This window comes from Chrysemys picta, chromosome 23 (assembly GCF_011386835.1).
Source record: "Chrysemys picta bellii isolate R12L10 chromosome 23, ASM1138683v2, whole genome shotgun sequence".
Lineage (NCBI taxonomy): Eukaryota > Metazoa > Chordata > Testudines > Emydidae > Chrysemys > Chrysemys picta.
Window position 1 is genome coordinate 18,933,289 of NC_088813.1, and position 71,673 is coordinate 19,004,961.

The 71,673-nt window shown below is 49.6% G+C and overlaps 1 long non-coding RNA gene across 1 annotated transcript; it reads right to left on the minus strand.

Moving 5' to 3' along the window:
- Positions 1–28,402: 28,402 nt before the first annotated feature.
- LOC135977251 (uncharacterized) lies at positions 28,403–57,106 on the minus strand. Its single transcript, XR_010594645.1, has 4 exons — positions 56,325–57,106; positions 32,314–34,247; positions 32,084–32,223; positions 28,403–29,405 (listed from the first exon to the last, which is right to left on the minus strand). It is a non-coding gene; the product is annotated as an uncharacterized LOC135977251 (long non-coding RNA).
- Between the last annotated feature and the right edge of the window lie 14,567 nt (positions 57,107–71,673).

Consider the following 71,673-nt stretch of genomic DNA (forward strand, 5'->3'; position numbering starts at 1 on the left):
TATTGACATCGCTAACCTGTGCTTGTAACTGGAGGCTCTGAGGGACAAGAGACGGGTCAATACAGCTCAGAATGACAGAGACAAGGAAGCTGAAATAGACACTGTTCAGAGAGCCGGTCTCATCGGCACAACCCCCGGGAATCAAATCCAGGGCTGGGATAAATCCCCTTTCCCTGAAATAATGTCCGAAGGACCCAGTTTGGGCCTGGCTCTCCCGACTTGTGCAAACTGAGAGACGCTTCCCTGAAGCCAGTGAGGGGAATCGGCCCCTTCTTTCCACACACAGTGCCACGGCTCCTGTTTCTGATGGTATCCAATACAGTAACCTGGCCCCAAGCATGCCATGCCAAGCCTCCCCCACACAGTCTGAGGTGTGACTTCTTCAGATGCAAGAACCTTCTGCTCTCAACCAACTACCAAGATAGATAAAACTAGTCACATCTACATGCAGCATCAGCAGGTCACTGGTTTCCATTTTATAGGAAGCGCATAGCTTTGGTTTTGTCACCACTGATCTTAAGGCCCGTATATTCAGCAGTTTTTTGCAGCTCTTCCAGCATTAGCTACAGTTGATTAGTAGTCTCTCCAAGTAAGGCAATATCATCCGCATACTCACGATCCTCTAAAGACGAATCTTTACATTTTATAGCTCCTACTTTAGTGCCAATCAGCTTTGTCGTCAGATAGTCTATTGGAACCTCAAATAACGTACGTGAGAAAACACATCTCTGGTGTACTCCTAATTCTACCAGAAACCAGTCTGGAATACAACCGTTGACCCTCACACAGCTGTAAACGTACCGTGGTGCAGTTAAGTGCTCGGGCACCCCCGACTGGTATAGCAGGATCCGCAGTGCAGATCGATGCACTGAGTCAAAAGCGTTGCCAAATCTATAAATGCAACATTAACTTCCTTTTGTTCCTCTAGTTATTTTTTAACAACATTCTGGAGAGCATAGGTAGCATGGACTGTAGATCGACCTGTACAGAAACCACACTGGTTGTCGTTCATTTTGGGGCTGAGACAGTATTTCAGCTGGTTCAGTAGTACAATCATAAACACCTTCCCGGGGACTAACAGCAATGTTATTCCCTTATAATTTGAGCACACAGGATCACTCTTCTCTTTTGAAAAGGGGATGATGCAGTCCTTTTCCAGTCTTCTGGAATGTGACCAATCTCCCAAATTTTGAAGCCATCTCCATGAAGTCAGTGAATAAATCCAGTCCTCTGCTCGTTAGCAGTTCCGATGCAATATTTTCAAGACCAGGTGCTTTATCATTTCATAACTGTTTGACCAAAAGCATTACTTCCTCAAAGGTCACCAGCCTGTTTTCTGCTGGCTTTATTATCAGATTAGGTTGAAGTTTATGTCTTGGTGGGGATCTGTTCATTAATTCACAAAAATGCTCAAGCCAACACTTAAGTTGTGCAACAGTCTCCTGACAGCATTCTTCATTTTTGTCCTTAACTGAGAATGGGCGTCCAGTTAGGACTTTCAAAGTCTCAAATACATAGTTCTGATCAGAGGCGTCCTCAATGCATGGCACCTTACTGTTCACCATTGATTATGATCATTCCAACAGGCCCTCTTGACTGTTCATCAAAGACATTTCTTTTCCTCTATTGACCACTTCTTCCTCGCTTTACTGACTCGACTCTGGCCTTCCAGTGCATCCATTCTGCACCACACCTCTTTTCTTCTCTCCCATAATTTGATGGTATCATCTGTAATCTTATTCTCTTTAGTCCCAGCTGTTTGCCAGTAATCTCTGTGCTGGAATCCTGACATACGGCCCACTCTTCTCTGCAGTAGACAGCTGACCTCCAGTAGAGAATATGTGTTGGAAGTTGCTGCCACATAATTATGAGCAATCACTTGATCGTGAAGCTATACACAATGCACGCTCTCCAAGTCCATATTTGCAAATGTCAGTCACCTAGATGAAAGGCAGAATCACTGTCCACCCCGGAGCAGATTTAGAAAATGGAGCCAGTCACAAGTCCAGATAAAATGGGAGGGGTGGGCGGTGACCTGGCAATACATCTCTAGCTTCCACAAGTGGAAGAAAAGGACATAAAACGTTGGCAGTTTCATTGGCTTCATCTGCTCTGGCAGTTTCAAGATTCATCTAAATCTTCTCCTATATGCAGAGGTGTCAAACCATGTGATGAAGTGACCTCCATCCATCAGAGATGGGGGAAGTGCCTGATATAAAGACAGAGGTGGTCAGTCGTTAAGAGCCATCAGAAGAACAACTCTCCTGGCTGGAAAATGGGAAAGGTTGAATGTTTATATATGCGCTGTGCAGAAGACATGGTGGAATATGAACACCCAGAGCACAGCTCCTACTCGTAGCGGTCAGATCTTTGGATTGTTGCCCACCTGTGAGACACCTGACAAGCACACTGGTGTTGCTCTGGTTTGTTCCACATCCCCAAGGGAACAATCTGCATTACTGACTAGGCAGGCTCATTCTCCATGCCTAACAGCCATCACTTTCCGTTTGAAGGTAGGACGTGTGGTAGTTATTAGTGCACATGCTGCATCTGATGCCAGGCCAAATGCTGAAAAAGATCCTTTTTATGCCATGTTAGATGACATTGTATCTAGTATGTCATCCCAACTTCATATTGCAATTTTAGGAGATATGAATGTGAGAACTGGCCATGATAGAACTGAATTTGCACAGGTGCTGGGACCACACAGCTTACTGGAAAAGAGATCAGATAATGGTGTACATCTACTAGAATTTTCATCCACACATGGATTATTTTTAACGGCTACCTGTACAAGAATTTCCATAACTATACATTTTGATATCCATTGGGCAACAAGGCAGCCTTGGGTCACATTCTAGTTTGGAAAGCCTTGACTAAACTCATCTGGGATGTACATGTATTTAGGAATTCTGATCTTGCTCCAGAAACTGATCAACGCCTAATAGCAACACGCAATGAAGTTCTGTTTAACAAAGTTCCAGAGCTAGGTATCTGTTACAGAACCAGGGGCAGGTGGTGAACTAGAAGGGGAGTGCCATCCCTGTAGCAAAGGGCTGGGGGGGAAGGGCATGTCTGGAGTATGTGTCAGCAGCTCCTTAGGCTCCTGCACCAGTTTTATTGATGATACCTAGCGTGACTTGACTTCACATAATTAACCGTGGCATGTTCGCATCTGACACTTCCACGCCCAAGCAGCTCAGGGCCTGGCTTGGAACAGCTGCTCACAGCTGCTGCAGACTCACCCTTGGAGAAGGTCAGAGCTACTCGCTGGAGATGGGGAAAGCAGGTTTGCAGCAAGGTCCGGGGAAAGCAGTTTTAACTTGTGTTTATCCACACACTCCTGCACCGGCTCCATTTTCTAAATCTGCTCCGGGGTGGACAGTGATTCTGCCTTTCATCTAGGTGACCGACATTTGCAAATATGGACTTGGAGAGCGTGCATTGTGTATAGCCTTTAAAAACCAAGGCAGCCCATTGTGAAGCAACAAGTTGCTAGCACACCCTGGTCCCTGCTCCCTTTAGGGTACATCTACACTGCGACGACAGACTTGTGGCACAGCCTGGCTGCGCTGGGTCAGCTGACTTGGGCTCACGGGGCTTGGCTGCAGGGCTATCGAATTGCAGTGAAGACATTCAGGCTCGGGCTGGAGCCTGGGCTCTAGGACCCTGCCGGGTGAGAAGTCTACGCAGCAATGACACAGCCCTAGGAACCCGAGGTGGCTGGCAGGAGCCAGCTGCGGGTTTTTCTTTGCTGTGTAGACATAGTCTGGTGAGACCTCAGTCATCCTGGATGTGCCCCAGGGCTCTGGTGTAGGGAGAAGCTCCCCTTTCAGTCGTAGATGGTAAGAGGGATCTCAGGAGCTAATGTGGGCAGAGTTTGATCCAATACCTAATGGGCAACCCATGGATTCCAGCCATTCCTGCCCTGCCCCAGCCAGCCCTGCACCCTGCAAGCAACTGGCTATTTTCTGGGCTTCCCAGAAATTGCATTTTTTTTAAGACAAGTCAGCTTACTGCCAGGTCGCAGACAGAGCTGGGCAAAAAATGTTTGGCAAAGAGAAAATTCACCCAAAAATGCAGTTTCACGGTGAGGAAAGCTATTCATGAATTGGGGTCGAATTTGGCAAATAGTTTCAGGAGGACTTTTTTTTAAAGTTGAAATGGTTCATTGTGATATTTTCTAAAAGAACTGGTTCAGCATTTCATTTCAAACTGTCCTTTTGTTTGACCTAAGCAAAAGTTTTTCATTTTGACAAGAAAAAATGGGGGAAAAAATCTGTTTCGGTTTGAAACTAACTGAATTTTTCTCCTCCAGAGTTTTTGGTTCCGCACCAAGCTGAAAACCCAGCTATTTGCTCAGCTCTAGCCACGGATGCTCAGTGCCATCCAGCCGCTCCTGGCATCACATTACCCCCATTAAATATCCTCACTGGAAAATCATGCCTTTGAAGCAAACAACTCTTGTTTCCTTTTCCAAAGAACAAATCTCTCCCTCCAAAGCGGGTGGCCAACCGGTGGCTCCGGAGCCGCATGCGGCTCTTCAGAAGTTAATATGCGGCTCCTTGTATAGGCACCGACTCCGGGGCTGGAGCTACAGGCGCCAACTTTCCAATGTGCCGGGGGGTGCTCACTGCTCAGCCCCTGGCTCTGCCACAGGCCCTGCCCCCTCTCCACCCCTTCCTGCCCCCTCCCCTGAGCCTGCTGTGCCCTCGCTCCTCCCCATTACATAAGAACATAAGAAACATAAGAACATAAGAACGGCCGTACCGGGTCAGACCAAAGGTCCATCTAGCCCAGTAGCCTGTCTACCGACAGTGGCCAATGCCAGGTGCCCCAGAGGGAGTGAACCTAACAGGCAATGATCAAGTGATCTCTCTCCTGCCATCCACCTCCACCCTCTGACAAACAGAGGCTAGGGACACCATTCCTTACCCGTCCTAGCTAATAGCCATTAATGGACTTAACCACCATGAATTTATCCAGTTCTCTTTTAAACGCTGTTATAGTCCTAGCCTTCACAACCTCCTCAGGTAAGGAGTTCCACAAGTTGACTGTGTGCTGCGTGAAGAAGAACTTCCTTTTATTTGTTTTAAACCTGCTGCCTATTAATTTCATTTGATGACCCCTAGTTCTTGTATTATGGTAATAAGTAAATAACTTTTCCTTATCCACTTTCTCCACATCACTCATGATTTTATATACCTCTATCATATCCCACTTTAGTCTCCTCTTTTCCAAGCTGAAGAGTTCTAGCCTTTTTAATCTCTCCTCATATGGGACCCGTTCCAAACCCTTAATCATTTTAGTTGGCCTTTTCTGAACCTTTTCTAGTGCCAGTATATCTTTTTTGAGATGAGGAGACCACATCTGTATGCAGTATTCAAGATGAGGGCGTACCATCAATTTATATAAGGGCAATAAGATATTCTCGGTCTTATTCTCTATCCCCTTTTTAATGATTCCTAACATCCTGTTTGCTTTTTTGACCGCCTCTGCACACTGCGTGGACATCTTCAGAGAACTATCCACGATGACTCCAAGATCTTTTTCCTGACTTGTTGTAGCTAAATTAGCCCCCATCATATTGTATGTATAGTTGGGGTTATTTTTTCCAATGTGCATTACTTTACATTTATCCACATTAAATTTCATTTGCCACTTTGTTGCCCAATCACTTAGTTTTGTGAGATCTTTTTGAAGTTCTTCACAGTCTGCTTTGGTCTTAACTATCTTTAGCAGTTTAGTATCATCTGCAAACTTTGCCACCTCACTGTTTACCCCTTTCTCCAGATCATTTATGAATAAGTTGAATAGGATCGGTCCGAGGACTGACCCTTGGGGAACACCACTAGTTACCCCTCTCCATTCTGAGAATTTACCATTAATTCCTACCCTTTGTTCCCTGTCTTTTAACCAGTTTTCAGTCCATGAAAGGACCTTCCCTTTTATCCCATGGCAGCTTAATTTACATAAGAGCCTTTGGTGAGGGACCTTGTCAAAGGCTTTCTGGAAATCTAAGTACACTATGTCCACTGGATCCCCCTTGTCCACATGTTTGTTGACCCCTACAAAGAATTCTAATAGATTAGTAAGACACGATTTCCCTTTACAGAAACCATGTTGACTATTGCTCAACAGTTTATGTTTTTCTATGTGTCGGACAATTTTATTCTTAACTATTGTTTCGACTAATTTGCCTGGTACAGACGTTAGACTTACCGGTCTGTAATTGCCAGGATCACCTCTAGAGCCCTTTTTGAATATTGGCATTACATTAGCTAACTTCCAGTCATTGGGTACAGAAGCTGATTTAAAGGACAGGTTACAAACCTTAGTTAACAGTTCCGCAACTTCACATTTGAGTTCTTTCAGAACTCTTGGGTGAGTGCCATCTGGTCCCGGTGACCTGTTAATGTTGAGTTTATCAATTAATTCCAAAACCTCCTCTCGTGACACTTCAATCCGTGACAGTTCCTCAGATTTGTCACCTACAAAAGCCAGCTCAGGTTTGGGAATCTTCCTAACATCCTCAGCCGTGAAGACTGAAGCAAAGAATCCATTTAGTTTCTCTGCAATGACTTTATCGTCTTTAAGTGCTCCTTTTGTATCTCGATCATCAAGGGTTGTTTAGCAGGCTTCCTGCTTCTGATGTACTTAAAAAGCATTTTGTTCTTACCTTTGGAGTTTTTGGCTAGCCGTTCTTCAAACTCCTCTTTGGCTTCTCTTATTACATTCTTGCACTTAATTTGGCAGTATTTATGCTCCTTTCTATTTGCCTCACTAGGATTTGACTTCCACTTTTTAAAGGAAGTCTTTTTATCTCTCACTGCTTCTTTTACATGGTTGTTAAGCCACGGTGGCTCTTTTTTAGTTCTTTTACTGTGTTTCTTAATTTGGGGTATACATTGAAGTTGGGCCTCTATTACGGTGTCTTTAAAAAGCACCCATGCAGCTTGCAGGGATTTCACTTTAGTCACTGTACTTTTTAACTTCTGTTTAACTAACCCCCTCATTTTTGCATAGTTCACCCTTTTGAATGCCACAGTGTTGGGCTGTTGAGATGTTCTTCCCACCACAGGGATGTTGAATGCTATTGTACTATGGTCACTATTTCCAAGCGGTCCTGTTATAGTTACCTCTTGGACCAGCTCCTGCGCTCCACTCAGGACTAAATCTAGAGTAGCCTCTCCCCTTATGGGTTCCCGTACCAGATGCTCCATGAAGAAGTCATTTAAAGTATCGAGAAATTTTAGCTCTGCATTTCGTCCTGAAGTGAAATGTTCCCAGTCAATATGGGGATAATTGAAATCCCCCACCATTATTGAGTTCTTAATTTTGATAGCTTCTCTAATTTCCCTTAGCATTTTATCATCACTATCACTGTCCTGGTCAGGTGGTTGATAATAGATCCCTAATGTTATATTCTTATTAGAGCATGAAATTTCTATCCATAGAGATTCTATGGAACATGAGGATTTGCTTAAGATTTTTACTTCATTTCATTGTACATTTTCTTTCACATATAGTGCCACTCTCCCCCCTCCCCCCCCCCCCCGCACGACCTGTTCTGTCCTTCCGATATATTTTGTACCCCGGAATGATTGTGTCCCATTGATTGCTCTCAGTCCACCAGGTTTCTGTGATGCCTATTATATCAATATCCTCCTTTATCACAAGGCACTCTAGTTCACCCATCTTACTATTTAGACTTCTAGCATGTGTGTACAAGCATTTTAAAAACTTGTCACTGTTTATTTGTCTGCCCTTTTCTGATGTGTCAGATTCTTTTTTATGTGAATGTTTCTCATCTGATCTGGCCCTACTTTATCCTCTTCCATCCTCTGCTCCTGACTAGAACCTGGAGATTCTCTATCATTAGACTCTCCCCTAAGAGAAGTCTCTGTCCGATCCACATGCTCCTCTGCAGCAGTCGGCTTTCCCCCATCGCCTAGTTTAAAAACTGCTTTACAACCTTTTAATGTTTAGTGCCAGCAGTCTGGTTCCACTTCGGTTTAGGTGGAGCCCATCCTTCCTGTATAGGCTCCCCCCATCCCAGAAGTTTCCCCAGTTCCTAATGAATGTAAACCCCTCCTCCCTACACCATCGTCTCATCCATGCCTTGAGACTCAGAAGCTCTGCCCCCCGAACCTCCTGCACGCCACAAAACAGCTGATTGGGAGATGTGGGGAGGGAGGGGGAAGCGCTGATTGGCAGGGCTGCTGGTGGGCAGGAGGCACTCGGAGCTGGGGGGTGAGCTGATGGGGGGCTGCTGACTTATTACTGTGGCTCTGTAGCAACGTACATTGGTAAATTCTGGCTCCTTCTCAGGCTCAGGTTGGCCGCCCCTGCTCTAAAAGGATCACAAGGTCTCCTGCCAAAGAGAGGTCAGAGGGCATCCTGTATGCTTCCCCAAGCCGTGGGCTGAGGGCATCTCACTGGCACTGCCCTGCCCCTGCTTCCTATAGCTAAGGGTGGGCTGGCCCCTGCTTCCAAGTTAGCTCCCTTCTTTGCCTGTCCAGTGATTAATCTGCCAGTCCAAGAAGCAGAGAGTCAGGACAGCCCTTTCCGTGGTTTTCCCCTCTGCGCTCAGGCCCCTGTGAGAATTCCCCAAGCAGCTGGGGTGCAGAGGCGACAACGTTAATGCTGGAAATCAAAAGTCACTGTGATACCGTTGGAACGAAATGGCATTCCTACGAAAGGTGCTTGGGCAGAGTGCCAGCTTCAGCTTCAGGACTTTGCGCTTTGAATTTTCCCTAAGGCGTGGAGCAGGGAGCAGGGAATGTGAGCTTGGATCTCATGGAGTATGTCCTCTCCACCAGACATATGGACAGTGGCAAAGTACCCATTGATTGCAAAGGGGCTGCGATTTGGCCCTGGCTGAGAGAGGAGACTGACTGAGCATTATATCCAACTGGTACCTCCTCTGCTTCTCTCCCTGTCTCCCTGTGCCTTGGGTCAGCCGTCCTGCGGGAGGAGGTTGGTTCTAGTCAAGGAGGAGGGGTCCGGTGGGCTCACAAGGTGGAGACCTCACGCTGTTCTTCGTAAATCCCACGGCACTGCTGCCGTACTGGCCAATGGCGTTAACATGGGTTCCCAGTCCACTGAGCCATGGCTGTTCTGTTGTGACTAGCCCACCAGCTCGGTAAGGGACGGCCAAAGCGGAGCATGAATCCTCCCAGCTGCAGAGGACATGGGCATGCTCTTTTCACATTTAGGACTATTATATAGCTACAGGATTGTCCAGTTGCTGCTACCAGGGCCGGGTCCTGAATAGATGGAGTTAAATCAAATGGGGTTGCTAGGAAAAACAAGCAGGACAGGAAACAGTGACTAGAGATAAGATGCAGGGGGTGGGGGCGTGTCAATGTCTAGGCTAAGAGCTCACCTGTCCTGGCCCCTGCCAGGGCTGGGGCGGGGCCTAAGATCACTAAACGGATAAAAAGTCGGGTGTGTGTGGGGGGTCAGATGTCAGGGGCTGTCCAGAGGACAGACAGGCGAGAGAGGCGCTCTGTGGAGAGGGCCCACCAGACCAACATCAGGGGGATGGTAAACGCTCGGTCAATAGGCCTGCGTATAGACTGATGGTTTTAAAGGCCTGGTTCTCTCCTGCTCTGTGGTGTTCCTGCTGCTAAGATACCGTGCTGTGAAAACCCCGATCACAGCCCCTGCAGCACAGAGCCTGGGGAGGTGATCCGTACACAGCACTGTGGCACCTTCCCCTTCCACGGATAATACCAGTGATCAGCACGTTCCCAGTGGCTCCCAGGCTGGTACTACAGGGTCTCGGGGGTTGACCACTGCATGAGTCAGTGCCATGTGGGAGCACAGGCCACTTGGCTGCTGAAATGTCTGGACACCAGAAGCAGAAAGGACCTGGTAAGGGTTCCTGTTCGCCGTGCCACCAGCACTAGGCCTTCTGAGCAGCCTGGGAGTAACTCCATACCAGTGGGGCAGCTTGAGTCCTTCCCGTGCGTGTGATCCCCTCATCTTCTGACAGACATTACAAAGAACAGAGTGGCAGTATAATTAACTTCAGGTGCTTTGCAGAGCGCCAGAGCCCAGAGAATGAACCCGTTCCCCACCCAGGCCGTGCCAAGTTCTGCGGCTGTGAAGTGCTGGATTCTGGAGCTCTGGCCTGCTCCCTTCTGCTTCTAAACAAAGAAAAAGCAATTATGGTCTCCCGCTCTCTGGTTTTACCTTCTCCCTCTTGAACTGTAGTTACAATGACTCTGACAGCCACCTTCCCGTTCTCTGCTGTGGAACGTCTCTGCCTGGCTGAGCTGGTCTGTGGGCGAGGGGGACAGTGGCGTTAACACGTCTATTGCCACAATCAAAAGCAACATCAGAGTCCTGGCTAAGGGAGAACAAACAGACCCAGGGCTAATGGAACCGATTCAGCTCAAACACAAACCAGTGCAAACCTTTGTGTAAAACTTGGCTTCTATCTGAGCCGTCTATTGGGTATAAACCATGTAGGTGGGGGGAGATTTTCAAAGGCACAGCTGACAGTTAATCACTTCCCCCTCAATTCTCTGCTCCTCCACTTAGTTGCCTTCGCACTTTCTGGCTTCAACCTGGGGCAGGAGGTGCAGCTGTGAGTTGTCCCCACCTACTAGCGGTTTTAGTTTGGCCTACAGAAGAGCTGGCCTGTTGTTTTTCCAGGGGGAACGGTTGCTGCTCCTGCTACTATCCCCTGATCCATGATCCACTTTAGGAACCAACAAATCTTGTTTTCAGGAAACCCAGCTGCTTTGCTGAAGTTCACTTCAAGCATCGGCGCTTTGAGATGTTCCGTCAAACCCAGCCAGCCCCCAGAGCATGGGACGCTCACCCGTTGCTAAGCTGAAAGCGCCGTGGTTGGAGCGGCTGGGCAGGGACTGTATCTTCCCATTGTTCAAACAGCACGACGGGGCCTTGTCCTGACGGGGGCCTTCGGGCTCGACTGCCAAAGGTGCTGTAGCAACTCTCCTTCATAGCGTTCGGCCTCAGTCTATGTTCCCCACAAGCAGCAAGAAGCTGGGGGGGGGCGGTTGTAAGCGATCAGTGCCTTGGGGAGTGGGAGAAGCACTTCCCAGCCCCATGCCAGTGTGCTGCTGTTACCAACCTGCTGCCCGCTGGTTTGCATTGGAGCCTGCCTCCCCTCGCCAGCACCAGCACCAGCTGAGCCCCTTCTGTATGGAAGGAGAGGGCATCTTTCATGCTCATCGCAGCAAGCGCTCTTCCAAATGCTGCAGCCAGCGTGCCGGCCCGTCCTGTGGGTGATAATCTGCGTGTGCAGAACGTTTCCTCCATAGGTGCAGCAGTGCAGTTACGGGGCCAGCGGGTTTGGGAGGAAGGGCCAGGGAAAGCAGCTGCTGATGCCACTGGGCTGGGAGTTGTGCAAAGATCCCTTTGAGGGCACATCTGAAAGGTGAACGGGGATAAAGAAACATTCCATTCAATGCCTGTTCCCCTGGTGGAAAATTCAGCTGACTTCGGTGCTACTTAAGAGTTGATGTGTCCTTGGGCAGGAAATGAGTGACAAATACCACGCACCCCTTGGGGCACTGCCTTTCTCTCTCTAGGGCAGTGGCTCTCAAACTCTTGTACTGGCGACCCCTTTCACATAGCAAGCCTCTGAATGCGACCCCCCTTATACACTAAACACACTTTTTTATATATTTAACACCATGATAAATGCTGGAGGCAAAGAGGGGTTGAGGGTGGAGGCTGACAGCTCGCGACGCCCCATGTAATAACCTCAAGACCCCCTGCGGGGTCCCGACCCCCAGTTTGAGAATCCCTGCTCTAGGGGGTGAGTGCAGGTGAAGCTTATCTAGAACGGCTGTGTTCCTCCCTTTCTCCTCCCCCAGGCCAATGGAACTGCCCTTGCAAAAACACTTGGGATTGGCCTGGATTGAACGTGTGCTGCCAGTCACGTTAGCAAGGACCTGTCTCGATTTGTCTCTCCTCCTGGCCCAGACATCTACAAGCATGCTCCAAAGACTTGCAGGTCTTGCTGCCCATTCCAGCACACCGGGGAGGGTGTAGGGCACCTGCCTGTCACGAGCTGCTGTTTGAGAACTGGCATTCCCGCAATGGGATAGAACAGCCCTGACTTCCTCTTCCATTTGCCTCTGCTTTTTGGGCCTCTGCGTAGTCTTGCCTGAGCCTGCCCGTGCCTCCAGTTCCTAGGCTCAGCACTCGTGTTGTTGCTGGTTACACCCTGCTGCTTTCCACAGGGGTGAAGTTTTTGGGTCTTTTCCAGGGCCAAAATATGAAAGCATGGTTGGAAATTCAGCCACCAGGTGGGATTAGACCTAAAGGGAGTTGTTTATCAGTAACACACAGCCAAGGCTTTCACTTAGTCTATTTTCTCTGCCAAAAAACAGGAGCCTCTGACCACAAACCTAAATATCCACTGAGTTTATAGCTGTAGTTAAATTCCAGGGACGCTGGTAGCCAGTAGCCTACGGCTAGGGGTCCCCCAAGATTTTCATAGCCTGGCCCACATTTTAATAGAGTGACCACAGAAGCCTCCACCTCTCCTCCCACGTGCAATCCCATAACATCCCTGTGGCTACTCCAGCAATGGGTAGCATGGAAAAGCGATACACGGAAAGCAATTAATATTTTTCCACTGTCCTTTAATGCAGTTTAGCAACTGGAAATGAAGAGGAGCCAGCACTCTGTGACCAGGCTCACAGGCTGGGAACCTGTAGAAACCACAATTATTATTTATGTATTTGCAGAGCCAGCCCTAGGCATAAGCAGACTAAGCAGTTGCTTAGGGCCCTGAGCAGCTCAAGGGGGCCCCCTATTAATTATTACTACGTGTTATGGGGCACTTCGGGCCCCCAGTGGGCTTGCACCGGCACTCATTGTTTGTAGGAGCCCCAGTCACAGACCACTGATTACTTATATTGCGCTAGGCGCTGTACAAAAACAGAACAAAAATGGTTCCTACCCCCAAGTAGCTTCCAAGATAAGCATGTCGAGAGAGAACAGGAGGGTATAGACAGACAGGGGAGCACAAAGAAGCAATGAGTCAATACTAAAACAATACACAAACCATCGTATCTCCTTTATTTGACAGAACAAGCTACCTGTCTTATAAAGACCTGCTTGTTCTGCTACCTGTCTGCATGGTATGCATCCCATTAAACCTCACTGTAGCTGGGCTGCAGATGTTGCTGTCCCAGATGTGCAGAAAATGTGAACAAATAGAAGCTTAAGACTTAGTCTGGCTTCGCAGCCCCACAGCACGACACCAGATCAGTGCAGTTAGCAGCTTCCTTGTTCTGCACTGCCACAAAACGGGCTGATAAGCCAGCCAGGGCCTGCTCTCTCCCCCTTCCCCTGACAACTTGTGCACCTTCCTGCCGCTTTCAGTACACACCTAGAGAGGAGCCAGACTGAGCTTCCAGGGGGCAGGAAGATGCCCGTGATAGAGTGGCAGTAAAAGGGAATCTAACCAGCGTTTGGTTGCTCAGGCTGGCAGCACAGAAGGCCACCTGGATCTGCTGTTAGATACACAGTGCGGTCTGGTGTTGAGGCAGCTCTCGGTTACGGGAACATTCTCTAGGTGAGGCAGCTACTTATGTAGGGAGCAAATTGCTAGTTTAGCTCCCATGGGAGTTTGTTCCCTCCTCCTCACTAGTTCTCTGCACCCTAGAATACGGGCCACACCCAAGACTAACAAGGCAAATACGTCTGTGCTCCAGGGCACTGCCATGTGCATCCTTCAGTTTGGTTCAGTTCTGTGGGAGGCTTTATTGGCAGGACAAGTTGTACAAGTGCTGCTGGAAAACCAACAGAGGCGGGTATGACTTTTCCTTCCCCCTGCCCCCTGAGGGGCTTGCACGCTGCATGTGGGGCTGTATCCCAGGTGTACAGCTGACCTTCCTGCACCCCACACACAGGAGCAGGGAACGGCAGCCCTCCTGCTGGGGAAGGAGTCAGCACATGCAAAGCAAAGCCTGTTCCGGTCCCTGGATCCCAACCTCCTAGGAAGGGAAGGTGTTGGAATATAGAGAGCTGGTCTATCCTGCACACACAGTCGTTCATCCTGCATCATTTCTGCAAGGTCGTCAAGTTAACCCTCTCGCAGGAAGCTGCCAGGAACCATTAATGATGGTGATTATCGTCAGTGGAAGGTTTTGTTTCCTCCTAATGTATATTGCAGAGCTATATGGAGCTGTTCGTTTTCTCCCATCGTATGTTGTCACTGTTATAATCCCTCCCAGCTGCTCCAACCTAAAGTCTCTTTATAACACTTGGCCCAATAACACTCCCCAAACCCCTGTGTCATGAGCTCCTTCTCCCTGCGGTTGCTAAAGCCTTTCTGCTCAGCTGGGCCTGCAGAGGACTAGAGTCAGAAATTTTTGTTGCAGAAACTCACCAGTTTGACTAAATCCTGCTTTGTTTTTTCTTAAGCAATTAGGAGTCTAACCAGAAAAGGAATCCCTGTCCCATCTCTGCTCTTACCACTCTCTGTGCCACAGTCAGCTTTGCTCCTCCCCCCATCACTGGAAGGGCTGAAGTGGCACATGGCTTGCTCTGGGCACAGCAGCCCAGTTGTAGGGCTGAGTGCAAATGAAAGCATTCACAGCCCTCTGGCCCTGAGAGCAGGAGCAGCCTCTGTGGCCGAGCTAGGGAGGGCATGGCTTGGCTGAGCTCTGGAAGGATTCTCATGCAGCCCTCTTGGGCCAAGAAACAATCCTAGATAAAGAGCCCTGGAGATTGGTGTTCTCTGCTTGTCCACAAAACTAGTCCAACGCAGGCAGCGGCGGGACAAGCCTGCAAGCCCACCTTGAGCTCTCCCTAGTGCTGGAGATGGCAAGTCGGGCACCATGGCCCACGCAGCGGCTGGTGTCCCTACCGAGCTGAACGAAAAGGGAAGCAGGTGCAAGGGCAGGTCCTGGGCTGCAGTCACTGGTCCTCTGCAGGGCTGGATCCTTCCTTCTCCGGCTCATTGCACGTGAGCCAGGCCAGAGTCTCAGGAGAGCCGCCCGTTCAGGCACCAGAACAAGTGGTTTGGTTTTCGGAAGCACTCAGCAGGGGCGCATGGTGGGGGCAGGTAGATGCTGAGTTTTGTGGATCATGGGGCCCTAAGGGCCACAAATGGAGCTGCAGGGTGCGGAGCACTCGGTGTCTATTTAGGTGCCCACGGGGAACTGGGCTCTCTTCAATATCTGGGGGCTGAGCCCTTGAAAATCAGGTTCCCTGTGATCAGCCTGGGCTGGTGATTGGGACCATGACCCGGGGGGAGGAGGGAAGTAATTCCAGCCACCGCCCACCTCTCACCTGGACACTGACATTTGCACACTGAGCGTCAGCACAGTGAGATCTGTGCCCCTCCAGTGACTGTTTGCTCCACGTCACTCAGGCGACGGCTCCCGCCCATGCCCCACGTCACAGAGCAGGAGAGTACGTCCCACCTCCCAGAGGTTTGCATGCAGCTGGGCTGACCAATTTCCTGCTGAACTGTTTTGTGGACTCTAACGGGGGGCACGGCCCACCCCTGCATACCCAGCCCCTTGGCCCTGCTCCTCACAGACTCAGGGACACTCCCAGCTGGTGCAACACCTGTGCTCGTTATTTGTCCATTTCCCACCACCACTTTCCTACTAAATACAGGCAATTTACACTGGCTTGGACTAACACAGGCTTGGTCAACAACAGAGTAGCAAACTCCTACCTCTTCCTGCCCCCCCCCCCACCTTATAGCTCCTACCTAATGGGGCTGGCAGGTGCAGCCGGTGATTAGGCAAACCTAGGCTATTTACCCAGCCCCAACCCATTCCCCCTGATTGGGGGGTTGGAGTGGCAGGGGCTGATTGAGGTTTCTGCAGCAGCACCCTGCCCCATGGACATTTTCTCTGGCTCCTCCTTTCGAGGTGTTTGCTCATGGGGATTTTCTGTTTCAAGCTCAGGGAGAGAACAAAACATTTTAGCAAAATATTTCGCTAGGAAACACGCAAGTGCCTATTTTTCAATAGTAGCATCTGAATGAAAACAATCTGAGCTTCAAAGGCCATCCCAGGATGCACTGGCTGGTTCCTGGGCTTGTTGAAAGGAATATTCCTTTGGGGCCCAGGGAAAGCACCAAAAAATGCCAGTTTATTCCTCTCTTGTATCCATGGTGACTCCTCCTCCAGCTGCTCGCTCAGCCCCAGCATATGGAAACCAAACCACCAGAGACTGCCGGCTGGCTGCAAATATTTTGAGCTGTTTAGAAATTTTGTCACTTGTGCAAATTAGCCATTTAGTGGCTTCCTCTCTTCTGTTATTTGCCAGCAATGGATGCAAGAGTCTTGACAAGCGGCACGGCAAACGCTGTTGCTGCTCCGAAAACAGTTTAATGTTCCCAAAATGTAAATGTTGATGTTTTAGACAAAGATAAACAGAAGGGAAGACGCTGATGAAAAGGGAGCTAGCCCTGTTTGTTTGTTAAAGCAGCTATTTTAAACAAGTCCTGCTTGATACAGCTTGGGACTTGGAGGGAAGCCGCTCCAGCCCTACTGTCTCAGCTCAGTGCTGGGAATGCCAGTGGCTCAGTACAGGTCTGTCTCATCTTACGCTGGGGTTCCGTTCCGCGGTCAGCGCGTAAAGCGAAAACCGCGTCTAGTCAAAATTACATTGAGTGTAATGGCGGGCGGAATCGCCCGCACTACAGGAACAGTATTTAAATTGTTATTTTTCTCTTTTTTGTTGTTTTTGTTTTTGCCGACCACATAAAGCTGAATTGGCGCATGTTAAATGCGCGTAAGATGCGACAGACCTGTAGTTGCTTTGGGTTCCTGGGTTGTTTGGGAAATCACTCTTTGGAGCCCATGAAAGGGCTGCTTGGAAATCTCATTGGTTTTAGCTTTCTGAGAAAAGGGAAGCAGGACTAGAAGGGAAATTTCTTTCCCAGCAAAAACAGTGTGGAGGAACCCGGGGGCCTGCCTCTCATTTACAAAAAGCCTGTTTGCACACCTCTGGCAACATACACTTCATTGACACTCACTTTAAGGCCTGTTTACATGGCCAGTGCAATGCAAAGTGGCCTTTGTGTAAATGTGAATCAGACCCTGAGGATCTAGGGAGACCTTTCAGAGTAGCAGCCGTGTTAGTCAGGAGTAGTCTCTAAGGCAGGGGTAGGCAACCTATGGCACATGTGCCGAAGGCGGTACGCGAGCTGATTTTCAGTGGCACTCACACTGCCCAGGTCCTGGCCACCGGTCCGGGGGGCTCTGCATTTTAATTTAATTTTAAATGAAGCTTCTTAAACATTTTTAAAACCTTATTTACTTTACATACAACAATAGTTTAGTTATAGATTATAGACTTATAGAAAGAGACCTTCTAAAAACGTTAAAATGTATTACTGGCACGTGAAACCTTAAATTAGAGTGACTAAATGAAGACTTGGCACACCACTTCTGAAAGGTTGCCGACCCCTGATCTAAGGTGTCACGAGTACTCCCGTGTTTTTAGGGAGACTTTGTGTCTGGAGCTGGTTGAAATTTGCTGAACTTTGAGTTTTCAGTTAAATTTTTTACTGATTATTCAATTTTTGATGGAAAACAAAAAACAAAACAAACCCCACAAATTTACACAGATGACAACATTCATTGAAAATGCTGCGTTTTCTCGACTCTAGCCTCTGGGAGTGAGCGACTCGCCTTTGGACTTGCTCTTCAACCAGAGAACATGCCTCCCCAGCGGGGACAGGGCAAAGAGCTCTCTCTGTAGCTGGGGGCTGAGGGGCCGGTGTAAATCCGGAATAACTCTGCTGAAGTGTACTGGAAAGCCTGGGGAGAATCGGCGCCCAGCCCTCTGCCGCTCTGAAAGCACCTCTCCTGGCTCTCCTCTGGGAAGTCTCCCCTGTGGAGCTGGGGTGGGGGGCGATTCCTGGTGTAGGGAACATCTCTGCACTGAGTCTGCACCCACCCCAGACCTAGGCCTGTAGTCGGTGTGGCTCGCCCTGGTGCTGCCCAGCTAACGGCATTGTTAGCAATGCCAGCTCCATGACTATTAGAGGTAATTATGCCCAATGGCCTGTGATGGGATGTTAGATGGGGTGGGATCTGAGTTACTACAGAGAATTCTTTCCTGGGTGTCTGGCTGGTGAGTCTTGCCCACATGCTCAGGGTTTAGCCAATCGCCATATTTGGGGTCGGGAAGGAATTTTCCTCCAGGGCAGATTGGCAGAGGCCCTGGGGTTTTTCCACCTTCCTCTGCAGCGTGGGGCACGGGTCATTTGTTGGAAGATTCTCTGCACCTTGAAGTCTTTAAACCACGATTTGAGGACTTCAATAGCTCAGACACAGGTTTGATACAGGAGTGGGTGAGTGAGATTCTGTGGCCTGCGTTGTGCAGGAGGTCAGATTAGATGATCATAATGGTCCCTTCTGACCTTAAAGTCTATGATTCTATGAGAGCTAGCGCGAGTATGTCTCCTCAGGCAGAGACTCAATCCCCCCCACCCGCCCCTGCTTCAGGTGTAGACACCCCCGAAGGCAGCCAGAGCGCTACCGCTCTCCCTGGAAGCTCCAGGAGTGGCTTTTCTGTTCCTGCCACTGACAAGCGTCTGTCTGCGCCATCACAGTCTGGTGCAGTGGAGTGTGGTAGGAAATCACAGGCACAGGATGAAATCAGGCAAGGAGAGATTAAGGAGCAGAGGCAGCTGAATTCCTAGGTCACAAAGGTCTCTTACTTCATATAGTGGTGTAAAGAAGAGGCGAATCCGGCCCAGAGATTGCAAACATCATTTGTTATTTTACTGATGAACAAGCAGGGAAGGAATCCTGGAGGATGCCGGCTCCGGCGGAGTGCAATGGTGTGTGCTCAGCCTCAAACGCTGCCCCCCGTTGTACCCAGGCAGCCGCACAGGTGGAGGGGGGCAGACATTGACCCTGAGTCCATAAGGCCTCGGTCAGCCTCAATGGCCTTTGGCTCCCAGGCTCTCTGCCTCCTCATCTTCGCTGTGCCCGTCCCCCAGGCACTGTCTGGCTCTCCCGGCACGGCAGGGCTGTTTGCTGACGTGGGCTTGGGAGCCTGGCCTTACTGCTTATTGTGGGAGAGCGGCAATGCCAATTTCTTTATATCTTCCAGCCTCCCGTACAGAAATGTTTGCTCTTTGAACGTTGAACCTCCACCTTGGACAGCCTTGCAAACACATTCCTATCTCAACACGTTCTGGGGAAGGAGGTGGTGGTTCTTCCTCAGCTAAGAAGAGATTGTAAATTTGTGGGGCATTTTCCATTCAGGTGCATCCAATGCAGATACATTGTTTCTCTTTGAATTCCTAAACAGACAGTATTTTATGCTGTTTCGATTTAATATTCTCCTCATTACTGATATCTAACGCAGACGAGCCTTGAGGTTTACTTAAAACATATGTGATCTTAATTTGTTTTTACTGAGCCACATGTTTTCACTCCCTGCATCATTCAATTAGCGTTTTTTTTTAAACCATGTGATCAACAAACACTTAATGCTATTTTTAAGCATGGTAGAAAAGTGAAAAACACATTTACTGTAACTACAAAGTAAGATTAGTGCATAATCCCTTGCAAAAATAACCCTTATACGTGAGACCCAACATGAAAATGACATTTCTCTGCAATAAGGGTATTTAAAAGGCTGCAGTGTTGATCAAACATCATCCTGGGATTTCAGTGTTTAGAGTCACTTATCTTCATTTATATAAGGCTCGAGATGAGAATGAGGCTCTGCAAACATATCAGAAGAAATGGTTCCCGATTCCCTATCAGATTCCATTGACTTACGTCTGATTGACACCAGGGTAAGTCAGAGCAGTGTCTGACCCAGTCCATTGGAGAATGTGGGCTCTGCGCAGTCACATTCAGAACCAGGGCCCGGTTCCTGGGTCTCTGCTGTCCCAAGGGAATCTGATCTTTGAAACACTTTTATTTTTTTTAAATTTGCTTTTGCCATCAGGAAACTCTTCCCTTAATTACACTCAGAACTCTTCGTCCTTCTGCTCTTGCAGGCCTGTGGAACACGGGAAGGGACTTGCTTGACCATTGATGGAGCAGAGATAGACTAAACCGAGGTTATGCCACCTAAAGGTCTGTGTCTCCTTCATGCCAAACACTGTGTTTGTTGGCCTGGCAAGTTGCAGGTGGCAGCAGGGGCCAGCCGGTCTGTTTGGTTGGAATGACAGGCTTCCAACCACCAGCCAGGGGCAGAGAGACTGTGCCAGGCTCTGGACTGGACGTGTCAAGGAAACCTGACCTCTGGCGGCTGCTCGCTCCAAAGAGAGTTTCAAGCAACACGGAATATGACAGCGCACGAAGGAAATCCTGCTGCTGCCACATGCTGCATTCTTTAATCTCACACGTGGTTTATTTGCAGTGTGAGAAGCCTCTAGCTTGTGTGTAACTGTTAACCACAAGTACCAGCATTAATCTCCTGCTACAGCCTACAAAAACGCTTCAGAATTGGACCATGTTGAAAGAAGCTGACAGTTTGGTTGTTGTTTTGTTTTGGGTGCCTCTGAGAAATCTGAGCGAAGGTAATAAAATCCCAGGGGACGTCCGTCCTGCAGCCCAGAGGTCCCAGCCCTGCGACTCAGGCCAGAGGGTTTAGTCCATGCCACAGACTGCTGATGCTGGGCTTTGGCCGCCCCATACCATGCGGTGCCACTCCATACCTGGCTCCCAGGGACGCCCTGTTACGTATCTCTTTATCCCAGAACAGTTTGGCTCTCAAGAGCCAGGCTGAGGGGAGAGATTACACCCTTCGAGTCCTGCCCCCCACCCCTGAGTATAGAAATTACAAACACAAAACAAGTGAAAAGAACATTTGGGTTGCAAAGTCAAACATTCAAAAGAGAGGAAATGCATCCCCACCCTTTCCCCACCCCTATTTTTTATCCCAGTCTTAGTCTTCCCCTTGTTCCTCATCCCACTCCCATCTCCTTCTCCCAGTGCACCCCCCCCAAAAGACTTTCCATCCCAATCCTTGCCCCCCTGATGCCCAGCTCCTCACCCCTCTGCAGCCCCCCCCCAATCCCAGTAGGGAGCAGTGGTTGCAGGGAAAGTCCTGCTCAGCCCCTGCATCCCTGGAAGGGAGCATGCTCAGTTGCTCTGGGAAAGGCCCATGCGCACTCAGGAGCTGTGAGAAGATGGCTCTTGCTCAGTCTAGTGGGGTCAGCAGGCAGGAGCTGTGGGGGTGGCCATGCTCAGGGAGTGGTGATTCTGGCATCCCTTGACGCTCCTGGGGGCCATCAGGAGCGGCTGGAGTGCACAATGCCCATCAAAGTGCCCGGGGTCTAACAGGGCATTGTTGACAGTCACACAGCTTCTCGCAAAGCCACATGCCCTGAGGGTTCGTGGAGGTGGCCATCTCCTAGACAGGTGCTCTAATCTGCAGGGGGTGGGGTGAGCTATCCCGGCTGGGAGGAGGGAAGCAGAGTGGCTGGAAGGGGTGGTCCAGGCAGGGCGGAATTACCAGGAGGAGCTGGTGGTTGCTCACACGTCTGAGATGCTTCTGTGACACTCCACAGTGCAAATTGCAGCCCTGAGCATGTGCCTGGTGCCCTGCAGGGGCTGGGTGACTATGGCATGACCAGCGGCCCCTGCAGCAAAGTGCTGTGCATCACATGGCAATGAGCGAGAACAACAGTGTGGCCCAGCAGTATCTCTGTGCGGTGCAGGGCCGGCTCCAGGCACCAGCTTGGCAAGCAGGTGCTTGGGGCGGCCACTCCAGAGAGGGGTGGCACATCCAGCTGTTCGGCGGCAATTCGGCGGACGGTCTCTCACTCCCGCTCGGAGTGAAGGACCTTCCGCCGAATTGCCGCCGCAGATCGCGATTGCTTGGGGCGGCCAAAACCCTGGAGCTGGCCCTGGTGCAGTGCCAGCTCCTAGCCCTCTGAGCACCACTCACTTTGCACCAGTGTTTCATGCTTCACTTTGGGGCTGATTGGGGACATTGGGTTTGTGCATTGTGTCTAGCTGTCCAGGGCAGAGGAGCCGACCTATGGACGCAGCTCCATGTACAATATCTAGGGCATTGTTCACCTGCCTGGCGGTGCAGCAGGAGCAGTGCCCGACCCAGCCATAGGGATTCAGGGGAGAAGATTCCCAACATGAAACCTGAGTGATGGGAGGGCAAACCTCCCCCATCCTGAGTTAGAAAATAGCTTTGTTCCCCCCAGCAGAAACTCTCTGCAGGAAATGCCATCAGATCCCGCTGTGGGAGCGCTTGTCTCTGCAGCAGAGCAGAGGTCAGGCTAAGCGTGCCTAGCTGGGAGAAGCTGGATCTGAGTCTAACTGTGGGGCACTGCATGTGCATCTGGGTCAGATACGTCCATTGTGTTGCAGAACCTAACTCAGCCGGTGCAGCTGGGCTCTGCTGCAGCTCCCGGCGGGGACACTTGGCAATCACCTGGTGTCCTGGAGACTAACCTGCACATCCGTTGTTCTGGGCAGGGTTCAGCCTGCCAAGGGTTAAGGCTCATTCGAATCAGTCTTTTTGGTTTAGCTTCATTTCAGGTTTCGTGATTTCAATTATTGCTCTGAGTGAAATGACTTGCAGGCACTGGAGAGCGGGGGGTGAAGTGTGGTTGTCCCAGATGGGAGCTAATTGGAAGCCCAGCTGCAGCAAGTGCCGAATGGCTCTTTAAAGGCTGTCGGATTCTGTCACTCCCGAGTTGTAACCGTTCTGCATGAAGCTGGTGACTGGAGAGTGTTACCAGTAGGTCGGGGAGGAGGCTGATAGCAGGTCTCCCATGTCTCTTGTCTGTCCTGGGTTATCATCAGCTGAGCCCAGGGTACAGGCCCCACTCCTGCTGTCCCCTCCCCAACTGACAATTCAGCTTTGATTGGAAATCATAATGCTCTTACTTCAGTTTGCTGACAAAGCCGATTAACTGCAGGGAAATGTGAGAATTAATTAATGGGGAAAGGAGAAGGATCGGATTGCATTTACCGCCTGGCATGTGGGAAGTCAACTGGACTGGAACCTTCCCTTCCAAAGCAGCAATGGTGAAATTGCCAAATGCTGCTAGATGGAGACATGCGAGTGTGCCAGGCATGTCCTCCGGTGTCACTGGCTCCAGGGTCATTCATCTCCAGGCACTGTGACTTCACTGATATGTGAAGTCACCAAAGGATTTTACAGAGAGAGAGACCAGCATAGGTGGAAAGACTCAGTTTTTCCCTTCCTCTGAGCTGGCTTCAGTCCGTGGGGACATCGCTCTGAAGGGGTGCTGCGACCTGTGTGCTGAATTGCAGAGACATCGGATATACGGCATTTATCAGGCACCTTTCACCACTTCACCTGAGATCTCTGCAAGGTCCTGAGATATTGACTTTAAAACTGGGACATGTGTCTGAGTAGTTTTCTGTGAGGCCCTTTGTCTCGGTTGGTTATGCACAGACACCAGTGCCGAGGGGGCGCTGATTCTATAGCATTGTACACCTGCTTTGCACTGGCAAAGGGACTGGGCAGGCTGACAAAGATCGAGGCCCATAGAGGTTATGGAAGGCCTTGATCCTGCACAAGGCAGGTGCACATTATAGGCGTACATACAAGGGCACCTGAGGCTTCCTTCAGCCTAGTGCTTCACCTTACATACACTCACACGTAGCCTCCATCTGCACTGAAACGTACCATCCTTGGGCCCCCTGCTCTACACATAAGAACATAAGAGCGGTCATACTGGGTCAGACCAAAGGTCCAGCTAGCCCAGTGTCCTGGCTTCTGACAGTGGCCAGTGCCAGGTGCCCCAGAGGGAATGAACAGAACAGGTAATCATCAAGTGATCCATCCCCTGTCACCCATTCCCAGCTTCTGGCAAACAGAGGCTAGGGACACCATCCCTGCCCAGCCTGGCTAATAGCCATTGATGGACCTATCCTCCATGAACTTATCTAGTTCTTTTTTGAACCTTGTTATGGTCTTGGCCTTCACAACATCCTCCACACAACAAAGGACAGGACCGAGGCCTGAAGTGTGGCAGTTAAATTCAGTGATACTTTCCAGAACACTGTAGAGCTTGGGAAGGGATTGAAACCCACCTGCTTCAGGGCACAAACCAACCTCTCATTATTGGGGGTCAGGAAGTAACTTTGCTTAGGGGCAGATTACGCCACATCTGTCTACTGCAGGGCGCTTGCACCTTCCTCTGAAGCAGATGGTCCTGGCCACTGGACAAGATGGATCCCTCTGCTGATCTAGTCCGGCTAGTCCAGTGTTCCTCTATTTGAAAGATGTGCAACATTTAATATGCTCAGTTATGAAATTAGGGTGATTTTTAAGTAGACATTAATTATTCATAAATAATAAATAATTTGAGCTCTCTGAGTCTATCACTGTAAGGCAAGTTTTCTAATCCTTTAATCATTCTTGTGGCTCTTCTCTGAACCCTCTCCAGTTTGTCGACCTTCTTCTTGAACTGGGGGCCCCAGAACTGGACACAGGATTCCACCAGTGCCAAATACAGAGGTAAAATAACTGCTCTGCTCCTACTCGAGAGTCCCGTTTATGCATCCCAGGATCACTGTAGCTCTTTTGGCCACAGCATCACATTGGGAGCTCAGGGTCTGCCATTATCCACCATGACCCCCACATCTTTTTCAGAGGCAATAAATAGCACTTTGAGATCAGTCTAAAGGAACTCAAATCCAGTGAGAATGGCAGCTGTGGTTGTCATGGTACTGCGCAGCCTTGCCCTGCACTCCCATGCAAAGGCGAATGGGAAGGACAATTCTCATCCATGGATTAAGTTTTTAAAACCCATCTACATGAAAGAGTCAGAGCAGCACAGCCTGCAGTTCCCAGCTAACAAGGAGACCTGACAGATGGTAGCTCCCTATTTCTTTATCAATGATTTTATTAAATAAAGGCACAAAAATCTCATCTGAGAGGTCTCCCCTTCCCGTACAATAAGGAAGGATAAATAGGAATTAAGGGAAGTTCAATAAGCAGTTGATCTGGGTGCTTCTCAGGTGAATGGCATGTGAATTACTGAACGCTGGTAAAACACTCCATCCATTACAGGTCATGAGAGCAGAAGCCAGTCTCTGTGCAGCACTGACAGGTTTTAAAAATAAGAAAGCTCTGGGCTGCAATGTTTCCTATTCAGTCCTGCATTCCTCTAGGCAAGGCTATGCCTTTGGTGACCCCAATGGTTCATGGATCTGCCCCTTCCTGCTCTCAGCCCTTTGTCCCCAGGCTGAGCCAAAAGGAGTCTCCCATCCTCGTGCAAAAGACACAAGAAAGGTCTCGTGATGCGTGTACAATATCAGCACTCTGCTGTCTCCAAAGGAGTCAGACCCACCTGGCTGACTTGTCTTTGTGGGTGGATGCCAGGAGGCCGGGGTCCATGGAACCTCATGGTACAAGTAGGTGAGATGCTCCATTGGCAATACAGCCCTAGGCCAAAGGCCTTGGCTGGGGTCAGGAATCGCAGCCCTTCCGAAGAGGCAGCTATTTGCAGCAGGATGAGGAAATAACTCTGCAGAGTGTGAAATTGAATCATCGGCACCCTGAGCAGTGTCAAGACCTTGTGAGTGAGAGTTTCCTCTGCCAGGAACACAGTGCTCACACGCAGCAGGATCCCAGCCTTTCGCGGCCACGGCCTGGCCTGACGCCTGCTTTCAGCTCGCTGGAATGAGCACAAATGGGCTCCCTCAGCACTCAGCTCTGCGCTCCCCTAGTTCCCCACCCTGGGATTGCTAATGAGGTGAAACTCCCCTGTGCAGAGGGCCAGCAGGAGGCCTAGCTACTCCTGGAGTGCCACATGAGTCATTTCTGCCATTGCATCTCATCGAAGCCATCACACCACTTGTGGCCCACTCACACGGTGTGTGCACCACATACGTCTCACAAACCCGTGATTAGCATCCAAGAGGCTGATCAGGACTCAGGGAATCCCCAGGGCTAACACAAGGATCATCATCTGCAAGGAGAGCAGGATTTAATGGGCTCTGTTTGCTGGGAGGGCTGCCGGCCATGGGGGGAGGCTGGGGAGTGGGCATGCTCTGGACAATCACACAGGTGTGACCCCATGCAATACAAGCCAGTCACAGGACGGAGCTGCAGATGCTGGTGAAGTTGGGTGTTGACTATTGTCACCCAGCTCACATCTGTCAAGAGCTGGCCACAGTTCCCCATGGAAACCTTTGCTTTAACTCAAGAATCTCGCTGTTGCCCCAAAGGGCTGGTTCACCACAGCCAGGATTTGGTGTCATTCATCAAGTCGCTAGACAATCTGTCTCTCTCTGGGGATTAGACTCCAGGAAAGTCTGAGCCTGTTTGGTTTCGAAAGGCAGGAGTTTCTCGGTGACTTTGAAGAACATCGATCAATTAACTTTTCCCACTCGCCCTTAGGGCCAGGCTCCGGTTCTGCTGGGCGGATCACACCACAGGCAGGTTGCGGGGTTCTGGATTCGTTAATAAACCATGACATTCCAGCAGCTCAGCTCTCCTAGGCAGCAACCTAGTTTTGAAGCCTCTGCAATTCCCAGAGTGCCCAGCCCTTCCTCAGACAATGCCCAGCCCACTCTGCATCTCTTGGAAGGAGCAGGCAGGAGGCAGGATGCTCCTCTCGCTTCAGATCGTCTTTGACCTGCAGGTTGTAAATTGCCCATTGTGGCATTGCTGAGAAACTGCTTCCTCTACAGGCAGTGCAGGGATCCAGGCCAGCTGTCCCTGCTGCATATAGCGGGATCCACCGGCTTCTACAAAGTCGTGATCTTTATCGATGTCTGCCAGAATGCCGCCAGAGCCCCAAATCTGAAGCCAAAATACAGATGACCCAGGGACTTGCTGTTGGGGATCAGAAATATTCTTCTCTCTCCTTTATTTTGCTCTGACTGAAGTTTTGTCCATTCCCACTCCCCTACACTCTGCTCTAGCTTCCATTCTTCTCTGAGATCTCGGCTTTGCAGTGTTCAGCCCTGGAGAGCCAGACTGGACTTCCCAAGACCTGTCCTGGGCTGGCCATGTGGGGCCTTTCATAAAAACACTGACGCCTAAGGCAAGAGCAAAGCAAAGCAGGGACTTCTCCTGGTGTTATTTGGGATCCAAGCTACAAGCAGTGTGCTCAGCCCAGTTACTGCACTCCCCATGCCACTAGCTTAGGGTGCCTGTATCACAGGGCTATGGAAAGAAGGGCGGGGAGGTAGTTTGGACAAGAGATCCAATAAACGACGCCGGAAGCGTGAAGGAGCTAATGTGAACTTCGCTTTTTTACCATGTACTCCCACAAGCCCGCTTTGTGACTCAGGCTTTGGGGTGTGAAGTAACATCCCCTATAATAATACCCTGCAATGACCCTTCTAATCATTAATGCTGACCAGGAGAGGATAGGGAATAGAGCTGGACGGAGAAACTTGGACAGGATCATGCTCTGTCACAACGTGCGGTTCCATCCAAATCACAATACTTTGCAAAATCAGGTTAATTTCACTGGGATTTGGGTTTGGAAGAAGACTTGGGGCAGGGGGGACCGTGCTGAAATCTGATGGTTTGACATTTTTGGAATGAGAGGTTTTGATTTTTTATTTTGAATTTTTATTATGTCTAATATCATATGATACAAACTTTTTTAAAAAGTTGAACTTGAAACTAAATATTTTGATTTAGATCGACTTGACACTGGTTTTTTCCTGAATTTTCCTTTGCAGGGAATTTTGAAATCATTGGGTTTGGTTCCAATTGGGAATGAAGGCAAATTTAAAAAACTCTAAATCCTTTGGGAAATGGAACGTCCGTCCCCTGCACAGCCCTGGGAGATAAAACCTCCTGCTTCCGGGTAGAACCTACCCCAACTATTAGAGGTTAGAATAAGAACTTCATGGGGCAAATTATCCCACCTCTACCTGCTGTGAGTCTGATCCTGTCTGGCAATTGAAAAAGAAAGATAATACCAGCTCCATGTGAGAGGCTTAAGATGTGGGGCAGCTGGGACATGACCTTCCATTTGCAAGTCTTCAGTTTAGATGAGGGGAAAATTCATGGCTTCCCAATCCTGCCTTCAAGGGACTCCCATCCTAGAGCGTCACACTCATGGCCTGACCATGCCAGCGTCTCTTAGAAATATAGGCTTTAATCCTAGCCTCCATTGCATGTACCTCAGGCCAGGCCTAAGCCCCACGTTCTCCTGCCTTCGAGATCTACTGGTCTTGGGTCTGACTCTCTGGGACCAGCATGTTTTCTCTTCAAATAAAATTAATATTGAACACTTGAGTAGGGCATAGCACAGCTACACCCAGTGTACCTATCCACTGGGGAAACGAGTCACCTATATCTGGCTGCTAGGAGTTGGAGCCGGAAGCCCTGGTTGCAAGTGACTTGGTTGTGAGGAGTTGGCCCTGGCTGCACGTTACCTGGGCATTAGTGATATTTATCAGCTTGTTAGGAGCAGACAGCGCATCATAAAAGTATCCAAAATAAACACTTTTATTATTTTTATTTTTATTTTATTTTAGTTTTTTTGCAAGTTAAGCTTTTCTGCTCCAACCAGGAACAGATGTCTGAACCGGCTGATGAATTGGAAACATCTGAAACAACTTTCCAAGCTGAAGTATAATAAATATACCTTTCATCACAACCTCTGCACGGGGGTTTTAAAGGCACTGTGTTCAGTGGGCCCGGGCTGGAGAAGCATTATGACAAATGAACCCAATTACAGTCCCTGGGTCGAACAGCTCACTGTTCGAGTGACTTTCCCAGCACCCCAGGTATCTCCCTTTAGCGCCTGGACTGGGGCCTTGGCCTCCTGCCAGCCTTCCCCAGATCTCTGCTCTTTGGCCTGATGATGCCAGGCTCCGCTCTGGGGGAAGTGAGGTGGGAAAAGCGAAGCTCCTCCTTCGGGGGGCTGTGTGTTGGGAGACGCACCTGAGCGCCCGGTGCAGCCGGATTCTCCTCTTGCTGCGCTCGCTGCTGCACTGGAGTCTGGGGTGTCAGTCTCATGGGAGAGCAGCATGGAGATCAAGCCCGAGATGCCTTCTAGGTTGTGGGGGCTGAATAGAAAGGAGGAACCACTGGGCTGATAAGGCTGGCTGAGGCACAGTCTCTCCCCACGATGCCTGTGCGAGACTCTGATATCCCCGTACCACCTGCTGTAGAGACTTGTGATGCTGGGGCCAGTCATACGCTAAAGAATGACACTTTGTAATGTATGTGTCGTGTCTGTATCCTCTGGTTTTCACAGCTGTATACGCAGGAGAACTGACAGGGAAGCTCAGAGTTTGAAGAATCTGCTCACCGACCCTTCAGTCCCAAGCACAGGGCCAGGTCCTGATGTCTCAGTGGAAACTGATGATGCTAATTCCCTTCCGGGAGGCACTCAGCCCTTCCCAGGACTGGATCCTTCCCCAGGACACAGCGGGAGCACTGCAGGGCAGCACATCCTTTGCTGGTTGTGGACGTTCTGTTTCTGGTTTCGGCAGCTTTCACTTCTGGACGGGAGAGAAACAATCAACAAAGCATCGTAGTGGGCTAGTGCGAGAAACATCTCAAAGCCAGGGCGGACTTTCTGGCAAAGTTAAAATGGCCACGATTCTTGCTGTTGATCTCACAACCTGTGTAGCTGAGACTCTTTCAGCAGGAATCACCATTTTTCCATGTCCTTGCTCGGTTTATTCCACTTAGCAAAGTCAGATTCTGATAGTTTCTTTTAAATCGCATTTATTTTGCTTTGGGAAAATAAAAACCAACTTTCCCCCTCAAAGTTAATGTGGCTTGTACAGGATTTGAGGGTCAAATTTTCAAGCAGGAATGCAGTTGTGCATCCGTAATGTGTACAAGTACTGGCAGGTAGCAGCCGGGTATTAGGACATGCACCTGTGCTCAGTAGGCAGAACCAGTACAGGTGCTTGCGATGGGAGCCTAGTCGGTGTGCACTCAGGGTGAAATTCACCCCGGGCAGAATTTATGGAGCACTTCAGTGCCACTAAAATCCTCCCAATAGAGTTCTGTTGGACTCGGCATTCACTGGCAACTTGAGTGAAGCTTTGGCCCTTAAAGTGACCATACAGAATCACCCAATCATAGAACTGAATGGACTGGAAGGGACTTCAGTGGGTATCTGTGCCCCTGCCTGAGTTGGGCTGTGAACCCCCCTTGTTCTGTCACTTCCATACACCCTCCCCCCACACCCTTCATTTCCCTTCTTTCCCAGTTTTCTGTAAAGACCTTCCTCTCCCCCCCCCCCCCAGCATGGAAGCCCAGGGGCACGGGTGAGTGCTGGGAGGTGGGTGGGCTACGCTTAGCATTAGTTTGCTGCTCCCCACTTGTCAGCGCCTATGTTGTGCAAAGCTAGTTAGCACCCGGAGTGATCCCTGCCTGCAGCAATCAGTATTTAAAATGCCTCATTTCCCTGGTCTCACTGTGATAATCCAGCCCCTACTGGCCCCTGGGTTGCTGCCAGGTAGGGGCACTGCCCGGGCCGGCCATGCCGCGGATGGCAGAGTGTGTTCTTTGCAGCCAAATGGCAGGAGACTCATTCCTCTGGCTGCTTCCAGGGCTGAGGACAGGGATTCCCCTCCCCTACCCCGTGAACAAAGCCGTTCCTCATCAGGGCAGCCTTCGGAAGCCCAGGACTGCTGTAAGGAGCCTGGGAGTTGCTCGGCTCAGCCCCTTCCCCAGCTCCCTGTGGGTGTAGATAAGATAAATAAGAGCAAGCCCAGCCCCTTACGTAAGGTTCCTTTTCGGTTAATGCTTCCCAGCTCTAGGAGTGTCCAGTGACTTACATTTTCCAAGAGCAACATGCATTGCTGTCACAGATGGTGCAGTTCTGTGCACTGCTGGGGATAAGGTTTGCTAGGGGAACTGCTAAACAGGCACCCGGGGAAAAGAAAAGGAAAGGCTCTGTATTGGAACGGCCTTTATTCTCCTGCCTGGGGCCTTTAGGTAGTGCCCGTAAGCAGGTGGCGGAAGGATGGAGATGCATCGCTTTCGGTGAAGTGGTGAGTATTGTCACTATTCCCAGCTCCCATCCCAAAGAAACCCTCAGCTTATCACTCTCCTAAACACCTTTGGGGAGGGAGAGCCTGCCATTCTGGAGGAGTAGAAGGGATGGGGAAGTAATTTGGAGTTCTGACCATTCCCCATTGGCTCAGAACCGACTTCTGAGCCTAGCCTTGCAAAGACAGAGACATGTGAAACCCTGCTGCTGTGTGGTATCTGTACAGGCCCCCTCCTCCCACCCAAGGCATCCTCTGACAGCCAGCAGGACAATCTGAATCACTGTCCCCAGCGGCTCAGTGGGTAACTCTTGATTAATCTATGTAGCAATTCCATTTGGCTCTAGCCACAAGTGCAGGAATTAAACAAGGGAGCCTACAAAGGACTCTGCCACCATCCAAGACAAGCCACTCTTGCTGCTCTCTCAGAAGAACCTGGGGATAATAAATGGAAGCTATTGTTGTCTGCTCTGTCTGCTGTCTGGTTAGAGCTTTAAAGAAACCAGAAACAGCCACCCAGGTGGGTGCCTGGGATCTGAATTTCTCGCTGAGTGTCAGACCACCATGGGCAGAATGCAAATAACCCTGTGGACTAATTTCTTCTAAACCTGCTCCAGACAAAATCTCCCCACCCTCCAGACAGCACCACAGGGCCTTGTGCCACTAGGAGTGGCAGGCACATGGTGCAAACATGCTGCTGTGTTTGGCCAATGAGTGAAACCTGATAACCAGCAGCCTCCACTCACTCCTGCTGGCTGTTAAACACAATTTGCAGCATTAGAAACAGCAGCACCTTAGTGCACTTACATTGCAAAAGGCTCATAAAATTAACCACCAGCCCGGATATGTTACTAAGTGAAAATACGCTTTCTCGCAGCCCGGGGTGAGTCCCGGGTGGGAAGGAGGTCAGCTCGTCCCTTTGCCAGCTCCTTTCCCTACCCAGCTGGAGTTCCCTTAGGGCTTGTCACACAGAACAAACAGTCTCGAGACACTGATGCTGAACATTCTAGTCCTGCCCATCCACCCCTGGGCAGAGGTGATGGACACACAGTAAGGGCCTGTGAGACAAAGGACGAGAGCCAGGAGGGGGGTTTGTCCCCCATGCTACAGATTGGAAAGGGAGGCACCAAGTGACCTGCCCAAGAAATTGACCTTGTTCTCTAGGGCCTTACCCGCCAGACCATCCTTCCTCTTTACATCCCAGGCTGCCAGGGTTCTGGGTGTCACGGTGCGTGGGAGGCTGTGCTGTGCACTTGGTGCTGGCGCAGGGTCACAGCCACTGCCCCACCGCTCCAGGAACAGTCATTGCCTCCTGCAAACCCAGAAATCAATCAATGCTCCAAGGAGCTCAGATGCCTCATCGCATTCTCTGAGCAGGACAAGCCATTAAAACGTGACTCACAAACAAACCAAACACCTTTGGTGCCTCCACTTTCCAAAGCTCAAGGAGCCGGCCGACGTGGGCAGCGCTCGGCTGGCTCACAGATGTCTGTCCCTGGATAGTGATGCTCTTGCACATCCATAAAACAATGGTGAATTTCTGAAAAGGAAGCAGGAGCAGGGATTAGTTCCCCTCCCCCCAACCCCACCCCAGCTGCTTGGCTGAAGTTCCTTGGGGTCTGTTCTCTAATCTGCATCAGCACTGATGGGAGCCTCTCGTGTGAAGGCTCTAGACTGGAGAATAAGGCCCTTTTGGTGGTCACTGATGTGAAACAGGCCCACAGCGTATCCTGAGGCATCCAGGTGTAGTGGGGAGACATGGTAGCCGAGCTGTCACTTCCCAGAGAACAGGGGACTCTGCACCCCCCACTAGTTAGACCAGAGCATCTGGATCCGGTCTGCCTTGCATTTTAAGGACTGAATTCCACTTCTGCTTCCTTGCTAGGGACAACAGTGCTCTACTGCATTCCAGTGTGGGACGGGGGCCCTGGCAAAGGCCCTCAAATCCAACCCCCTTGAGCAGCAGGTTTGGAGAGTGGCTGCCCTTTCTGAATGAAATCCAGCAGAGTTAGGCAGGAGAGACCAGAAGCTCAAGGGATTCTGTATGACACAGGGGGATATTGCTTTTGGAACTGTCTGCCTGTAGTATCTAATCCTTCCTGTGAGTCACTAATCTGGTGAAAGCCTCCATGGGAGGGGAAGCTGCTCTGATCTTTCATGTGGTTTGTGTGCTTTGAGATTTCCTGGTCTGTATTCCTTCAGAATGGCTTTTGGAGCTGCTGTGGACTGGGCTACAGCACCAGTTAAGAGAGGGGGAAACAGTATGTCCCACCCAACTGCCGAAGGGGAAAATGGGACAAGAAAAGAAAACCCCAAAGCATTAGGCAGTATCTAGGCTGGCTGGTTTGCTGTCTTTGCAGCCACGGGAAATGCCAGCACATAATGGACAAAACCAGTGCAAGTTAAGGGAACAACCAACCAGCTTCCAAGCAAAGGCTAGAACAAGCAACACGAGTTCTGAAACTCACCGCACTTTGGTAAGCCAGGCTCCAGGCACTCATTTGGCCTGATTCTCATTCACACTAACTCCCTCTTGGGGAGTGTAAAGGGATCTGAAAGTGGCATTAATGTAAAAGTGCCTTTACATAAATGAGAATGAGGCCCAGGACCCTGATGGGAAAATCCTACAGAACCAAATGAAAAGAAATGACTTTTCTGTGCTTAAAAAAAAAGGCACCAGGCAGACACAGTGAGATCCTTTCCAAATTCGAGTGAATGCTTGTGGAAAGTTCTCTGTAGGATTCATCCTGGTCTGGGTCACCAGCCGGCACCCCGATGTACCGGTGACGGGTGAAGAACAGAAGGGGTGGAGCGCTGGTTCGGATAATCACCCCCAAAGTGCTGCCTCTTGCACCTTTGAAAGGAGACTGAGATTCTACGGCGTGCCTGAAGTCGTGCTACTTAAAGGCTATGTTCTCGTCCAGTGTCCCATGCTAAGGGAGATGGGGCCTGTAGCAGATTCTGGAGAATTTATACGGCTCACTCAGGGTGCTGGGTGGGGGCGGGTGAGTCAGTAGGCAATGCTCTTTGCGGTGAATCAGCAATGAACTTACGTTCCAGGATGGTGCCAAGAAGCCATGTGCAGATGAGCCAGCACCTTGAGTGCTTAGGTCTTATGCTCATCAACCATATATCAGCTCTGCTAATTCCCTTCTGCCTACCTACATTCCAGTTCCTTCCTTCCACTTTCATTTGGGCAAGTCAAACTTCGCTGCCACCCCAAAGCATGGCACAGTGTTGCTGGTGAAAAATAGCAGTCTTGTTTCTTAAACCATAGCTGCATGTTATTGGTGAGTGAAGTGAAGTGAAGTGCTTTGTGCTCCATCGTGATGGTGGCTGAAAAACAGAATAAAAAAAAATACAAAATTGGTAGAACGTTATTTTAATTTTTCTTCTCTCCTGCCCCCCATGTGTTGAAAAATATCAAAATTCTTCACTGAGCTCTAGTCCTTTAGGAAGGAAGGCCCTGTGTGTGTAAGTTACACAGCACGCACGCACGCACAGACACAGACACACACACAGAAATATTGTTGTCTCCTTGGCTGAGTGGTAGCTGAATTTCAGGGCCTTGCAGGTCAGGTTTCCGTTTGGCGCAGAAAGCCATGGCACAGAGTCAGAGAGTTTCTCAGTGTAATTTGTTTATTTACTCATTGTACCCAAGGCCTGTTTCCTTAACCGGCAGCAAGGACACATTCTATGCAGGCAGCTCCGCTTTGCAGGAATCCCAGGTAAAGAACCACCCCCCATCCCAAAAAGCAGCTGTTCTGGGTCCCTACTTGTCTGCAGGGTTTCACTCGAACTCACAGCTGAGCACAGTCTGCTTTCTTCCAAGGACGCAGCACCCCCAGCTGTCTGGATGCCACAGCGCAAGCTGTTCCAGCCCTCAGCCCCTGAATTTGAAAGGGAGAGGGCCTCACTAACTCCACACCCTGCCACTGTCTGTGTGGTCTCACCCTCTGGCCCCAAGTGCCAGCCCCCTCCCATGTGTGCGGCCATTAATGCCAGGACATTAACTCCTCCTGGAAGAGTGCAATGTCTTAGGGGGAGTCTTTCCGGTGAGGGCAGTGAGTTCTGGATAAACTCTTTTGTGGCAGGGCCTGGCTTTTCTGTTGTGTACGTACAGCATCTAGCACAATAGGGCCCCAATCTTGGGCCCCTCTGCATGCGGATGTTATAATACAAATGTTAAATAATCCAGCTAATTAGCTTTAGTTATCATAGACATCAGATTGATCATAGACTGATGTTGTCCAAAAGGAAGGTCAATGATTCTACCATCGTACATACGCCGCATTCTCCTGTCTGCTTGGTGCCGTCAGCATTGGACAAGGCCGTGCCAGTGCAGCAGAAATATGTTGTTGGAATGCTGCATGGGATAACGAGCCGGCCAGTCCTGGGAGGTGCATGGCGAATTCTCTGCACACAGTGCTGAAAACCTCCCTTGCATGGCTGATTTCCGCCCAACCCACCCCAAACCTCATGAGGCTGAATGCTTTCTCATTCTTGACCCTGCGATTGGCCTGTGAGAGTGGGTAATTCATTCTGAAAAGCCCTTTCTCTGGCGTGACTGCCTGCCGCTGGGCCAAACACGGGGAAAGGAGAGATTCCTTTAAAACAAATCAAAACTCAGTTATCTGATGTGCTCTGTCAAACGTTGCCAGCTCCCCGGCACCACAAGCGGCCTGACATTTTCAAAAATGTAAAATGGTTTCGTCGGGACCCTGGCAGAGGGAAGCAGGCCTCTGCTGCAAGAGTAATTAGATCAATGTGGAGCGCAGCGTTTGTTTTCGTTAGACCATTTCAGTTCCAATGAAGGAGCGAGGCCCCGTCCAAAAGCGGCTGCATGAAAACTGACTTGATCTGAAGTAACTTTCTCATTTAAAAGAAAATATTTTGGAAGTCAGCGGCTTCCTCCCCCCGCCAGCGAGTTTAGGGTTTCATAAAGCCCGAGTGGTAATATATTACAAATGTACCTATAATTTGTACATTTGTTTTCATTCAGGCTTTGTGAATTCTCAACAAATTCTTCACTGTGGCCGAAGGAAGGTCCCAAATATGTGTAGGGCTCTGCCCCTCCCACCTCTTATTCTCTCTTTGTCCATTCTAAGAGCAATGCGGTGAGTGAATTGTTTTCCCATAATCGAAATCAACACTCGTCTAGGGCAAACTGGACTTCAGTGAAACCCTGTGATTTATATGCAAATCCTGCCCCTGGGCTTCTTTGGGGACCCCGATCTTCAGCTGGAGTAACTCAGCACAGCTCTATGGACCTCACTGGAGCTATGCTGCCCTATGCCAGGGGAGGCCTCGACTACGAGCTGGGGACACTGCTAGAAATCACACACTCATATTCCATAATTGTAAAGGTCTCCAGAACAATTGTCACTCCTGCCAAGACTATGCTCCCGATTTGACAGGCAGCCCCGCAATGTGATGATGCTGGGGAGCTGAATTAAACTTTTCCTGGGTGCCCTCCATCGCACAGTAAGAACTATGTGAAATGAACTGGGGATCCCAGGACTGAATGGGCCCAGGAGAGTCAGGACTGGGGCAGGTTGGCAGTGGGCAGCGCAAGCCTGGAGCCACTCTGGCAGGAGAACTGATAAAAAGCAGAGCTGGTCAAAACTCAGCATTTTTGTTCTGTAGGAAAATCCAACATTTAAAAATGTCCTTTCATCCTGAACTGGAATGAAAAGTCCAAATTTCCCACAGAATGAAATTTCCCCCAAAAAATGCGATTAGGAAATATCAGAATAACCTTGTTGAAATGTTTGGGTTAGATACAGTCAAAGAGCTTAATTCTGACTTCATCATTTTGACTAATATGATATAACTAATGAGAAAGTCAACATGAAGCAAACACCAAATACGTTCCTGCAAAGGATTTCAATGTTGTCAAATCAACACTGAACATTTCAATCAGCTCTAATAAAAAGGCAACATGTGGAATGTTCGTGAAAAGGCTGGAATGAGATGGTCCATTGGAACCAGATTTATCCTGGAAGTCACCACCAGCAGTTGGAATCAGAAAAATACAAGACCAGAAAAGAGTTAAATTCTTCAGCCTGAGTTTGGAGGGTCTCAGGAAGTCTAAATATAAAACTCATCAAGCTAAAACCCCAGTTTCAGCGTAGCAGGGACCAGCCAAATAGCATGAAACGTATCTTTTCTCTGAGCATTCCAGAGCCTTTGAAGATGTAATAGAGTGCAGTTCCCGGGCCAGTCCGGTCTTGTTTGGATGATGTGAAACTGAAACTAGGCAAAATCATCCATCTCTGATTTAGTTACATGGTGATTACATGGGTTCTCAGCTGAAAAGGAAACAACGGGGGGTTTTCTCCGACGTTCGAGTAGTTGAGGTGTCTGGGGTCGCAGCTGTCGCACAAGCTGAAGGCAACTTCATGGGGAAAGAGACAGTTGCTTTTAGTTCAGGTACTTTTGAGATGAAGCTGTGGGGTGCAATTTTCCAAAATGCCTCAGTGACTTAGGAGCCAGGACTTAGGCTCCTAACACCAGATTTTCAAGGGTATTTAGGTGTCTAAAGATGCAGAGGGGCATAACGGGATTTTCCCCAACTTAGGCACATTTGAAGATTTCAGGAGGCTCCTATCTGCATCTTTAGGCCCCTCGGTACTTTTAAAAATGGGTCTGTTCCAAGTCTTTCTCCCCATCAGGCAAAGGGGGAAATTGAACCTACATCTCCCACATCCCAGCTGAATGCACAAACCTCTATATACCAGCTGGGCACCTTGTCCTCCTGCTGTTTTGTGTGGAGTAAGGCAGGCACTTAATGCATTTCCCCAAGAAACAGTGTAGGCACCGAAACCACCTGGCTCCAGGTGGCAGGTTCCTGGTTGTGGATCACTAGGTGCCTCTCTGCAGCCTGGATTGAGACACCTATCTTTGAGATGGGGTTGATCTTACCAAACACCCTTCTCATCGGCGTCGCCCATTGGCTGTCTTGGGGGATCTCTGCTTAGCATGCTGGGTTTTGTAGATGGCGTTCCAAGGCGCTTGTCTCCGTTTGTTACACAGGGAACCTCGGTGCCGAACAAAAAACAGCCTTTGCCGATTGCAGTGTTGTTCCTCTGATCTTCTAGGCACCTACAAGCTAGGTTCTGTGATGCTTAGTGTTGCAACACTTAGGGCAGGGGTGGGCAAACTTTTTGGCCCGAGGGCCACATCAGGGTTCCGAAACGGTATGGAGGGCCAGGTAGGGAAGGCTGTGCCTCCCCAAACAGCCTGGCCCCCACCCCCTAACCACCCCCTCCCACTTCCTGCCTCCTGAGTGCCCCCCTCAGAACCCTTGACTCATCCAACCCCCCCTGCTCTTTGTCCCCTGACTACCCCCTCCTGGGACCCCCTGCTCCCGACCGCCCCCCCGGAACCCCACCTCCTATCCAGCCCCCCTTGCTCCCTGTCCCCTGACTGCCCCGACCTCTATCCACACACCCACCCCCTGACACGCCCCCCGGGACTCCCATGCCTATCAACCCCCCCCGTCCGTCCCTAACCACCCACACCGAACCTCTGCCCCATCGAGCCACGCCCTGCTCCCTGTCCCCTGACTGACCCCCAGGACCCTCAGCCCCTTATCCAACCCCCCTGCTCCCCGCCCCCTTACCATGTCACTCAGAGCAGCAGGACTGGCAGCCACACCGCCTGGCCGGACGGCCAGCCATGCCGCCACGCAGTCTAGAGCACTGGGGCAGGCCGGCGGCTCTCGCAGCCACGCTGCCCGGCAGGAGCTCACAGCCCTGCCACCCAGAGCGCTGGCGGCACGGCGAGATGAGGCTGCTGGGGACGGGGGACAGGAGGGGAGGAGCCAGGGGCTAGCCTCCCTGGCCAGGAACTCAAGGGCCGGGCTGGCCCGCAGGCCATAGTTTGCCCACCTCTGCCTTAGGGCCTCTGTGGATTTGGGCCTGTGTGGCAAAGATGTATCTGGGCTGACCTTTTCAAATTGCTCACATGAGACCTGGCACGAACACAGCCCTTGTTAGTTGCAAACTCCATGGGAGCTCTGCGTACTTAGCTCCTTTGGAAAGCAGCACCCTGCCCCCATGCCTACCTCTCAAGCTCTGGTTCAAAAATGTAACCTTCAAACTTCAAGACCACAAACTAATGACTAGGAGATGGCTGGCGACTGTCCAAGAAACAGGCTTCTGAAAGCCCAAGGAGTTACATATCTTTATTTTAAAAAAAAAAATTTCAACATAGCCTCACAATGTCTGAGCAAAAGCTGTGGCAGCTGCTAAAATCTACTGCACATGCAACTATTCAGAGATATCATCAGTTCCTTCATGATCCAGTGGGGCGGGTTCTCAGATGGAAGACTGATGTTTAATTTTGTGGTCTAGTCAGCAATTTAAGTTGAAGAAGTAGAGTATAATCCTATTATTTTCAGACTGAGATGATTGTGTGAAAGGTTTCTTTGATTCAGGAAGCTGCAATATATGCAGAAGACTGTTACAGACACCCTGTACAGTGACAGCACAGGTTTAAAAGGGCAGATAATTTGTCACAACTTGATCAATAGCCAAGTACCAATGCTTCTGTTTATTCAAAGGGATGCCATCAACTTAAAAGACCACACTTCTCTTTGCAGTTTTTGTATGTACTGGTGTTACAGGTATCACCTACAATGATTTAACTGAGATTAGAAAGAATATTTCTCTCTGTTTTTCCCCTCACCCCATTTGTTTACTTTGTGCTGTTCATTGCACTTTGGCCCCGATTCTGCAAACACTCAACACATGTGCTTGCATGGAGTAAGATCAGTGGAATTACTCACAGGTTTAAAGCTACATAGAGTCAATATTTACTGCTCCTGCTGCTCACATTGTTTCTTTGGGACTTTCACACAGCGAGAGGGGAAAGAGAAGTATTTATAACAAAAAGAAAATGTTGCTGTAAAACTCCCTGGATTGGCAGGGGACAGGTGTGATACCAGAAACCAACTCATGTTTTAAAAATGACTAGATTTCTAGCCAATGGTGCCTCTTTAATAGGAACGTTTAGAGTATGATCAACATTTAATAAGATTGTTTCATTGAAGTTGCCGGTCTGAGATGCCAGACGATAGTTGCTGGCCTGGTTCTAAGCTGGTGATCCTGCTGGTTTGGTTTCTAGCAGACCTTGGAAAACTTTTCTTTGTTTCATTAAAGTGAAGCATTTTGTTGAGGGACTCTAGGTGGGAGCTCTCTGCTTCTCCAGCATGGAACAGGGCATGCAGAATAAACCGGGGAAAAGGCAAGTGGCATGGACATTTGGATCGTGCCACCAAGACTAGCCAAGGATCCACAGAACAGTGGAAATAGGTGTGCAGGGCTGGCCCATTCATTACACCAGCTCATGGCTGCTAAAGGGAAATGAATTTCTGCTGGCAGATGTTTGAATGATGACTTGACATTTCTTCTTGCGAAACGCTGTCAGTGCCAGGGCAGCCAGGAATGAGAGCGGCTGACAGAGGGCCTGCTGAAGGTGTCCAAAGAGAAAGCGGATTGGAAAACTCAAGCTGCAGCAAAGCATTAATTTCATTTGCCTCGTCACACCCACAGAGGAGCCTTGTTCCCGGGCTGTAATCCCATCCAAACCTACCCTGGGCCAAATCCTCAACTGGTGTAAATCAGGGTTGCTCCTATGACTATCATGGAGCTTTGTCAATGTACACCAGCTGAGGATCTGGCCTGCTCTGTTTGCAGACTGAGGGATCTAAAGCTTTCATTTATTAGGCACTGACCCAACAACCCACTTAAGCAAATGTGCTTCGCTCTGAGCTCCAGGGGACTTTTCGCACACTTAAAGTTAAGCGTATGCTTAACTGTGTGTGTGTGTGTGTGTGTGTGTGTGTGTGTGTGTGTGTGTGTGTGTCAGGGAATGTGCAGAACTGGAAGGAGTGGGAAACTAGGATGTACACTTTAGCTACTTTGTACTGCTGAGCTGGTGATGCCAAGCAGCTGTAAGCCGAGCTTAACTGTCTCGTCCACGCTGGCGGTTTGGTGCTGCTACAGAGTTACACGAAGCAGTCGCAGTGTACTGGTGAGTCTGGCCCTTCAACTGAAAATTAAAAACCAAAAAAGATTTGCACTCTACCACAATGACCCTGCCCATATCACATGGCAGCATCTGTGCTCCTGCAAATCGTCTCAAGTAGCCGGACGGTTTTAGCTGGGAAAGGAAAGGAAGTGGAGGGAGAGAGAATTTGCTCTTCCACGCCAGACCATTGTTTTCCCAAATCACCTGTGACAGACCCAGACCAGTGGGGTACAGGAGTCTGGTAGAGGCAAATATACTGGTCACTGGATGGGTAGTTTTCTGTTCCCTGAGTGACCAGAGCAGGGGCTGCACTAGAGTAATCAGGAACCTGCTAGAACCAGTTAAGGCAGGCAGGCTAATTAGGACACCTGGAGCCAATTAAGAAGAAGCTGCTAGAATCAATTAAGGCAGGCTAATCAGGGCACCTGGGCTTTAAAAAGGAGTTCACTTCAGTTTGTGGTGTGAGTGGGAGGCGCTAGGAGTAAGAAGCTGAGAGTGAGGGGGTGTGCTGCTGGAGGACTGAGGAGCACAAGCGTTATCAGACACCAGGAGGAAGGTCCTGTGGTGAGACTAAGGAAGGTGTTTGGAGGAGGCCATGGGGAAGTGGCCCAGGGAGTTGTAGCTGTCATGCAGTTGTTCCAGGATGCACTATAGACCGCTGCTGTCCACAGGGCCCTGGGCTGGAACCCGGAGTAGAGGGCGGGCCTGGGTTCCCCCCCAAACCTCCCAATTGACCTGGACTGTGGGTTCTTCCAGAGGGGAAGGTCTCTGGGCTGTTCCCCAACCCACATGGTGAATCTCTGAGGCAAGAAAATCTGCCAATAAGCGCAGGACCCACCAAGATAGAGGAGAAACTTTGTCACACACCACTTCCATGGCCAAATCCTGCTCTCCCTGGCTGTGGTGTAAATCCAGAGAAACTCCATGGAGTTCAGTGGAGATAATCCAGCTTTTCACTGGTGTAACTAAGAGCAAACTGTGGACCCCAGTGATCAGTCAGAGGAAGAGAGCAGTCTTGGGGAAGTGTGGCGTTTGCTGTCCCACATGTACCTGTTTTCAGATGCTGCATGTTGTCTCTGCAGGCAGCAATAGCTCAGGTATGCTAGTCCCAGTTGGATGGCTAGTGTGGGGGTGTGAGAGAGGTGGGACGATCTTTAAAACAGGACCTGCAGGGATTGGTTTGTATAATTTCTTGTGCCCTCCCTGGTAGTGGAATGGTTCTGCTGATGTAATAGCGAGGTATTCCGTGTGCAGGGTCTGTTTCTAACCCCATAATGACAGCAGCATGCCTAGCGCCTTTGCACAGAACTCAGCCCTCCTGTCAGTCCTTCCATCAGTTCCTTTTCCATTCAGACTTTGGGGAGTGGTGCAGCCACTCCTGGAATCTTCACGCAAGGCAGCTCCCTGCCCCCTCTCCGCCAGGGAGAGCGTAACTGAGATGAAAATAATGCTGCCAACCAGTCAGACAATGGGGATGAATACAGAGAAACCTCATAGTATTGGACAGAACTGGCTCACAGGATGTGGTTCTCCACAGATGGAACAGAGCAGGGAAGACTGATGAGAGCCGGAGGAAAGCCAGGCAGAGTGGAATCCTCTCTGGTCACCCTGCCATAAATTTGAATAACTCTTTCCATCAGCTCTTGAAGGGCTTCCGCCTTTGGCACAATGCATGCTTGGGGCTCTGTGTCCTCCTGCTGCTGCTCACATGCTAGCAGGGCGGCCTTGCCTCCCCATGGCAGGCTCATTATCTCATCGGGTGAAGTGTCCAATCCAAGATGGGATCGCCCCCTAGCAGCCATTCTCCTGTGTGCCAGGCACCTCCAAGAACAAAGAACCCCATGGAGGAGAGAAAACCACACCCTAGGAGAGCACGGGTCGATCGAGCCCAGAAACTTGTCTCTGATGGTGGACAACACCAGCTGCATCAGAGGCGGGGGTAAGGAACCCTTCAGTAGGCAGTCCAGGATAACCTGCTCCTCGGGAACTTTCTTCCAAATCCCAAAGGTCAGAAGATTATATACTCTTGTTCCTTTTTGGCCTTACTGATTAGCCAGTATTCGGGGCCTTGCCAGGTTGTTTCCATTAGGAGGGGAAACTGATTATGCGAGTGCCACAGGGTTTGGGGTGCAATCCAGATCAGTGAGGAGTTGTGTCCCCACTTGCCCTGCAATGCTGGGTGCCCTCAGTGCTTTGCTGCTGTAGCTCCCAGCCTGCGATGCTCACAACCAGCCTACCAGCATGCAGGTCACATCCTGAGTGTCTCTGTGGTAGGCAGCTCCGACCCTGACAGCCTGTCTACAGTCTGACTTCCACCAGCCTTGACTACAACCAGCAAGGTGACCCCACCACACCCCAGTCCCAAATCTTCCCAAACCATGTGCTCTGCAATCTCCAACCCTCACCTCGACAGTTTGGAGAAATGAGGTTTGTTTGCCCCTCTAAAAACACAACAGCACATCACAGCTCACTAACTTAACTGGGGTGAATACACCCTTCCCTTGAAACACAGCACTGAGATGGTTAATAATAAAAATAAAACTAGTTTATTGACAATAGGACATAGATTAAGTGATGCCAAATAAAAGGAATAAAGTCAAAAAGGGTTATAAGGAAATAAAAGTAAAACCATCTAAAAGTCTCAAACTTAATCTAGCAAAGTACAGGCTTTGCTCAAGATGGTTTCTCACATATATTCGGTTCCTGAGACTTCAGCCCCCCCTTGGTGGAAGGACTGATCTTTCTCAGCCTGCAAGAGCTCTGGCCTCTTGTCTGTCCAGGGATAGATGCCAAAGATGGCTTCTGTCTTTGCTTATATCTTCCAAAGTTCAATGACTTTGTTTCAAGAAGCAGGATGACATCATGCTCTTTTCCTCTGCCTATGGGCATCCCATCCCCTATATGATTTCTGGGTACATGGGGCTTCCATTGTTTTGACTCTAGCTGCTTAATTTACATTGTTTTGACTCTACCTGCTTTCTCTCCTATCTGGGACAGAACCCTTTTTGTCCCTGTTGGCTAGGAACTTTAAAGCATAATATCATAAAGTATCCATATTCCCTCCTATAGCGTTAATACAGACATCTCACAGTGATATTAATCACCAGCATGTTATTAGCTTCCAGAAAAGAACTCACTCTATACACTTTTATAATACAGTGATATGATATTCAATCAGTTGATTCAACTGCTTATCACGTGACGTTCAGCCCTCTGTCTTTATAGACCATTAAACCTTTGAAATGGATTCTTTGGACGGTTACCCCTCAAAGTAAAGTTTATTCAAGCTGAAGGAAGCTCCATGTTCTTTCTTCCCCCACTTGTTAGCTTAATAGCTTTGATTACTTAATATGTAAAAATGGACCTTCATTGTCTTTGCCTAAAGAATGGGCTGGTCAGAGAATCAAATACCCATTCCATTGTCTAAGGCAGATCTGTGTACCAACTCCCCTGACAGGCCTGGGTTAAACATATGCTAGTCAGAATTCCAGCCTATATTCAAAACTTTTTGTACACACCCTGTATATACAACATGCAAGAATATTACTGACCAGTGAGTTATTAGCTTTCAAATGATGCCTCACAAGGCACATTTTGTACGAAGCTAATTTCAATAGTGTGTCGGATGTGAACGCTTAGACTCACAGTGAATCAGGGTGGGTTTTTTTTGTTTGTTTGTTTGTTTGTTTGGAGCAATCCTGTTTACTTACAAAGAATGGTCACAGAATCCTGTTTTCCTGAATTCTGCGGGAACAGAACAATACCAGGCAGTTTCCTTGCACAGAAATCCAAATCTGCCTTTCCAGCGAGTCTTGTGCCCTCAGGAAACTCTGTCCCTTGCTTTCTCCAGAGATGGCAGATGAGAATGGGTGGAGGCCTGGAGAGACTTCCATTGGAGAAGAGACTGAGAAGACTGAAACTCTTTATTTTGGAGAGGAGCTTGGCAATAATAATAATCACATCTAAGAATTCAACCAGTCCCACGGCGTCTTTCAAAGAAGCTGTTCGGTAACTGATTTTTGACACAGTTTGCCCAGCTCTAGTTATGAGTTTCCTCGACCTCCCAACCCTGGGCCAGATCCTCGGCTGGTGTATGGCTGAAGCTCCATTTAAGTCAAGGTGGGCTATGATGAGTTACACCAGCTGAGAATCTGGCCCAGGTCTGTTAACTGCACTGAAAAGATGCCTTAGGAATCCTGAGTTCCCAGCACCGGGGGGGGCAGCAATGCACTTTGGAAGAGCTGAGACCAGAGACAGAGCACTCTGTAAAATGACAGAGCTGTGTGTCTTGAAATGATTTATTTATGTTGAGAGCAAAAGTGCAGCCCATGAATGTTACAGCCTGTGTGACAGAGAAATCCACATGCCTCGTGGGGAAAAAGTGTCCCACAGACTAAGGACTGTGTGATTTTGGCTGATTGAATAAGACATGATTAATAGCCTCATTACTCCAATCTTCAGTTTGCTGCCTGACATACACTCTTTCGCTTGTATACAACTGTTGAGTCCTTGCTCTCCGCGCCAGTGCTGATTCATATGTCAATAAACATGGTGAAAGAAAAGTGAATTTCCCTGCCAAACAAAACAAACAGTATCTTTTTGGTTAACCCCAGAGAATCCCTGTTAAATAGGCTCCGAAGGGCGTCCCACAGCTTCCTCATCTCTCTGATTAGAGCAGCTATCAGCCTGCGTCCAGCACTCTGGGCTGCTGACAAAAGGTTAAGGAGCACTTGGTAAACATTATGAATCCATAAGTACCTCTGGATTTCAGGCACAAACCCCTGGTGCTGTGGACTGGAATGGCCTGCTCTGCTGGGCTGGAGGAAGGGAGCTTTGTGCTTTCAAAGCTGTGAGCACAGAAAGAGAAATTCCACTCTGTTTGCTCGATGCTATAAGCAAGGTCTCCTCTGGAGTTACCACACATGTTTCGGCCTCCCCAGCGCTCTTCCCGTGGAGAATGAGCCCTGATCTCCCACCAGTGCCCATCGCTGGGCTTCCATGTGCGCCTGGACATTTCTAAGCCAAAGCTGGAGACATGTGGTGGGCACGTTGTGTTTGGGTTAACGTAGCGCAGCGATAATGAAAAACGAGAAAGGGGTGGGGTGGGACGGAGCAGCAGCATTTTAGAATTCTCATTGAATTCTTCTCATTCTCATATATTGTTATTAAATAAAAAAAAAGCGTTTATATTGGCCTGGATTCCTCCTGAAACTTTAATAAAAGGCAAATGACTGGTTTCCCTTCTCCCCTTTTTTCATTTATTTCTAATACAGACTTGCACTGGGGCCAGATCACAGATGCTTTTAACCTTTTAAATGGCCTCTGTGGAGAACCATGCCTGGGAATGTTTTGATCACTTTATAGTACCAAACTCTGCTGCCGTTGGAGAAGAAATCCATGGTGCAAACACCTGAGCCCTTTGATTCAATCCTGGTTACCTAGATAGTAAACATGGCACACAGACCCGGGCAACAATCCTGGCACCAGGGAGCTGCTGTTACATGCACTCCTGACCCAGGAGTAGCCCTTCCCCCCTCATCACACAGAGGAACCATCTCCCCGTTCTGCTATCTCCCGAGATAGCGGTGCAGGGACTGTCCTGAACGAACATGCAGCGGTAGTGGTGCAGAGGCAGCCAGCTCTCGCTCTGGAGGCACTGGCCAGCGTGGCACCAGCAGCAGGATGAGGTGTGGTACCTGCAGATGTCTGGAGCATTGGCAGTGCTGACGGCTGGCTGGGGGGAGCATTCTTCAGCCATGCTCAGAATGGCACAGCATGGTGGCAAGGCCCCACATTCCCCACACGAATCCAAATGGGTTTCTTCCTGCGTCAGCTGCACTGTCACTCCTTTGCTTCTGGGCATGGGCAGAGCCTTCATTCCTGGGTCTGGCACAGAGGCTGAGGCCTCCCACCTGCTCTCAGATTTACACATACTACCAATCTCAGCCTATAGGTGAGCAGGGCAGGGTGCCGGGGTGCCACGCTATGCCCATTCACCGACTTACTGCTGTGTTCCTTGCACAATATCCTTCAGCTGCCGCCCAGAGGCATTGGTGTGAATAGAGCTAGGCTGATTTACCAGCCTCATTAGCCTTTTGGAGCCTCCCGTGAACGCCCAGTAGAACAGAGCTGGTGATACTCCGGGCCGCGCAGAGGTGTGGGGAGGGTTTTTCCCCAGGAAGGAGGGGTAGCTCTCCAAAGGCACAGAGGGGAGTTGAGTGCCCAACCCCCATTGACTGTCACAGCCCTTTGTGCCTCTGAACATCCCCCCTGAAGTGTGTAAACTCCGCCAGAGCCTCAGGCACTGCAGAAGCAAATGCACGATATTAATCAGCCTCCCCACAGGGGCAAGACACCTGCTTTCTACACCTAGCCCTGGCACCTCTGCCTCGCGCTCATGTCAGCGACACAATGCTGGTGTTTTACTAGATTATTTTCAGATGGGAAACCTGATTTTCAAAGGTCCCGGGCTGGGCATCGTTGGCCAGTTATAAATGGGATTCTGGCCATGAGCGAAGGGCCCCCCACATGGTCGGTGTGTTCTCACACTAACTGGCGTCAGGAGCCTCCGGCCACTGCGCCAGGAGCTGCCTCCCTCCAGTAGGAGCTGTGCTCCCTTTGGCTGGGAGCATCGGGTGCTCAGTAACGGCTGCAGAGGGGACCCAGACGGGCGATGAAGCTCCCTGGTGAGTTATCTGCTGCCCTGATGTCTGTGCACCCAGGTGGGGACCCTGGAAGAGCTGCACAGGTGACCTCTGTGGAGGGAGTGATGTGGGGAGATCTTGCTGCAGGTGGCAGCTGAGCTCGGGCTGGGTCACTCTCCTCCTCTGCGTCGAATCTAGACCAGCCGTGTGGCCAGCCTGCTCCTCCTTGGGGCACACGGTGTGGCTCATTCCATCCTTCCTTCTGCTGCTCAAATGTCTCCCAGCATTTGAGGCGGGGGCTGGACTCGATGACCTTTCAAGGTCCCTTCCAGTTCTAGGAGATGGGATATCTCCATAAAAATTCCTGAAATGGCCTGCCGGGAATGAAATTCAGTGGCTCTGAACCAGCAGGGAGAGGGAGGGAGACACATGGTCACGCATACACAAACACATGTGTGCACATGCACACGGACACTAAGAAACGTCTCCTGCATAGTCAAACCAGCGCCCTAAAATTTACAGCTAATTCTTCCCTGCTTCCATCAAACTCTCAGGAGACACCAAAATATTTTCCCAGTCTCATTCAGGAGAGACCAACACTAGGGCAGAAGCATCTCCAGAGAAGGTTCCCCTTCTGTAAAGCTCATTGGATGTGTCTTTATTTATTCATTTTTCTTTCCACTAGACTCTCAAACCCAGCACCCATCCCAGGCCCCAAGTGCCCTTGATGCTCGTTTAAAATATATAGTTATGCAAAATAAGCTAGTGCTAGTTCTTGGATCCCACAGAGCCTTTATAGCCCCAGGGGACTGACCACCGCCAGGAAATGATCTCACTGAAACCACAGATGGGATTAATCTGAATCTGCTCGCACTGACCTTATCTTCTCTTGAAATGCCGGAGCCTTAAACACAAAATAGCTTAGGAAGCTATAGCATGTACCTGGCTAGAATTGCTTCCATCTGCAAGGGCTTATAAGAGAGCCCAGTGAAACCTGGGAGAGTGGCTGGCCCTGGAGCCTTCGGGTCTTATGGACACCACTTAACGTGTCCGGGGAAGAGCTGGCACCGCTCAGCTGGGTTTCTGATGGTGCAGAAGCACCGGAGCAGTCAGGGTATCTTGGGGGAGAAGGAGTGAGGGCAGGCCCCCATGCTGACTCTGCACTGGAAAGGATCTTGGGCCACCTTCTTCCACCTTGAGGTTCCTTAGGGGACAATTGCTGGAGCTCCCAGATCTGGAATGTGTCTCAGCGGGCTCCTTCCCCCCACTCCCACCCACTCACTCCTTGTGTTAGATTTATCTGACATGAAAAATGTAATGTAAGTGAGTCGATCCATTGAAAACCCCCATTCGCTGTAAATATCAGAACGGCTTTATCAGGAGAGATTGATTTGGTCCTCGGAAAAGACACCCCTGTGCAGGGTCTCTGTGTGTCTAGCTCCGTTTTTCTGCGGCTCTGTCAGTGTGGTGTCCTGGCATCTCTGTCGTATTCATGCTTCTGATTCACGCAGCTGACCCAGTAGCTGCCCCGCTGCCTGGAAGCAAATAAAAACCAGTTCCTATGTGCCAGGCCGTTGTGAAAGCCGTGACCTTTATGGGCACCACAGCCTTGCTGGCTTGCTCATGAGAGCAGGGATTAGTGCTCAGCCTCTCACGTGAGCTGGCACCAGGAGAGTCCTTCTGAGAGCAACGTGGGATGCTACTGAGCCAAAACATGGGCCATCTTTATCTGCTGACAATAGAGGGATGTAATCTATTGCTCTGAGAATGCTTAGAGCCTATAAAAACAGGGTCCTTCTGCCAATTTCTCCTGCAAAGTTTCAGCAGCTGCAGGTGCCTCCGCACCTGCTCCCCAGCCCCCATGGAGACAAAGCAGACAGCTCCAACACACTGCCGAAGAGCCTAGTCTATCCGCTTCTTGTCTCAGGTCAGCTCAGGCTCCCACAGACTGAATAGCTGGGAAGAGCATTGAGGATCTCAGAGCGACCGAAGGCCTGCTCCTGGACTAATGAGAGAGTTCATCGGGGGGGAGGGATAGCGCAGTGGTTTGAGCATTAGCCTGCTAAATGCAGGGTTGTACGTTCAATCCTTGAGGGGGCCATCTGGGGCAAAATCAGTACTTGGTCCTACTAGTGAAGGCAGGGGGCTGGACTTGATGACCTTTCAAGGTCCCTTCCAGTTCTAGGAGATAGGATATCTCCATTTATTATTATTATTATTACCCAGGCATAGCCACCCAGCACGTTGAAGGTTATTTGGAGGCCCCAGAAACAAGAGGCTGGAGGAGATTGAGTGCGAGGCCAGGAGTTCTGGTAAAAACCTCCCTGCCGCTGTGTAATGTGAGGACAGAAGGAACTAAGAACTGTGTCCTGTTAATGACTGTAAAACAGGCAAAGGTGCTGTTGCCTCCCTGGAGGACTCGCTAGGACTCCAGAATGCAGTCCTTCGACTTCCATCCGTGGTGCATGCTGATTGCCACACTTCTAAGAAGAGGATGAGAGGGAGAGGAGCAGTGGGGGTGCAATTACTCTGGAGACCTCTGTGCAGATATGGGACCATTCCAGCTGCTTGCATAGAATTAGGCCCCCATTCAGCAAGTGGGCCTGCAACCTGGGCATGTTTAGTCTAGAGAAGAGAAGGCTGGGGAGGAGGGACATGATCAGGGCCGGCTCCAGACACCAGAGAAGGAAGCAGGTGTTTGGGGCGGCCAATACAAAGGGGCGGCAGTCCGTCTGTTAGTGGGGCGGCACGTCCGGGTCTTCGGCGGGAATTCAGCAGCGGGTCCCTCAGTCCCTCTCTTCCTCTTTGAGCTGCTGCCGAAGTGCCGCCGAAGAATGGAGCGGCGCGATTGAGCTGCCGCCGAAGTGCTGCCAATCGGCTTTTTTTTTTTTTTTTTCGCCACTTGGAGTGGCAGAAAACCTGGAGCTGGCCCTGGACATGATAGCAGTCTTCAAATATATAAAAGGTTGTTCTAAAGAGGAGAGTGCTCAGTTGTTCTCCGTGTCCACAGAGGATAGAACAAGAAGTAATCAGTTTAGTTTGCAGCAAGGGAGATTTAGGTTAGACATTAGGAAAAACTTCCTAACTCTCAAGCTTGGTGAGCACTTCAACAGGTTACTGAAGGAGGTTGTGGAATCCCCCTCACTGGAGGCTTTTCAGACCAGATTAGACACACACCTGTCAGGGCTGGTCTAGGTTTACATGGTCCTGCCTCAGTGCAGGGGGAGGGACTAAATGTCCTCCTGAGCCCTCTTCCAGCCCTACGGTTCTACGATTCGAACGTTAATCACAGGAGAAATCCCATTGCTTTGGAAGGAATGATCCCTCCTTACTACGAACCTGAGACAGGCTAAAGCCCAATAACACATGGTTGAACTAGAGCGTAGCTTTTCAAAAGTGAATATTTTAGTGCACACGTCATGAAAATGGGACCAATATGGAATATGCAGGAGAATGCAAAAATGCTCCAAATTTGTGCCTTTCACTTTTTTTTGCTCGTTTTGCAGCCCTCTCTCTATAACACTCTTTTCTGAAATTGCCAGAGCAGAGTGTCATTTTTCAGCCACATGCTGAACGCTTCAGGGCTCCCCTAATAAAAACCTGGTCACCCTGGGCTGATGTACAGCAGTGTCACTCCACTGAGATCGGCAGAGCTCTGCCGTTTTACACCAGCGGAGGGTCTGGCTCGGAGTTCAGACTCTGCAGTTAGAAATGACAAGGCTAAGAAATAAGGGAAGCAACTGGACTCTGAATGGGTGTGAGGACGAGTCTGCTCCCTAAGTGCCCTATTCTTTTTAAGGTCTAATGCCCTTAAGCCCAGGCATGCAGCTGCATGCAGGCTCCTCAAGTGGGAATTCTGTTCTCCATCGCTGGAAAGTTAACAGCTTGATTTGCAAAAGGATAATGAAAAATGTTTTTCATTAACACGTCTGACACCCCCATTAAGGCATTATCGGTTGTACTCAAGTGTTAATGAGATTTCATTCTTTCACCATGGGAGATGAGACTGTAATTGGGGCATGTTTCATATTCATGGTTGGAACAGCTGAATTAATTGACTGAGATTAACCCTTCTGTATGGGGAAAGCAAATATTTTATGCCTGCTCATGTGGTGGTTTGAAGGAGAACTCAGTTCAGTTTTTGATGATTGTCAGATGGCTTGAATGCAGGTGAAAATGAGCAGTTAATTTCATGAACAGCACACAGCTTTAATTAGACCCCACCAATGTCAACACATCCTTGGAACTCTCCGAAGAGGCAGAGAGGGCTGAGTAGAACAGAGCTGTAAAGACACATTACAACATTCCAGCTTGTTCATTAATACTTAAAACTGCCATAGGAAATGTTGCATAGTAATTTTTAGTATGCACAATGCCCACATTAACCAATGAATGCAGAGTGGGGCTGAAAATAGCTTTTATAATACTCTAGATTCTCATGTAGGGTGAAATCCACCCCCAGCAGAAGTCTGTGCACCACTCAAGTCCTACTTAATCTCTGTAGAAAGGCCATGAGTCGTGTGTAGGTTCCCGCACACGTATGAATTTCACTCCTTTGGAACAAGAATTCTCATTTTTCTGTCCTTCCAGCTGGAATCCCGAGATGAGGGATGTGTGAATGCTATGAAGCGATCCCACTTAGAGGGAATGAGATTCATGGCCCTGTGCTTCAACTGCTGCTGAGAAATTACACCTTCCCATATGACAAACCCCATCTCAATGGCATTGTTAACTAATGTCCAGGAATAAACTGGGGAGCTTCCAAGCTGGAATGCAATTATGGAAAGAACTATTTCCTAGTGTAACAAGTGAGGAAGGGAAAATAAGGTAAGCAAATGTGTTATTTTCATAAGCCAATTTAATTGGTGACATCTGTGGTAAAAGCGCAGCTCTTTGCAAAGTGGAGTTTATTTTCTATCTCTGGATGAAGCAGTGATGTGGGTGTAGAGTCTTTGGAGAAGTCGCTTTGAGTCCTTTCCAAAGACACTTGTGAATGAAATGTGGAGCAGATTAAATATGTTAATGAGGTACTGATTTATCTCTTTCTCGCATGAGATCTTCTTCGGATGCCCCGAAATTACTGTATTATTTATAAGCTTCAAATCTTTAAAATTAGATGTGTGGTTTTTCAAACTAAACATCAAAACCTTAATGCAAACCACATTGTTTCAATAAGAAATCATATTAAAAAAAATCAAATGCAAAATGTTTCTGCATTTGGCTCAAACCCACATCTCATGTGGTTCACATCCGCGCTGGATCCATTTTGCAAGATCAGGTCCTCTTTGCAATGACTTGCAACAGTGAACTCACAATAAACAGACCTGGTTTCATTAAAAAAATACTGCCTTGCTCTTGAAAAGTATCGTTTCCACATACACACCCCGGACATCTCTTGGGGAAATAGTGGAGACTCATCCCATCAGAGCCCCCAGGGAATTTCTGATCAGAGGAAGGGAAGTAGTTGGCTTGTTAAAGTCCAAAAATGCAAAATATACTATGCCAGCATCTGCATGTAGAGTGCTGCTGGAGTCTGTGCTTTCCAGGTGCTATTTATCTGTCACAGTGCACAACTGTGTGTGTGCAGGTGCGCGGCGGGGGGAGGGTGGGATAGGGGATAGATTGTACAATAAACAATTTCTTCTTGTAAATTCCAAAGAGTCACTTAAAAATTGCTCTAGCTCCCTCTCCAACATCCTGTGCTCACTTCCGGATAAAGTACCAAACCGCACTGACAGCCAGATCCTAGGCCCTGGGCGTGGCCAGCTCACTCGCTACATTTCACGGCCATGGCTGGTTTCCCAGAGCTGAGACACTCCTGGATGATTGACATTGCTGTGGGAATCTGCTGGGTGGCAGAATAATTCACAGGGTGGCTGGCCCTGGCTGTCTGCGCCATCTGACAAGGGATTGAGAGGAATCCGCAAACTGGGGCTTCATGTCATTTCCATTTCATTCAAAGGAGGAGGAACTGGCCAGAACAACACAGCCAACTCCTTATCTCATCTCTTTAAAGGGACAACGTCAGAGGCCACAGGCTGCTCTCCCCTGCAGGGTGAGGAGAGGAGACAGAAGGGTCTAAGCTAACATGCAGGAAGGCGGAAGCCAATGGATGAGGACACGGATGCTCCTGTCCTCGGTAGGCGTCCCCAAATCTGCGTGGATCTTGGGCCCTCTGTGGGAATAGGGGTCCACCAAATGCCCTACCCGTTGCATGCAGTGGGGGGCAATCCATCCTTATGGGATATCCCTAGGACCGCACATGGGCCGTAGGGACATCAACGACCACTCTGGGGACTGACAAAACAAGCTGTGTAGCAGGGGTGGCAAAGGAGAAGCAGAATCTGCTGAGGCAGGGGGCTGGTATACCCAGTGAGCGCCAGTCCCTGCCCCTAACAGCAGACAGACGAAGGGGTTGCAGGGGAAAGAGAGATTTGGGGGCTGGGGGCGAAGTGACTTGACCAAGGTCACACAGCAGGTGCATGGCAGAGATGAAGTTAGAGCCCTGCTCCCCTGTTGGCCAGGCTGGTACTTTTCCAGCACACCACACTGCCCCTTCCCTGGGTCACTAAGGACCGCTGAGATTGTGAACATTCATTCAGATCTTAGCAACCAGGGGTTGTGTTTATTTTTCATTTCAATTGGTTCTGAGCAGTTGCTACCACTTAGCAAATAACGACTAATAATAATCTTGTTGATCTTTAACACAGTTTGGCTGACGTTGCATCGCTTTCACCTTGGACAATTAATACAGCCTGGTCCATTTCACATTCACTGCCAGTCTCTTTCCCCCTCCAGTTCTCAGGCACATCATGACCTGGCAGTGTCTGGGATACAGGCACTGCCAGGAAAGGAGGAAATCCAAACCAAACCTGTTTTCACAGAATTAAAATCAATTCACTATAACATTTCTATTAATATTAAGTGTTTTAAAATGTTTCCTTTCCCCAAAACCTAAACTCTAAGCCAAACCTTCCAGACAGGACAAGTTCATTATCAACCTCAGACTCACGTTACGTGTCTCTTCTGCGTCTCCTGGAGGGGCTGGTAGAAAAGCAGCTGTCTAACCAGGTTTTTGACACATGCTGAACATCCCTCCATAATGGCCTCCACTGATCATTTTTCCACCTGTTTTCTCTGGTCCCTACGTCATCCCTCTGGATGATGGTTAATCGGCTCCAACCGGGCAGAGATTCTGTGCATTCAGGCTGCCTGTATTTAGATTTAGTGTCCCCAATCTCTCTCCCAGTCTCCCTATAACTTAGAAGAGAACATCAGACAAAACTTTGGAATTCCAATCAAAACTCAGGATGGGGACAAAGGCCAGTCCAAGCAGGCAGGGGGACAGCGCCTGACTGCCAGGTGCTGGCAAGCTCAATGGCTGAGGGTGTTGTTCTCTGGGAAAATCATATCTATTTGCAGGTCTCTTGCCTGCAGGTTGTCTGTAGGATCAGAACCTTGTCTGAGCTGATTCCCCTGGGACTGAGTCAGGGTGCCCCTAGCCACTACTGCAAATCCTTTCAGCTGCCAGCTTCGGAGAATCGCCAAATGTTGCCAAAGCTTTGCACATTGCGTGCGGTGAAAGCCACTCGGGAACAGGAGTGAGCTGTGCCCAGCACCCTGTGTCCCCACATGCCTCAGAGCCTCAGGACTGGACTCATTTCCAGGCCCACTGGGGTCTGTGACGAGGAAGAGGACCCTAACTGTGGAGCTGGGCCCCCTGGATCCGTACACAGAGGGGCTCTTGTCACCCGGAGGCACAGGGCCAAGGGGGTGTCATGCTTCTGTAGCACCCTCCCCTTCTCTCTAAACCCCAGGGAGCTCCCTCTGTGGGCCCAGCACTCAGCAGGTCTGGGACCAGCCAAGTGGGGGAGGGACACGAACCATCCTCCGGCATCTGCTGCCTCAAGCGGATTTCCTTTTTCACAGCCCAGCTTCCATCTTTCTGGAAGGCCCCTGGGCAGCTGCTGACTGGAGAAGCCCTGGAAGGCTACTAGGGACCTTGAGCAAGATGGCGGGGAGCTGAACCTTGTACGGAGCCCAGGCCCTGGCCTGCGGTAGATCGCCATGGTCCAGGTTGGAGGGCCAGGACCCAGCTGAACTGGGGAGGAGCCGTGGGAGGGAAGCCTGCAGGGCCCGCTGGGGATCAGCTTAGTGGAAAACAGAGTAAGACAGCAGGCTTGCCCAGCTGCAGTGCCGAGCTGGGCCCGGGCAGCTCTCGGACATAGCCAGGTCTCCAAAGCCACCCCTGAAGCTGGGTCTCCAGTGCAACAGGGTGTCACTGCCCGTCACGGCCCCACTTCACCAACAGCACTTGGCAGGAGCTCCAAAGTCCCCCTGTCCCTGGGCCATTCTGAGAGAGTGCAGTGGCCCCTATAGAATGGGGCCTTTCAGGCTGAATTCAGCCCATGGGGAAGTAGCCCAATAACTCCAGGGCAGTTCTCATATCAGGGGTGTAGCTGTGTCTACACTGTTACTGAGAGAGCTGGGAAACAGAAGGGGCCAGGTAGGAGCAGCAGCAGCAGCCAACCCTGATTAGCCACGTCTCCCCTCCTGCTCCGCGCCAACCCGCCTGCCTTTCTCTGCGGCCACGCCCAGTGATGCTCACGGGTTGGCTGTGGTGTGCAGACAGCAGCATCACCTCTCTTGGTTTCCTGTTCTTTAACCTGTCGGGTTGAAATTGCGACCATAAAACAAACGAAATCTGCCCGGGAAAGACAAACAACCGACCTACCTGCTGAAACTTTAATGGGAGACACCTCAGGGCTTCTTCCTCCAACCACCAGCTGTGAGAGGGCTAATGGACTCTGAAATCTCTACCCTTAATTCTCCTCTCAGGTCCTGTCAAGTCACCTCCCTCTCCTAAAGCAAAAAGGAAACGTAAAAATGGCTCGAAGGGAACTCTCTTTGGCTGGGGGTAAGGAGAGAACCAGGCTGCCAGTGGCTGTGCGCAGTATATCCTCTGCTCTATTTGCTTAATGTCCAGGAGTTAGCAATTCCTGCCAGCTTTCCCCAAAGCCAGACTGAAGCTGTGCCTCTGGGATGTGGAAACAACTCCATTCTCCTGAGGGCCTTTGTGCCTTGTGTGCTGCATTTTCTGAGTCTGCGAAGCCCCAAACAGCATGTGACAGAGCAACAGGAATCTCTGATCCAGCTGTACCAGGATATTCAGCTTCTGGGCTCTTTGTGCGACTTCCCTCGAGCCAGGAAAGTAGCTGCTTTCTCGTTCACCTGCATGGCCAGTGTCCCAGTGTCCCATGTTGTCAGTGAAATGCAAACCAAATTTCAGAAGGAAAATGCTGCCAGTGGCCCTTGGCAGAGTCACATTAGCTGAAGCTGCTCGGTTACTGTGCTTCCAACAGTGAGAGAATTAAGAAAGAGAAGGGAAACGAGAGAGACGCTTCTAAGGCAGAGAGCAAGAACAAAATATATCTTTCTTCTGGATCTCCAAAGACTTGTGTGTTCTGAGCACAGCTGACATCTGCTCCTAGACCTGGGTCCTCTCTAGCCAGCTGTATGGCCCCCAGCCCTGCATCGCGTGAAACTCCCACAACACGGATGAGTTTATTCCCACACACCTCCTGAGAGGCAGGGCAGTGCTATGATCCCCATTTTACCAAGGGGGAAACTGAGGCACAGCTAGTCAGTGGTTTGTCCAAGGCCCTGCAGGGAGCCAGACTCCCCCTTGCCCTGGCCCTTGTGGAGCCATTTACACAGTGCAAGGTGAGTGCAGAATGCGACCCAGTCAGAATGGTAACGGTTTGCTCTGCCTTTGAGCGGGACAGGCCAGTGGGGAGTCAGGCCCATGGAAGAGCTAGAACTGGGCCCTGATCACCCAAGTCCCGGGCCCCAGCCCCACGGCCTGGCAGTCTGTTACCTCACTGCATGCCGGATGTGGAATGCTGCCATTCAGACAGGGAGTGATGGGTACCCCAGTGTGCTCCCTGGGTTCTCCTGCTGCCCTCCATCACCCCCTCTGGCCCTGACAAGTCCCCTCGGTGTGGATTGGAGTTATTCTCCGTGCTGCTTCTCCCCTCCCCTGCTCAATGCCCACTTAGCCTTTGCAAAGCCAGACATCTTGCGGGGGGGGGGGGGCAGAGCGGACTTTGTAGAGTCCTGACTAGTCTAAAGCAGATGTCCCCGGGGGGCAGCCAGCGGGAGGAGCAGGAATCACTAATTCTATTTCCCGTGGTTTGCTGTGGCCCAGTTTTGAATTTCATGACGCTTGTGGTTTCCCAGCAGCCTTGCAGGGAAGATGCATTTCAGTAGCTTAGTGAGCCAGCCTGAGACTCCAAGAAGAAATAAGAGGACTGCAAATGGCATTCTGAACTATGTGAGAGGGAACCACTAATGTTCCATGGGCAGAGTTAGGTGCCCAGACAAAGAAGCAAAGGAAATAACCCTCATCCTTAACTCCCGCTCCCCCCGATGAGTCAAGCTGAGAACAGCCTTTGAAATCCAAGGCCTTTCCCCCTTCTGGAGCGTACACATCGTGGCCAGGTTCTGCCCCATGAATGTACGAACGTTGCCATCTCTGCTGTTGAACACGGGTGTTTGCAAAGGAAAATGTCACCCTCCCATCCTGGGCAGCAGTCACGACCTTTCAGTAAGAGGGTGTTCTCTGTTTCCCCCAGTGCCCCTTGTAGCCTAGGAGGCTTTGTAGCAAAGCATGTGAGCAGAGTCAGTTTGCAGACAGACAGCTAGAGTAAGATGGGGGTGAGCATTAGGGAGCAGCCTGTTTTGCCTCTGTTTTTGTGTGTTCTGAAATCTAAGCAATAAAGTAGTATTACATGGCAACCTTCTAGCAAGATTATTTAGGTTTCTATCTCATTTCTTTGTGTGTATGCTGTGAAGATAAGCGTGCACCACACACCCCATGCAGGTCTTGGGCCAGCACATGGAATTATACGATTCTCCCACTTTCAGAGTGGGCCTTGGCTGCTGTTCGCTGCAGATAAACCATGATTACACCAGCAGGCCTGACTTACGTTCAACACCTGCCGTTCTCTTCCCTCTGGGAGCAATGACTGTGGTAGCAAGTGACCAGACAGTCTCCCTCAATCAAAGTATTATTTATTTCGGTCAACAGCATTCAAGAGAAAGCAGATCTTAAAGCAATAACTGGACTGTATATGTCTAGTGTACTAGGGGCCTACATGGAGACCTCCACCTAGAGACTTGGGTAGGTCTAACTCCCTATAGACTCCTCCACGGAGCCTCTCCCGGTGTCAGCCTATAAACAGGTTCCCCTTCAGCTTCTGGAAACCCTAGCTGGTAAGCCCTGGGGGTGAATTAGCAGCATATTCAGTCCACCTGGGGGCCTTCCCCAAGTGTCCTTATTGTTGTTTCTCAGTCCCTTTTACGCCAGGTACCCACAAATATAAGAGCAGCTAGGAAGAGCTTGGCTCAACCTTTCATGCTCCGTGTTGCCTCCTTCTTCCTGTCTCGTTAGCACATCAAGTTCTCTACAGGAGCAAACGACCCCTTTCAATCTCCCAAACCCGCTCAGACTGCCTAACCCCCTCCTATTCTACCCACCCGCAGGATCCTGGGTGCGCTATGTGACCAGGGGCTGGTTTCCAAAAGCCTACTAGCACCCTGGCACACAGCACTTGGCAACGGCCAACACTGTCTTCTCTCCTGAGGGGGCTTTTTGATCTCCAGGCTCCCAGCAAAGCCAACCAGGGCTTGCCTCTTTGTTGGATCCTTGAAGCGAATCACCTCTCTCGTTGCCTTTCACGTGTATGCCTGGGGGTTCTTGTCTGGGTCTTTCTGCTTCTTCTTCCACCAGCCCCCTGCTGAATTCCAGCCCCGCCCCAATGCAAGTTCTACCATCTATCGCAACACCCAGTTCCTCCAACGGTTACATCTCAATAGTCCTAGATTATTGCACAATGGCTCAGGATACGTCATGGGAATAAAAAACAAAAAAAGTTGGGGTGAGGGAGAGAAAAACATTTAGCTTTTCACCAGTTTGTCAAACTCCGGGTTACTCCCCCGATTTGCCAGTGCTTTTCAAATGGCTTTTGTATGAGCAGAGGCTGGGTCCTGTGATGGGGCAAAGATTCTGGCAGGAGGGAGGTAAAAATTCCCAGACAGCCTGTCTGCTGTCAGGGTCAGCAGTGGGATAAGCAGGTGCCTCCCCCCGGGTGCTGAGGTCCTGCAGCCCTGTTAGCAGCAGCTGCCTGAGTCCCTGAGTCCCAGGCCATATGTCCAAAAGTTTGCAGGAAGGGAGACAAGACTAGCCTGGGAGAGGAGGGCAGGGCTGGGCTGTGACTGTGGAGAGAGCAGGGCTGAAGCAAGTCTTCCATCTGAGGGCACCAGAGAAAATGATTATGAAGCTTTTGCCACCTGCCCCATAGAACGGACAATAAGTCTGGTGACTGGTGCAACGCACAGGCGACAGAGCTAGAGTGTGTATCTGGAGAGATGAGTGTTCAGTGCAGTGTGAAGGCCTCTCTCTCAGCAACTCCCGGGCTGATGGGTGGCTGAATCCCACATGCTGCAGACTTGATGTCTGTTGCAGAAGTTAGATGGGTGCACCAGGTAGATACTTGTTCTATTGGAGCTTCATTGAAAGCCCATTGATGTCAATGGAAAGATGCCATTTGACTTCAGTAGTCTTCGGAGCAGACTTCTATTGAGTGAGACCCTTAGAAATGCTACTCTCTGGTCTCCTACAGCTGTGAGAGAAAACTTAAGCAGTATTGTAGCATAGGGACTGCATTAAAATATAGTTCTAAGTGTCTCGGTGGAACAAGCTGTCAATTGTAGTTGATTAGATGCAATAATAGCTGCTAACATCTATCTCTGGAAATTGCTTGAGGTCTAGCTGGCATTTGTTAAAAACAAACTGCAGGAAAAAAGAGAAACCTATTGGTGACATGAATGTGCAGTGAAGAAAATACATTTGTGAGTTCAGAATTTATAGCCTGTCACCATAAAGCTGTCTGGGATCCATGGATTGCTGCTTTAGATACGGATGGTAAAACAATTTTCATTCTGTTAGATGACAATTGCTTTCAATTTGGCAGTGCTGTGCTGCTCATGATCTCACCACTTCATAAATAACACTTCATAACAGCTCAGAATAAAACAAACCAAACCCTTCTCCAGACCTTCCTCCTGGGCTGTAAATACCTCTCACCATGATGTCAGAGTCCTTCTCTCAGAACATCCTGCCCAAATCACTAACACGTGTGTAGCCAGGGGATTTGTTTTACCTGGACTTTCCACTTATCCAATAATGCGGCTTGGAGACTTGGCAAAACCCTTCCATGGCTCATAGAGTTGGGCTCTTAGATAGTTTCTTTTTAATTAGTTACTGGTTTGGACAATACCCCCGGTCTAATCAAATCATATCATTATATGCCTGGGACCCTTATGAATCCACTAAATAAACATCACTTCACACTTCTCTGAATCTCTAGAGACCATTTAAGGACAGAGAGTAAAACAGTCTCATAACTCAGGTAACTCTGAAGTGACTGTCAGGAACCGAATTCATTTGCACTGCAGAAGAACCCTTCCACCTACTGTGAATTTACAAGGAAGCTGCTAAACAACCAGTGGTGCCACTGGACGATCGAGATGCTAGAGCAGCACTCATTGATGATAAGGCCATTGCAGAGAAACCAAATGAATTCTTTGCATCAGTCTTTACGGCTGAGGGATCTGAGGGAGATTCCCAAACCTGAGGCATGCTTTTTAGGTGACAAATCTGAGGAACTGGCCCAGATTGAGGTGTCATTAGAGGAGGTTTTGGAACAAATTGATAAATTAAACAGCAAAAAGTCACCAGGACCAGATGGTATTCACCTAAGACTTCTGAAGGAGCTCAAATGGGCAATTGCTGAACTACTAACTGTGGTATGTAACCTATCATTCAAATCAGTTTCTGTACCAGATGACTGGAGGATAGCTAATGTGACGCCAATTTTTTTAAAAGGGCTCCAGAAGTGACCCCAGCAATTACAGGCCAGTAAGCCTGACTTCAGTACCAGGCAAATTGGTTGAAACTATAGTAAAAAACAGAATTATCAGACACATAGAAGAACAGAATTTGTTGGGGAAGAGTCAATATGGTTTTTGTAAAGGAAAATCATGCCTCACCAATCTACTAGAATTCTTTGAGGGGGGTCAACAAGCATGTGGAGCAGGGTGATCCAGTGGATACAGTGTACTTAGATTTTCAGAAAGCCTTTGACAAGGTCCCTCACCAAAGGCTCTTAAGCAAAGTAATCTGACATGGGATAAGCGGGAAAGTCTTCTCATGGATTGGTAACTGGTTAAAAGATAGGAAACAAAGTGTAGGAATAAATGGTCAGTTCTCAGAATGGAGAGAGGTAAATAGTGATGTCCCCCAGGTGTCTGTACTGGGATCAGTCCTATTCAACATATTCATAAATGATCTGGAAAAAGGGGTAAACAGTGAGGTGACAAAATTTGCAGATGATACAAAACTACTCAAGATAGTTAAGTCCAAAGCAGACTGCGAAGAGTTACAAAGGGATCTCACAAAACTGGGTGACTGGGGAACAAAATGGCAGATGAGATTCAATGTTGATAAATGCAAAGTAATGCACATTGGAAAACATAATCCCAACTATACATATAAAATGATGGGGTCTAAATTAGTTGTAACCACTCAAGAAAGAGATCTTGGCATCATTATGGATAGTTCTCTGAAAACATCCACTCAATGTGCAGTGGCAGTCAAAAAAGCCAACAGAATGTTGGGAATTGTTAAGAAAGAGATAGATCAGGGGTTCTCAAACTGGGAGTCGGGACCCCTCAGGGGGTCGCGAGGTCATTACATGGGGGGTCACGAGCTGTCAACCTCCACCCCAAACTCTCCTTGCCTCTAGCATTTATAATGGTGTTAAATATATTAAAAAGTGTGTTTAATTTATTGTGGGGGTCGCACTCGGAGGCTTGCAATGTGAAAGGGATGGCCAGTACAAAAGTTTGAGACCCACTGGGATAGATAAGAAGACAGAAAATATCACATTGCCTCTATATAAATCCATGGGACACCCACATCTTGAATACTGTGTACAGATGTGGTTGCCACATCTCAAAAAAGATCTATTGGAATTGGAAAAGGTTCAGAAAAGGGCAACAAAAATGATTAGGGGTATGGAACGACTTCCGTATGAGGAGAGATTAATAAAACTGGGATTTTTCAGCTTGGAAAAGAGACAACTAGGGGGGATATGACAGAGGTCTATAAAATCATGACTGATGGGGAGAAAGTAAATCAGGAAGTGTTACTTCTTCTTATAACACAAGAACAATGGGTCACCAAATGAAATTAATAGGCAGCAGGTTTTAAACAAACAAAAGGAAGTATTTCTTCATACAAACTCAGTCAATCTGTGAAACTCTTGCCAGAGGATGCTGTGAAGCCAAGACTACAACAGGGTTCAAAAAAGAATTAGATAAATTCATGGAGGCTAGGTCCATCAATGGCTATTAGCCAGGATGGGCAGGAATGGTGTCCCTAGCCTCTGTTTGCCAGAAGCTGGGAAGGGGCGACAGGGAACGGATCACTTGATGATTCCCTGTTCTGTTCATTCCCTCTAGGGCACCTGGCATGGGTCACTGTCAGAAGACGGGATACTGGGCTGGATGGACATCTGGTCTGACCCAGTGTGGCTGTTCTAGAGTGTTAAAAAACTTCCCCAGATTCTAATTGCTCTGCTCAGAATGGTGAGGATCCTTATCAGTTTTTGCTGGGTAAAGAACCTTGTGCAATAGTGTATTTTCTAGATAAACAAACACAACTAGCTCATTACATTCTTTAAGATCTCTCTTTTCCCAGATCGCCCCAAAGCGATCTTCACTACAAGGACTTGCACAATCTGCATGTGTACAGGCATTTTGGAGACACAGTCCAATGAGAAAACATCAGGAACATACAAAAATATCAATAGTCGTCATTTCCCTTTGATTGCAGATATGTATTTTATACCTAGGACCTGATCATCAGTGTAAATTGGCATCACTCCATTGGCACCAACACCCCCTGGAGTCATTGGAGCTATTCACATTGGCCAAGGAGCTGGCCCCGGTGCTGTGTTCCCACATTCCTTGTGAATAAACGTCTCATTCATGAAAAGAGCTAGACTGACAGCCCTGGGCCCTAGAGTCCTGAACCATATAACAGCTGTGTGGGGCGGGGGGGAGACACGCGTCTCCTGCCACCACCCCCACTTTGTCCTCAACCCTCCCAGGGGTAGGGGGGGCTCCGGGATAGATCTGTAGCGCAGTCACTACTTGGGCCCTCTGATGAGGCTGTGCACAAGAAGAGGCAGTTACTGTCGGTCGTGATGGGAGTCCCAGTCCAGTGAAAAGAGGCCTCGGACAACCAAATCATTCCACACAGCTGGAAGAAGACAGCAGCCTGGGTTTGTCAGGGTACCCACCCTCCGTCCTTTCCATCCAGAGACCTCCGAGCACAGACCTGTCATTATCCCCGTGTTAACAGCTAGAACACAGAGAACTTAAATGACATACTCAAGGGCACACAGTGAATCATGCACTGAGGTGTGGACAGAGCCTTGGCCCCCCCCATTCAATCCAAGAGACCCCTGCCCTATCCAAAGCACCACACTGCCTCCTGCCCGCTCACTTGTATCTGCAGTGCTCCAGCAGCCCTTCCTACTGTCTCTTGAGGACTCTGTTTGACAGCCCTAGAGGGCAACAGCAAAGTGAATGAGATCTGCTTAGATTCCAGAGCCATTCAGGATTGAACATGGACGTGCCTATAAAACCATGATGGACCCCATCACACCCCCTGCAGAGAAGCCTGTTTACATACCGAGATACTCCGACTCTTTGAATTTTTAAAGGGAGTTTCTTTCTCACTCCCCGCCCCGCTGTTATTTATAGTCGTGATTGTAATTATCCTGCTCTGTGAAGTGGTTTGGGGATGCAGTGTATATGAAAGATGCTGTAAAAAGTAAAGTTGTCTGGTACTAAATAACAAAGGGACTCGGCCACATGTGACAGATGCTAGTCATGTTTCTTGGTGCCGTGTTTGAAGGCAATCGTGTACCCCAGGGACATGTGTGCAGCATGAAAACCTGAATAGCAGATAATATTGTGCAGGGCTCAGGAACAAAAACAGCTTTAAAATTAAGCAGCTTTTTTAGTTATAAAATCACAGAACAGTCCAGAGTATTCAGAACTACATGTGCACACACATGTATGTATTTGCTCGCCAAGGCCCTGATCCAGCAAAGCACTTAGGCGCGTATTTAACTTGAAGCATGTGCCTACATCCATCCATGTTCATCAAAGCACTGAGCCCTAAACATGAGATGCCTTTACTGGGTCAGGGTCCAAGCCCATAAGCCCTTGGGAAGGTGAAGAGTTCTCATTTTTCAGAGGGGTTTGTCTGTTTTCATCACCTAGCCACAAAGATCCAAGCGGAGTCGGAAAGTGTCTTTGCACTGGTAAGAGACGCTGGCGAGCGAGTTCTCCTGGGACCTGGCATCGCAGTGCAGAAGGTGACACGGGGAGTGCTGCAGTGTGTCTACATGCTTCTGAGCCTGTGTGCTGCTCTCCCTCTCACAGGGGCTTCAGAGGAGACAACAGTTTCTTTTGGATCCTTTAAAGTTGTGTTTTGTTGTTGTCTTTGTGAATGAAAGGTCGGCATGTGGCAGCTTGGCTCCCACAGAAACAAGGGCCCCCCAGTCACCCCTCAGTCTGAGGAGGACCAGGCAGGAGGCACTGTTTTTATCTCCGCTTTCCGGAGGGTTTGCATAGTGTCTGATGCATCCCAGAGTCTGGTCTAAAGTTAGGCAACTGACAGTCACACTGCAGCTCCAGTTTTGGCTTTCTCCACCTTGGGAGCATCCTGCTGCTTCCACAGCAGAACTTAGAGCTGAGAGAGGACTTCAGAAAGTGACCGGCTCTTTCCTGGATAATGGAGTAGAATTCTAGCAGCATAATAATAAGCTCTCTGCCCTCAACCCTGGGGTCTCTGTCTTTCTCCGTGTCCGTATTTCAATCAGCAGTGTTGGGACGTCAGCATACCGTGCCCTCACAGACACTATATGTGCCACTTTTCTGCTAGCCAGGCTGCAATTATTCTGCTCTTTCCTGGAGGATCTCTGAGTCCCCCATAAACAGTAATGCCAAGTGCAAGTGCTCAAACTTAATGAGATTTTAAAGAATAATAAATGTTGGCATCATTTGATCTCTGTCTGGATTTTTTGAGCCTTTAGGGTCATGTTTTCAGGCATTTTTCAACAATGAGGAGGGCTAGAAACAGCCTCTTTTTTTTCTTAATGAAAGCTGAGATTTTCACCTGACTCCAGGAGCTGGTACTTTAAGAAAAGAGTTTGCAACACTGTAATATCGAAGGCTCTCTATCTCCGTCTTAAAAAGACAGCATGAAATCATAATTTTTCCTAATAGCAAAGCACATTCAGACACCCTTACTTACGTTAAGTAGGACCTTACCATGCAAGTCGGCCCATTGAAGTCAATAGAAGTTTTTATGGAGTAAGGCATTCTCAGCAAGAGTAAGGGCACTAGACTCTGACCTAAGCATTTTAACCTGTTTGTAGTAAAGCATGTGACACTAATTCCAGATGTTAATTTTTGTGCGTGTCATTTCCCTGCATTATTTGGCTCAGCAAATGGAGACCAAACTTAGTTCCTAAATTCGGATAGTGCTCTTGGGAGAATTTCAATCTCTTCTTTTATTTTGGTTTGGGTTTTTTGCAGGTCTGCAAATGTGTTTGTTTTAATAATATAGCTGCAGGACAGATTTTGAAAAGCCAAGCATCACTAGAGTTTAATATCTCTACTCCAGCAGTAACACAAGCCTGCCGAGCGTTTGCTTAATGCTTCACATCCTTTTCTTATTAAGCAAAAGGTTTGAAGTGATTATAGTTTATTTACAATTAAATTGGGCTTAAATGCGAGTTAATTCCTACCCCCCTACTCTATCGGGCCATCTGCCAATTACCATGTGTCTGCTAAGCTCACACTTCAAGAGCACCATTAGGAGCCGCAGGGCAGATGTTCTAACAGTTCAGAAATAGCTTCTCTGGGTGGAATGCCGGAGCTGTTGATGCTTGGGTGCCCATGTCTCCCTCTAATGGCAGGAGGTCAGCCAGGACTGTGAGGCCCTAATACTAGCACTGCACATGGAGATTTTCCTCTGGATCGTAAACTCTTTGGGGCACTCTCTCTAATCACATGTTTGTACAGCACCAAGCACCATGGGCCTCCAGCCCTGACTGAGGCCTCTAGGGGCCACTGCAACAGAAACAGAAACAGACTCAGAAGGGCCCGAGTTCATCCCCCTGGTTTGCTGGACTGTCCAGGTGTCCATAGTGGGCGGAGTCTGACCTTGCTGCCCAGTGGTTCCAGGATGCGAATATTTGCAAACTAAAAAGTTATGCCTGGCAGCAGGAATACGCATTTCCCTCCGCTCTGAGAGGCCTTAGGCTCAGAATCCCATACGGGGTTCCTGATAAGTGGCAGTTGTCAGTTTTCTGTCATATTGCTTCAACTAACGCTCTCTCGCTCTGCAGCACAGTCACGTCAACAGGCCAGCGTCTGAGTGTCTCCACGTACTGTTACCCGGAGCCCACTCCTGTGCTCCTTTGTTATCTGGAGACACCACCAAGTCCTGCTGCCTTTGCGGAATGATGCTCTGTGGTCCTGTCCGTTCTCCCGAGTAGGATAGCCCTTCCTGTTCTCCCAGAGCCTGCTGCCCTGCGCAGGGCTGGCTGGGAACACTTCTCACACTCTCCACAGAGTTTCTGAATTAAGCATCTTTATTAAACAGCTGAGCAATGAAAAGCCAGCGTGAGTTCAGGCCCCACAGCAGGCAGAGAGAGCTCCTCTGATCCCAGGGCTTTTATCTTTGCCACAGCCTAGTGTTCAGTCAAGCCCCGAAGGAACAAAGAGCCAGTTCTTTGGAAGGAATCAGGTGCCGAAGGAAATTCTTCCTCCCGCCTGTTGGAAGCTTGTCCGAAGCTGCAGTTACAATTCCCCCGAACTGAGCTCAGCCTTTCTGTGGTTAATGAACACGAGGGAGAGAAACGTTTGGGGTTTTAATACATTTTTATTTTTGTTGTTTGTGAAATGTAATTAAAAAATCAGTGAGGCGGCACGTGTGGGCACTAGCAGCAGATCCCCATCCCCAGGGCTGCCAGCTCCCAGGCCTCTGGAGTGGCCCCCACGGATGTAGGTACCCAAGCAGAAAAGCCACTCAAGGAAGGGTCTGTCATTTGCAGCCAATAACCTAGTAATGCAAGGGGAGAACAAGGAAGTAGGGAAGAGAAAGAGGGGGGAGGGGGACAAAAGGAGAGGGAGCCAGTCCCATGGAGAACATGTTCCTCAGAGTGCACAGAAGCAGCACGTCCTACCTACGGTGATTGCGAGCCAATGGACAAGGCTGATCATGGCAACAATTGGACCTCACCCCTCTAAACACTCCCCCTCCCCAGCGTGTGAGCCCCACACTCCTGCCACTGGCTCATCCCCTCACCCAGCCTTCTGGTGAGTCTGGCCCTCCCTGCTCCTGGCACCAGAGTACCTGTGGTTTGTGATTTGTTATGCCACTTGGATTGGCAAATTGGCAATTGTAACTTCTTCCTTTCTTTATCCCACTGGCCCTGGGAAGCCCATGCTTCACCCTTTCACAGAGAAATGGCATTCCCAGCCTGACAGCCACGTGGAGTATGGACAGATGGACAGTACCTGCAGCCTCCAAAGGATAAAGTCTCTCTTACTTGTAGGTACTTTTCAGTTGATAACAAAAAATTAAAGGAAACCCAAACACTAAGGCGATAAACCTCCCGTTAGTGTAAACAACGAGGGGTCCTTGTGGCACCTTAGAGACTAACAGATTTATTTGGGCATAAATGTGTTAGTCTCTAAGGTGCCACAAGGACGCCTCGCTGTTTTTACTGATACAGACTAACATGGCCACCCCCTGAAACCTCCCGTTAGTATGAGTTTGTGTCTGAGCCAGCTGAAGGATCGTGAGTCCCGCTGGGCCCAGGCTTTGACTCTGCAGAGTTTTGTAATTCCCAGCAGCAAAGGCAACCCAATGGACACAATAAATCCATGCTGGGACCCCAGGGGGGCCGCAGTCTGACACTGCCTGTATTACTACCTTACCAATCAATGGGAGCCCTGGCTCTCACCGGCAGGGAGTGAGAGGAAGAAAGACACAAAAGCCGTGGGAAGTGAATAAACTCAATTAGATCGCTGTAATTGCAACAAGCATGAGTGTGGGGGTCGGGCACATGTGCTGTCTTGGAGCAGTAATTAAAAGTGCCGTGTTTGCTGTGCTGGAGAGGCGGCCTGCTGCGTCCCAGCAGTGCCCTTTGAAAAGCTCCACAACGGAGTTTCAGCGCTTCAGAGCCGGGGGACTCACAATCCCCAGCCCAGTGGGAGAATTCCCTGGTTTTCATTCCCAACAGTTTGGCTAATTTTGGAGTCAGGCTTTGATGTGCGCTGGGAGCCCTGTGCGCCGCACACTTTCCCAGCCATGCTGCCCCCACTTCTCATAATGCTTTATTAATTTCCTCCTGTGGTTGTGTTTTATCCTCCCTTTCCCTCGGGCCCAGCCACAACTTCCCTCTTGTGCTGGCCTGGCAGGGATCCTGGAAGAGAGTCTATCATTCTGAAATAGATTTAAAGAGGGGTTAAGAGGGAAGAGGTAGGAACCTGTGGTGATTAGAGGGACACATGATTAGCTGCGTCTGCAATAACCGGCCCCTTGGAGTGAGGAGCCTCCCCTCCTTCCCCAGGGTCTGGTCATGTGCCCAGAGCTCGGATAGCAGCAGGCCACTGTGCTTCCCAGGTGCCCAGCTGCAACCAGTCCCAGCCCCCCTCTGCCTCAGCTGCCAGTGGGAGGTGGGGGGGGGGTGTCATTCGTCGCCCTAGAGACAGTGAAGGTGAGGTTGGATCACGACTTGTCAGGGAAGTGACGGCCTGAAAAACGCCCTGCAGTGGGATGGGCACACGGCAGGACCAGCCGTGGGACTGCAAACCAGGAACCTGCAGGAATGAACCGCCTGCGAGGGCCTACAGCGGTGGTGAGTGAGCTCAGGCGCTGCGTGCCCGTGCTGGGGTGAGGGGAATCAGCCCTGATTCCTGAAGAGGGCGAGAAGAAGAAAGCAGGAGTTAGGGTAGCCGGCCAGATGCAGAATATTCAGTTGAAATCAAAGCTGCAGCGTGGATCAGAGAGGAGAGTTTGAACCTCACCTCCGGCTAGTAATTGTCTCACACACACAGTGCACGAAGCAGGAGCCTGGAAGTGCACATGCTGCTGCCACTGCGTGTCACTTTTCGGCTGATTTAGGAGCAAAGGTGCCACTGGGTCTGTGTGTGGAACAGGGACACCTACTGGCAGGTGAGTGGAGTTAATCCTCCTACTCGCTTGGTGTCTCTCAGGCTGGCAGATCTGCTTTTAGCCCTGCACTGAGCTCAGAGAACTACAGAACTGTCCCTGTTTCTGGGAAAGTCTCTGGGCAGACGGGGGCTTGAGACTTGTGAAGGAGGAGCTCAGCTTTCATGAATCCAACGCCTAGCCCTTTGCTTCGCCAAGAGCCCAGGAAGTATGGATGGGGCAGGCCCTGCTCACAGAGCGTCTGCCAAGGGAATGGGAGCACAGGGTGCATTCGCACCTTTCCTCCCCAGCTGGTTGTTGATGGATTGTGGGCAGGGTGCACACGGGATCCCATCCCCCCGAAGCAGGAGCAGCTGTGAGAAAAGGAAATGTTTGAGGACTCCGTGCTGCAAGTCTGTTCCTTCACCACCATGGCTCTGAAGAGGGATTGAAATATCACAGCAGTCCCCTGCAGTACGGCTGGCAACACGGAACAGCCTTTGCCCAGGCTCTGCTACAGGTGCCCACCCAGGGCATGGCGCAGGGGCTGTCACTGAATGGGGGAACGAGAGACTGGAGGGAGGGAGCCGGTAGGTCATTGACTCTGGCCGCACAAGCTCGCGCCCTACAGTCTATTCAGTCTTAGAGCGGAAGCATGGCCAGTAGCCTGGGACTCGGGGTTCAAGTCCCCGCTCTGCCACAGGCTTCCTGAGTGCCTGTACATGAGTGTGTGTGTGTGTGTGCGCGCATCGGCGTGTGTGTAATTGTCAAGTGGTCTGGATCCGTAGGCATGAAGCCTGCTGCATTCATGGGAAGTATTATTAACAGCAATTTCTCGGTGCTAGCGCTTAGAATCGATGTCCGAGAGCCCTGCAGTCTGCTGATGAAACGCCAACCTCTTCCCTCACGCCCAGTGAGGGTGACCAGACAGCAAATGTGAAAAATCGGGACAGGGGGTGGGGATGGGGGTAATAGGAGCCTATATAAGACAAAGCCCCAAATATCGGGACTGTCCCTATAAAATTGGGACATCTGGTCACCCTACGCCCAGTCTCATCTCCTTCTCCCTCCCTTCCCCTTCCACCGGTCCCTGCTGCCTGGTGACTGTTACCAAAACGGCACAGCTGGCTGCCAACCCGTTCTTCACAAGCTGGCACCGAGCCCTGTCCCTGTTTTCTATTATCCTCTGTGTTTGGCACAAAGGGGATTTTCTCCCACATCCTTTTGGCACAGACTGGTCCTAAAACCAACAAAACCCTGGTTTGTACTTGCTGTCCTTCCCACCACGATCCCTGCCCTGCATGTTTTCGAACCCAGGAGTCAGGCATCATCGGGACTGGCTGGCAGGGGGTAGGGGCTGTTATATGCAAATAAAAAGGGCTCACTACAGAACTGTCCCTCGTGTCTGCCCTGACACACACAAGGGAGGCCATGAATACATGACCCTGAGCTCAGTCAGGGGCTCTCGGCAGGCCCCAGAAGAACTGGAGCTCTCCACGGGGTGGTTTGTGACGTTCAGGGATGAGATGCACCCGAGTGCCCTGTGCAGCCAGAGGAGGAGGATTATCCATCATTGCCCTAGATGAGCAGACAGCCCGGAGGGCTGTCCCCGTCTGTGTAGCTCGCTGGTTCCTGACACTGCCGTGCCTGTGTTGTTTGAAGCCCTTTGTGCCTGGGCCATCTCGATGGCAAACACCAGGGCACAGTGTGACCTAAC